The 72,089-nt window shown below is 46.1% G+C and overlaps 1 protein-coding gene across 1 annotated transcript; it reads right to left on the bottom strand.

Moving 5' to 3' along the window:
• Positions 1–15,880: 15,880 nt before the first annotated feature.
• Positions 15,881–71,522, bottom strand: LOC142765378 (uncharacterized). The gene is made up of 12 exons (XM_075866224.1): positions 71,217–71,522; positions 68,425–69,030; positions 64,785–64,876; positions 46,700–46,788; positions 44,293–44,497; positions 39,779–39,904; positions 30,233–30,321; positions 27,424–27,748; positions 26,731–26,796; positions 24,101–24,183; positions 19,812–20,004; positions 15,881–16,357 (listed from the first exon to the last, which is right to left on the bottom strand). The coding sequence occupies exons 2-12, from the start codon at positions 68,981–68,983 to the stop codon at positions 16,208–16,210; spliced, it is 1,977 nt and encodes a 658-aa protein (XP_075722339.1). The 5' UTR covers positions 68,984–69,030; positions 71,217–71,522; the 3' UTR covers positions 15,881–16,207.
• Between the last annotated feature and the right edge of the window lie 567 nt (positions 71,523–72,089).

Below are 72,089 nucleotides of genomic sequence, written 5' to 3'. Positions count from 1 at the left end.
GATTTGTACAAACCGTTTGACCGGTCCGTGGGAGGCCGTAATCAAGCGGAGCGGACACACTGAATTACCGCCGCTAAACCTCTGACTCCCAAAAACGGATGAGATTGGATTGGAACGTGACGTGACGTGCGTAGAGGTGTGCTTTGACAGGTGTAAGAGTTGGCTTCCTGAACCTTATTTCTCTCGGCAAATATTTACAATATAACAAGCAACCGATAAGCTTACCAGGATAAGATGTAACGCGGGGGAGGATAACTTGCCAGTTTCTGTATTTGGCTGACTTGTTTTCGTTGCTTCATTACTTTATCAATAACTTGAAGTTCCTCTCGAACATAACATTATCCGAAATAAAAAAGAGCCAGTTTGACCTCAATGGCAAGGCAATGAATTCGATAAAAAGAAGTTGAAATGTTTGAAAAAGTAAGGCTAGCAGCTAGCTACCTTTAGAATCCGAACTTGCGCAACTCTACAAAGCGCTTGCGTAGATGAATAAGGCTGCGTTAGGGAACGAAGCGGTTTTAATGTTGTCTTTCACATTAACGCGAAGTAAGCGATGGCAGCACGACACGTAAAAGGGTGTGAGCCTTCTACACGTCTGGTGAGATTAGGTTTGCGAATGCGCCCTTTTCATCAACGTCTGCAGCTTCTGTTCGAGCGATGCAGCCACCCCTTGGCGCCCTTTCATGACCCTCTGCACGGTGGAGGTGGCTGCCGTGTCAGATTTCCCTTTGAGCCCCGCTGGTATGCAGCCTTCCAAGTTTTCGCTACCACATAAAACGCATGACGCGTGGTGCGATGTTGTCCATTGGAACTTTTTACGAAACATGACGGAGGCGACAGAAATGCGCCTCTAGGGCACGCATAGCTGCTATACCATTAAAATGGTTATTCCTTATTACAAATTCATTAAGTAGACGTGGTTCCACTGTCTCTTGTTAATTTATAACCACTTCGTACTCAATGCACATCCCTATCTTGAGTCGCTTAGAGTTGGCTTTGCGAGCAGCTAACGTAGAAAAGACTGCACACCCACGAAAACCTCTCGGTCACTTCGATTCCTTAAAAGGGCACGGCAGATTTTCCATAAAATCGCTCGTTCCCCTAGAATGCTTTTAAAGCTCCCTTAATCTTTCGTTAAATCTCCGCGTTGCATCAAGCTCCGCATCTCCTTGCTCACTATCTTCGTTTCGAAAGGTAGCTTATACAAGAAAAACAGAGGCACCGTCTCATTATCCCAAGTGATTGATTTTAGATTACGTCAGTGCTTTGTATCTCCAATGCCTCCGTCCCCCCTTTTTTCTTTATTTTTTTCTCGTTTCGCCCACGATTACTCTTTTCATTCGCCGTCGGTAAGGTTAGGGAACACTGAGCAAGGCATACATTTAAAAAAACGCAAGATTCATTGTTCATTAGCTTGAGACGAATAGAAGGCGAAAACCATCTTTTCCTTGTCAGTGAATGTACTTATCGGCCCCAACGCCCTCACAATTTTCTCTACGTAACGTCAAGGTGGTGTCACGTTAATTGTAAAAGTAACTGACGAAACATTTTGCCGAGAGGATAGTTTTTATTTTTCCTCAGAAGCAACCAAATAAGTCCACAAGGGGAGCGTAAGAGATATCTGTTGACTCGAACTTTATATAAATAGGAGGTAAACTGCATAAAAGTGGAAGGCAAGGCACTTGAACAGTTAGTGTGAACACAGTAAATACTGACTTGCTATAGCAACGCACTACAGGAGAAGGAACTTGAACCTTCGCAACGACGTCGCCCCTAACGTCGCCATAACGGCTACTGGCCTATTGAACCCGTATAGCGGGAATCGCACAAAAGAGCTGGAACACTTTGGCTGTTCCGAAGTGGGTTTGTACATTGCATGACTGCCACAAGCACTCTGACAATGAATTGGTCCCATTGGTGACGGCGGGCCTTGAAAGCGAAATCTTGTTTATTTGTTTTTGTTCCCAACGACACTGTTGCTGCATCTCTTCCAGTATTTTTATTTTGCTTTTCTTTCACGTGTCGGTCGCTTGGCATTGACAAAGAGCTCCATATGTTGCAGCGGCAATTTCCTGCTCATTAAGGCCTAGCAACGAGCTCGAGCTGTTTGCTTTACCTCCTAAACTGCGAAACCTAATAAACGGCGGTCTATAGCACCCATAAAGGTTGCAGGATATTGCGCTTGCGAGTCCCAAACGTTGTCAGTGGTAACTCGTTAACAAGCGCCTATTTGTCTCGCTCACCGCAGCCACATCACTGCCTTGCCTCGGGGTTAGTTATAGACGTTGCTGCTGTTTATTTATCCAGCGTCGTGCTGCTATAGGATGTAATCGTTCTTCGAGGTCAGTGGCCTCGTTTTCTTAAGGTTTCAATCGTCTGCTTCGTGCCCCGCCTTTTTTTTTCTTTAACTTTAGTCGTCTGCTATCTGTTTCGTCTGCTTTGCAAATATTTTCTCCCGGCTAACACTCAGCGCTTCCCGGCATTGAAAGCAACAATAAAAAAAAAGCTCTTGCTACCCCGATAATGGCGTGCAAGCGTCCCGAGTCTGTTCGAGACGCTAATTACTTTGAAACTATAGCCCGATCATTGAGCAATCATTGTCTTCCCTTCAGACTTTTTTCTCCCTTGGCGACGAGATATAAATGATTTTTACGTAACACTTTAGGAGCTGTATAGCGTTAAAACAAGGAGGCTATTGTCTTACCATCTCGTAACGTGGCGGCGCTTACTTGCGTATGTCGTGTCGCCCTTTTTTTTTTTTTAAACCAAGATAAATCATATAGCATATTCAGGAGCGTAAGGTAACACTGGGTAATTTAATTAAACGTCTTCCAAGATAAAATGCTTTTAAGAAAATTGTTTTGGGGAAAAGCCTGTACTATTCTAAATATATAATAAATTGGGATCATGCAGCTTTCTTTAGTTTTTTGTGAGCTTTATATTTTTAGATGACGGCGCACATGTCGGTGATATATTGCATTGACCAAACATCCTGACGGCCAGTTCTGGAGGTGCAAAGAGAAGCGTTTCTCTATTTATAAGGCAAAAAATTGGGGGGAAAAATCAAATATTTTCACTGACTACGGGCACTTTCAGTTTTTTTATCATGGTTTCTTCCCCCTTTGGCAAAGTTTCAAGGTGGGCTTTTGTTGTGAAAGGTCGTTCTGGGTGATCTGCAGCAGAATTTTTTTTTCCGGAGAGCTTACCCAAAGTTGCTTTTCACAAGAGGTCAAAAGTTGCTTTCGAACTACCTTTTTCTCTCTTTAGCTTTTGTTCTGCGTTTGGTATCACTGGCACATTGACAATACGGATCTCCTTTGACGGTCTTCGAGAATTGACGCTCGACATCGTAAAACACAGCCGCCACTTTTCAAATTATTCTCCATACAACATAATGGGTGCTAATGATAATGGCGTGTTTGAAATAAACAAATGAATCATAAAGGACTTTTGTTAGACATAATGCGCAGCCTGACTTACTTCGTTGAGACCTGACGTAGTCGCTTGGTTGTGAAGTCGTATTTTCACGCTTCGTCCAACGGGCTGCGTAACTTTCTTTTTATAATGCACTTTACTCAGTAACATCACAAGAAGTGGTATATTAAAGGAAATGATCACTACCCTTCAACCGAAGAGCTGGTCGGAGCACTGGAACTTCTTTACGTTTTATTTTATAGTCGCTAACAATGCCGTCGGTACTGTGTTGGAAAAATTATTCATTTCTCACACTACTGTTTCCAGACTGCTCGTAAGCTTTTCTTTCTTTATTATATTTTATACGTACTAAATGGGCAAGTAGACTAGGTTAGTAAGACATGTTTATTGAGATGTTCAATTCTACAGAGAGAGAGAGAAAGAGAGAAAGCTCTTTAATAAAACACAGAAACAGAGAATTCTGCCCCCGCATATAAAGGCCTTTCGTGAATGCTTCGTTGAGATGAACTCGATGATAGATTGTCTCGACGTCGCGAGGAAGGTGACGGGAAAGTATCGATTATACGTCAGGGTCTATGAGTTGGACAAAGAGATCTGCAGGTGACAGATTTCCTAATCGACTTCATTCTTCGTGGCTAAGCACCTTTGTCATTGCTGAAACATCGCATTCCGTGAAGTAGGTTTGCCGAATTATCTTCGAATACAAAAACCTCTTTCTGCATGCCAGATTCGATTTTCGATTTCCGTATATTATTAATCAGGATGGGGTTTCTTGGCAAGCGTGGGTTATGGCGCATTTCCAGGCGTTAATTTTTTTTTTTTGACACACCTGCCCCTTACATGTGTAATCAATGTATGTACGCGCTCTACTCTGTAACTTATTGATTGTCATTGGTATCTGCCGCAGTGTCCCAGCGTCCACAAAAACATGACAGCGTGACCAGAAACATTGACCATGGAATGGATGTAGCCAATGTTCTATGTGACTAGATGTTGTTTACAAATGACGCTGATGCTGCCCATGCTCTCTCTGTAGGGCTGCTTTCGAATATGCTACATGAACCATCGCAGATGACCTTCGGATGTAATGAATGGCTCAAATGATCGCGTACATTTCAGGTGATGTTAATGGCGTTAGCCGTTAAAAACCGTAACAGAAACATGGGCCACTTAACGATATGTGTAAATCACATGGCACACTTGGTTTAAAGCAGGACCAGCCGGTAAATTTGTAAGGATACCTCGTGTGTCTTGGCTATGTATTCTAGGGTGATTTAAATAATCCCTGCTTGTGCCATATTTACTTTTAGAGAATATGCTGGGAGTGTGTGAAGAAACGTGAATATAGGAAAATGCCTAAATTGGAGAATTCAAAAGCATTAGTAGACCGCGTCGTAGCAGAAATAGGGGCATCTATTTCTTAGACCAAAGCTTGAGTTGACGCTGCATTCAGCAATGTGCTCGAGGAAGTTTTTTCAGTATTAGGGAATGTGTCGGGGTCGGATGCGCAAAATTTTTTGCATACTCAGGACTTCAATATGTAGTCAAGGTGTTTTCAACATCGTTCTACGCACGACACATCTCACGGGAGACATGATCACTACAGAAGTGCATGAAAGTGACAATGGTGGCGGTGGTGGTGGTGTTAACGGTGATAGTGTTGGTGGTGTGGAAAGGGAACGAGGCTCAAATTCCTCATTGCCTTTCCCTTGGCAAGCGAGCGTCTGTAGTAATGCACCTGCTGTCACGAATACTAAAGTGCCAGTCTAAAAACATTGATGGCAGCAAAGTTTGAAATTAGGTCTAGACCAAAACAAAGGTTGAGTTGTGGCGTTGCATCGATGAACACAAGCACAATATCTAGGTTTTTACGTGCCAAAGCCACGATATGATTGTGAGAGATGTCATAGTGGAATACTCCAGTCATATTGACCATCTGGTGTTGGTAAATCCAACTTCGTGTTTTTGACTGCCTTTGGGATGACGGCATTCTTATGTGCACGAAACACAGGAACTATTGTTTACCTTGGCCTTTATTTAGTTCACGTTCAGCAGCTTCCAGTAGTCAAAATGAATAAGAAAACGAACATTTTATCCTTTTTCCTTTTCCCATTCAGTTTGTCAAACGTTGCGATGTGTTTTCTGTATCCATCGTATATCATTTGACGTTCTCTTGTATTCTTCTGCAGCAGCAAACAACACGAAATGAAGAACCCCAGAATAACAGTATCTATCTATCTATCTATCTATCTATCTATCTATCTATCTATCTATCTATCTATCTATCTATCTATCTATCTATCTATCTATCTATCTATCTATCTATCTATCTATCTATCTATCTATCTATCTATCTATCTATCTATCTATCTATCTATCTATCTATCTATCTATCTATCTATCTATCTATCTATCTATCTATCTATCTATCTATCTATCTATCTATCTAAGTAACGCGACTTGGACATCGCAACCTTCGTTTACTGCGACTTTCATTTCGAAATCCTGATAACAGGCATCTCGAACCGGCCAAAAAACATAATAGAAGCACGAATAATTTTCAACATTGCTCGCAGAAAAAACATACTGAGCAGTCCAGGCTTTTATTGCCACTTAGGTGTACCTCATTTGAAGTGTTGGATATGCATTCAGGAGTTGTGAGCTATGAATCCTGCAATGCGCGTGCACGCACTTCTTGAAATGGCTAGAAAGACGCGCCCTGCAGGCGGAAAACTCCTTTGCACACACGCGCGCGCAAGACTGCCGAATGGCCGCTGCGTGGGTATCAGTGTAGCGTACTCCTATTTGACAACTAGAAGACAGTATGAAAACTCAACTACCTAAACTAACAGTGGAGCGATGAGACGAGGAGGGGAGGGAACAAAGGGGAAGGGGTGAGTAGGCTTAGGTCCGCCTCACTCCGCCTCAAAGGACGCCTGGGGAACTTTGAAGGCCACTCTATTTTCCCGCATCCCACGCGGTTCGCGCGCAGCTCTCAAACATATATAGTTTGAGAGCTGTGCGCGGACTGCGTGGGATGCCACTGCACGACTGGGAGAGGCTCTCTTCTTCCGCTCCTGAAGCGTTGCGCACTCCCCCAAGGAAAAGGAAGGGGTGGAAAACGGAGGGGAGGGATTGCAAACTAGAATCTATTGGCTGGTTTCACCGTCTAGTTCATATTTATGGAATACTGCGGAGTTCCATTTCTTGTACTTTTTTTTCTGTTTTTCGAGGGTGTGTGTTTTATACCGAAAGAATTTCCGGCCGCTGCATCCGGAGTCCTATAACCTTCTCTGCCACACGCAATGGTATAGGGAAGGCTATTCGAAGTATAGCATTCAATATAAGAACCATTAAAGGGACAAAAATATCGTAGGCGTAGGCTTTTTTTTTCTTTTTTTCGTCCTTTAACTTTAAGGCTTCGTAGTAAGGAGAGCGCGATACTGAATGTGCAGTAGAGGAATAGAAGGCAAAGCGAGAACTCGGTCTTTGCGTGAACTAGACAGGTTGGTGTTCTTGGAGTTCACTGCAACGTTCGCTGGTATGCTGCTAAAATTAAAGAAAACCCTTGAGAAGCGCTTGCCTGACACAGTACAAGTGTCTGGCAGCTGTTCCGTGTGCATTTTCAGAATTCGTGCGCTATGTCGGCCCGTTCGTGCTCGCACCACGTGCAGCCAGGGCGCGGGTTCAAGGCGGCCCACAAGCGTAGTTTCTTTTTGGGGGCGAAGTTCCCGAAGCCGCGGGTCGTGCGTTCGTGATATATGTAGTAGTAGTAGAAGTAGTAGTAGTAGTAGTAGTAGTAGTAGTAGTAGTATAGTTGTTGTTGTTGTAGGTAGCCACCTCCACGGCCGGACTAGAGGAGCGGCACTTTTTAATTGAGGAGGATGTCCGCGCACGTTATTCATAACTAAAAAGATAGTTGTTTCTATTGAAATAACCTGCAGATACAAGTATCGGTGACTTAATCTCTAATAAAATTTGCCTTGAATTTGATGCTCGCTAAAAAAACTCGTATCAGACGCACCTTGAGCACTATGTGACCAGAAAGGGTTGACACGTTAAACTTGCTGGGCCTAACCTTTTTGGTTTTAGCAAGGTTCAGTGAGGGTCGGGCAGCAGTGCAATGAACTATAGCAGCGGTGAGAGGTGGGAACTAGACACAAAGCGCAGGCCGTAAGAAAGTGCACGCATGCTGCTCCTCTAGCCCGGCCATGCCACTTCTCGTTTAGTCCTTGGAATGTCCGCTACATGTCGGTACTTCTAAATGATGAATATATGAAAAAAAGATGCGAGATGGTGGTGCTTGGAGTGTTAACTAGATGGACGGACGGGCGGATGAACAGATGCAAGGATGGACGCCGGGATGGACGCGCAGACGGATGAAGGACGAATGCACAAACGGACCGACGCACGGATGGACGCACCAACTGACGCACGGACGGACGGATGAACGTACGGACGGACCGCAGCGCGGACAAACTGATGGACGCTTCGCCCAGCTCATCATCATGCACTCTATGGATACGCTGTGATTTTTTCTAGATTAGCTATTCGAGCGGGATTGGTGACGGATGGCATTAAATTGCTTTTGTTTGAATTAAATAAAAAGTTGATAGCTTGTTTTTCGGTCATTTTGTTACATGGGAAATAAAGAAATAGGGATATTTCAGCAGCCTACATGTACGTAGTACTCGAAGTGACCTCGAGTACATTGTAAGTAATATACTGCCGAGATAAAATAGAAAGAATACTCTAAACTAACATAGAAATACAGATACCATTCTGTATCTACACGGATTCCAACGTGACACCTCTGTTGCATAAGTGAATTGTTATTCAACAATCTCCGACAGGCCTACACTGTCAGAAAGGCAGACTTTCAAAAAATCTCAAAGCACTCTCTTCACCAAATATATTCAACCGGAAAGATGGGCACGCACTGGATGAGCACAAGCTGCGGCGCCCTGGTGGTCCGACCGTTATGAGGTGGCACGGCTGACCCGGAGGTCACGGCATCAAATCTCAGCGGCGGAAGCCACATTTTCGATGGAGGTCCATGTGCTTAGAATAAGGAGCATGTTAAAGCGCCCAAAGTTGTCCCAATTTCCAGAGCACTCCACTAAGACGTGTCTCAGAATGATATCGGAGGTTTGTGGACGTAAAACACCAGCACTTGGTGTTGATGGCACAAGTGAGTGGACCTGCATGCACGAGAACAGTAATTAGCAAAGCCTTCTTTCGGTATATAGGAGGTGCCCACTATACGTGATGACGAATATCTGTCTAGCTTATTATCAAAGAAATCTCCCTCGCTCTAGCTCTCAATAAGTCACTATAAAGGCGTACGATCAAAACGGTACATTAAGAAGGGCGAGGGTTCAGTATAGTGACCCTGCAACATTTTTTGAGCATTATCAGAAACACTGTCAATCGATAGTCGAGGCTCCTGAGAATACGTGAACTGGATGTTATAGCGCAGCACGTGGCCTCAAAGTTACCATAAATCATTACGTTCTGCTAGAAATTGCTCTCTTCACTCGGCAAATGACGTCACAAACTCAAATGACGGCGCCATAAGCTCAAAGTTTACGTTGATTGGCTTATTTGACCACCATGAGTCGCATAGCTACCGCTGCCGCCAGTAGATGCCGCCAGAAGCCCGCGAGCTCTAAAGTCGTTTCGCTCGCCATCACAGTGACAGTAAGCCGCGCGATTCAAGAAAAAAAAGTGCTGAAGGTGATGACATGCACTGGCAAATGCTTGTAGAGGTTTTTGAGAGAGAAAAAAAAGGGCGAAGCTGTTACTGTCTTTCAACAAAGTAACAGCTCCGCGGTTTTTTTCCTTCTTAAGAACCTCTACAACCATTTGCCAGCGCGTGTCATGACCTTGATCACTTTTTTTTTCAGCTGCGAGAGTGTTGCTTGTAGGGCAAGTTCGTACATACTTCAATTCTAAGAAAGCCACTAAAACGTCGATAAAAGAAGAAAACTGGGAGGTCATAGCTTCCTTCCCCACTGTATCCCTCCCTATTTAGTTTTCAGCGTGCTGGCCGATACGAAAGGAGAGAGAAAGCGTTTAGCGTGCACGGCACACCTCTGCGACTCCACTCGTACTCAACGACTTCTAAATATGTTTGCAGCAGTCCATTTGTGATACAAAAAACCTTTTAAATAAAGTTCTTTGATGATTCCTTACAATAAGGCGGCTGGGCTTGTTATCCTCGTGACCGCCTGTCGAATTTCACGTATTCGTAGTAATCGTGAGTGTACGTTTCGAAATTTTTGTAGCTAGATTCGCGTGAGTGCGTGGATATAGTGAATGGGACTCTTGAGTTCATAATCACTACATTTGTTTTCCTGAAGTGTCATTCCGGACACTGACAAATTCCGCTGTCTTGTAAAATTCTGCAATAGCATTTCGGCCAATCAGGGAGGCCGTCACAGCGCTCTGCGCCAATCAGTGACGACAACACGGTGATTCTGACAATATAGTAGAATATGTCAGTAGAGTAAAGTCGATGTACGGCAGGCTGAGTACAGAAATACCAATGCGCCGTGTTCGCCGCGCATTCCTTTAAAATGCTTAGGCCGTGCGAGTTGCTGGGTGACCCCAATGACATGATAACATCACAAGAGGGCCGAATACAGGTCTTAAAGATTAAAAATTTAACAGGGTGGCCATGACGCTATGGTATTTACGGACCTACCGTGTGGCAAACCAACCGCGCTAAAACTTCCTAGCGTTCAGAGTAGCACGCCACTGGTGAGAAGAGCCCGCATTGCGTCCCTAGCACATATACGTCAGTAGAGTTGCTTTTTCCTGCATGCCATCCTGTATTGGCGTCGACCGGATAGCGCCTGCTATAAATAGCGTGTTTCTGGCGCAACATCCTTCACATATATACAAGGAGAACTGTGATGGAGACGTAATTGTGCCCCTGAACGTTGCTGCCATTCGAAGCATCGGCGCGCCTCTCGCTTCTCTTCATGCGGTGCCTGGCATTGAGCTTCATGAATGGACACCATCTCACTTACCACTCGCATTTCTTGTCACCCAGCGAAGAGTGCAGGCCTTTATTTTTTTTATCAATTTGGATATCTCATAGATAGATAGATAGATAGATAGATAGATAGATAGATAGATAGATAGATAGATAGATAGATAGATAGATAGATAGATAGATAGATAGATAGATAGATAGACAGACAGACAGACAGACAGACAGACAGACAGACAGACAGACAGACAGACAGACAGACAGACAGACAGACAGACAGACAGACAGACAGACAGACAGACAGACAGACAGACAGACAGACAGACAGACAGACAGATAGACAGATATATAGATAGATAGATATATAGATAGATAGATAGATAGATAGATAGATAGATAGATAGATAGATAGATAGATAGATAGATAGATAGATAGATAGATAGATAGATAGATAGATAGATAGAGAGATAGATAGATAGATAGATAGATAGATAGATAGATAGATAGATAGATAGATAGATAGATAGATAGATAGATAGATAGATAGATAGATAGATAGATAGATAGATAGATAGATATGGATAGACGAATGTATAGATGAATGAATGGATGGAGAAACGGACGCACGGAGGGACGGATGGACGGATTGATGGATGGATGAATGGATACCTCATAGAGCTTTCGTTAAGCTGTCTCTGTTAGGGTAGACAAGTGGTTGTGCTGGTGCTTCCTAATCCGAGGTAAAAGTCAAGACGACGACGATTGACAAAAGAGCGTTACTCCAAAAGGGCTCTCTCTCTCTCTCTCTCTCTCTCTCTTTAAGTTATTTTGCTCCCCTTATCCCTGTCCTCCTTTATCTCTTGTCTGTCATCGCCTTCGCATCTCCGTATTCGGTCTCTGTGATTTCGACGCTAAAGGAACAGTAAACATGAATCCCACAATGTTGCTAAATACTGGCGGCTTGACTGGAGATATGCCATGGTGCGTATATAAACAGGTGGAGTAAATTGGCACTGGCAGTAATTCTATTCTGGCGTGGTACGTTACTTAGGTGTAGAGAGGAAAATTTTCGTGGCGGCAGCTGCAATTACAAGCTGTACAATGAATGGATAGAACGTCTCCATCCTGCAGCGAGAAGTCCGAGCTCCAACAATCATTTTACAGCCTGAAAACACACACACACACACACACACACACACACACACACACACACACACACACACACACACGCGCGCGCGCGCACGCACGCACGCACACACGCGCACACGCACACGCACACGCACACGCACACGCACACACACACACACACACACCTACACACACACACACACACACACACATAGTGTTCCTGCAAGGGCGAAGCAACGCATGCGGTAGCATAGTGAATGTTATATGAACCAAGGGTACCTTGCTCAATGAAGATACAATATCTACAAAGTACTGACCTTAGGGAATACGGCTGCTCTTGGAGCTAAGTGGTTTTGCTTCTCTTCCTTTTCAACGCGAATACCCGTGTACGGGTTCTGACAGCAGAGCTCGTACAAGGGTATGAGTTGTCCAATGATCCCAGTCAAGAAAGTGCTTGTGCAACTGCACCCTTTGGATCAAAGACCGCAATCGCATCCCGAGCTATAGATATGCAGCCGCTCCTCATCGGTACGTTCCCTCCTGCTCCTTCACGCGAATAAATGGGCCGCAGTGCGCTTTCTGCTTCAGCCACGCCCCTTTAAATCTCTTCAAGCTTTTGCCCGCACGTAGAACGTAGGACGTGCGCGGCAATCTTTCGAATTGTTTTCTATATGGAACATGACGGCAACTGTAAAAATCCACCTAGAGTGTCCACATACACGCAATAAAAGATAGAACGATTATTTCTTTTCGTAATTCCATCCACATTTTCGGCAAGGCAGCCTGAACCCAGAATGTTCGTCCCACTCGAAGGCGGACGGCTTCTGCTGCAATAAACTGTAATACGTGTTAAAAAACTGGTCGAGTGCGTTCGTTCTCACTCAACAAAACTTCACCCATTGCGCAGAACTTTGTGAATTTGGGAGGGGAAGTATTAGCTGTATTTGTGAGTCGGGGCAGGGATACATACCAGAATAAAGAAAGTTCAACAAGGAAGTTATTCATCAGCAGCAGCCTGACTACAACCACTACAAGGCAAAGGCATCTCCCATGTTTCGGCAATCAACGTTGTCTTATGCTTACTGGTGCCACGTTATACCCGCGAACTTCTTAATACCATCTGCCCATCTGATTGTGTGTCCCTCTCCCGCATTTGCCTTCATTTGAATGGACATGTTCCGGGTACGTAGCGCATTCAAGATAAGCGCTAATCTTTATGGGTAGCTGAGGTGTGATTCCAACGAAATTGTTACGGCCGATTAATTTCGGAATGAGAGTCCCCTTGGTGCATTACACTCACTATGACGTTGTCTAGCACTTTGCTAACTTGTCGGCCAGTTGGCTAATGATCGCTACTGTTGACTAGTACAGCCGGTGCGTTGGTTGAACTGCTAGTCGCACGCACGACTGCGCTCTTTAGTAAAGCTGACTGCAACTTTCCCGAAGAACCTAATCAATACGATGGCATGTATACATAGAAGCTCCGTAGCTGAAGCTTTTACGGGTGAAGATTCTCAAGGCGTAGGCTTGCCTGCCACAGTTGTGCGTCGTAGCCGCCCCTAGTAGGCGAAGTGTTCAGCAGATGGCGCTCGGAACGCTCACATCATTCAAGATGTTTCGAAATACATACGTACAGATGGACGGACGGATGGACGGACGGATGGATGGACAGAGGCTTCGCCCCAATCATCATCATTCACTCCGTGGATGTGCTGTGATTTTTGTGGGGCCCTCACTAACTGTATAGTTACAGTATGCCATAAGTGTCATCCACCCACCTGTAAGGTGACGCAATTAAAGAGGTTCTCACACTTTAAAAAATGTTTTAGAAATATTTATGGTCGATTTACGATTTCGTCTCATTAGCCGAGGTGGTGTGCAAGGTATGCAGCTGTGTGCCGTGTAATAGAAAAACACTGTTTTACCGACTTGCACATTGTGAATTGATTAAGTTGTAGGCGATAGTCACTGATTGTATTCCGCAAAATATTTTTTCTTTTTATGTGCAGTTATATTTCATTCAAAATAATTAATTTTAACGAATTTATTACAATCCCAACTCTGCTTAAGGCTAGAAAATGCGATCGCCAAAGTGAACTCCTTGATATATAATCAAATCCTACGTTTATCCTTTGGCATACTTGCTCAAACTGCGTCCCAACAAGCCGCTATCTATGCCCGCTGCAGAATAGTCGATTCCAGAGCAGCGTTGGTATTGGGAAAAAAATGGCTACCAGACAATCTTTTCGCCGCAGAAAAAAGTTCACCGCTAATTGATCAGCCACTTCAACGTTGGTCCGGTAAATTTGAGCTGGGACGCCACACATACTTTTTGAACATTTTTTAATACGACTTTTGCATATCGTGAAAAACACATCAACGAGATTCCGTGTACCGGGTTCTTCATGCTCTTCGCAAAAAGACAGCGAGACGTAAATCTTTCATCTTTCCTTACTTCTTAAACCCATCCTTCAACTTTTCTTGCACCTTTATTGAACCATTACCTGTACGAAGCTTTCGTTGTGCTTGGTCTTCTGTGAACATTGGCACTGTTCAATTATTTCTCGTTTTTTCTTTTTTATTTGTTTTTTTCTGTCTTTGTTTTTTTCTTAGCTCCAACTCTTCAGTCATGCATTCGCTGACAGAAGCTTTTGTTTCTCTTGCCATCCTTAGCCGCCTGGTTTACTCGGTTCTGTGGCTGATTTCGAATGACCGCTCATCGCTTTGTAATAGGTCTGCGGCTTCCAAATGCTCGCTTCTTTCGCGCTAGCTCAAGTTTCTGCCGCACACTACTACACACTGACAACATGACAACTGCCAAGGGTTTTTTTTTTCCAAAGTGGTGTTTGACAGTTATAAGTAATAGCTACAAGTCCTGCTCAAACCGTAAATGTCCGATTTGCACGGTGCTTAAGCTCCTTGAAACTGCGTGCCGCAGTGGCAAAAAAGTATCAGCATCAGAAATAGCGCGCGCTCTATTCGTCCAGTTCCCACTGAACGCATTGCAAACTTGTATGCTCGACGCCAGCTGCACCGATTTGTACTTTGTACGAAATTGAGTACAATAATTCGTATGAGCAAGATTGAGTACAGATAAAGGGGAAGGAAGAAACATAAAGAGAAAAATACAATAAAGGACACGGAGAACTAGAAAGGAAAAACAGAAAGCCACATTAAAAGGTACAAAAAAGAGATTGCGAAAGAAATAAACGCAGTACAGACATCGTGGAAACAACAAGATCGAAAGAGCGAGATAAAGAAAAAATCAATCTCCGTCGGGGCAAGTGGTGGCGCTTTCTTGCCAGCTCCACTGTGCACATACATTTCACAGCCGTGAACAGGCTTTTTTTTTTCAAGGTCATAGAACACTTTGAGACCACAACCTTGTGCTGCTACTGTGTGTATTCTTTGAGACTTTTCAACCTATCATTTGTAGTAGTATTTGTGCCTCTTTCTATTACCTAGGTCTTGATTCAACGCGGCAGCCTTAAAGAACTCGCTTCGCAATGATTCCGCTGTCGGTGTCGTTTGTGAGCAAAGAATTGGCAAAGAAAGAAATAAAACTTGACAAATCTTCAACACGAGTAGGAATCGAAACCAGGCTGTCTGCGGGGAACAAAACGGAGAGAAAAGCTAGTTGGTACCGATTCATAAAGGCGTAAACGTAGCGGAAGAAGACGAAGACAAAAAAAAAATATCACACTTGAAGCGCTCACACGCAGGTGTCCTACCAGGTGTTCTACGTTCGCAAGGTGTTCTACCAGGTGTTCCTCTACGAAGCCACTCTATTGCTTCAAGCTGTGTTTTGGAAAACAATGCCTGAATGCCATTACCTTAACGCGTGCGATATTGCTTGACCAAAGGACAGAATCGCGCCAGGTATCTATCTAAACATGTGAACTGCGTACTGAGCATCAGAATCAGCAAATTGTACAGCTGCGCACACGTGCGTGACTACTTTGTGACGCGTAGGGGCCACTTGAACAGTACTCTTGCAGCAGACATTCTAGAATAGTTTGAAAGGGCCAATTTTACAAGCTTAGACGTTCGTTTCCTTGCGACATGGTTGAGGCATGCACCGAAAGCCGAATCCAGGATAGCAAATATTTCATAAGGCGATGCACATGAGACCTGATCAAGCTGTCGTGTTCTACTATTGAAGGTGAAGCTCTAGCATCTTCCCTCTTTTGCTGGATAAGGCGTGCATCAAATATATCAATGTAACTTTGAAGTATTTTTCTTGTTCGGGCGGCCACTACTGTTTTCTCAGCAATAACAAACTATTTTGCGTCTCCTGTGAAACTTTCATTCAGTACGAGTGCAATTACCAATATTTTTATTTCCGTCTTGCTTTCGATAATGAATGTCAGCTCTTTCCATTCAATTTTATTTGCAGGCTTTTTGGCCTGCTTTCAATTTTTAATCCTTCTCAAGTGTCACGCATTTGAGGCTCCGATCCAACGACAGGTGATCGATGACGACCACAGGCCATTCACTGGCCTTTATGAACTGATAAGTTCGATTATCGCATGACCTCCACCGCGATACAACCATTGGCGATTGGGAACATGCCAGGAGGTGGTCACAACAAAGATCGCCATGCTGATGGTGGTGGTCATCGACGGCACAACGTGAGGCCAGCCCCCTCAGACCGCTATGTCCTCTGCGGCCTTCAACACCGTAACGTTGTTCAGTTCACCATAGGTGTTCAGGTAGGCGGCGTCGGTGAGGGGGATCCTTTGCTTGACCTCGAAGGGACCGCTGTTGCCAACTTCAGATAAGGTGTTCACATAAACCTGTGCCGAAAGATGAGAAAAGCGTTTATCAACATGGGCTTTCTCGAGTTTTTTTTTCTTTTACAGAGGGCGGGGAGTGCACCCCTGTCCCTCCTTGCTCGAGCTGGAAGGAAGAAGAAATAGATAGTTACATATTAACATAATGGATAAGAGGAGGTACCAAAGATCTAGGATGCAAGGGTACTTCTTGTGCTGAGTAAAGAGAAAAAAAATCTATCCATGTAAAAGCAATTTACTAAAGAGAGAGAAAAAGATTCAAAAAAGGAGTTAGCGTCAACAGCAAGATAAGTAAAACATGATATCAAAATATACGCAACTAGGTGTTGATTTATTTGTGGGGTTTAACGTCCCAAAACCACTATTTGATTATGAGAGACGCCGTAGTGGAGGGCTCCGGAAATTTTGACCACCTGGGGTTCTTTAACGTGCAACCAAATCTGAGTACACGGGCCTACAACATTCCGCCACGCAACTAGGTGTCATGCCAATCGATTCATTACAAGTGAAAATGCCGCAAACAAGTCCGAGTACTTACATATTCTAACGTATAAAAATTGTTGGAACTCTGAAGGTTGTGGGATCGAATCCCGGCCGCAGCCGCCGCATTTCAGATGGAGGTGGAAATGCTTGTTGAGGCCCATGTGGTCAGATTTGGGTGTACGTTAAAGAACTCCAGGTGGTCGAAATTTCCGGAACCCTCCACTACGGTGTCTCTCATAATCATATCGTGGTTTTGGGACGTTACACCCCAAGAATTGCTTTAATATTGATAATTCTTGAACTCGTGAAAGTAATAGTGATAAGGGGGAGGGGGGCACCTTCCCAACTCTTTCTGCAGGCTGCGGGCACGTCTGTCGTTATCAGTGCGGCACTCAACGAATCTTTACTAAAATCTATGGTTAATCTCCACGAAAATTCGTTCCGTTGTCAGAATGCCTAAACATGTAATTTCCCGTTAGTCATTGTATAGCTTGCGTTTAAGTAGACGTGGTTATTCACTCCTACATTGCTATGCCGGTTCTTGCGCGTGCCCTTGTAATTTAGTTAAGTATAGTACGTTACACATTCGTTCCTTTTAGCATTTCTTGTTCCTTCAACATCATCACCACTTCGACTGATTGGGAGTTGCCGTTCCGGAACATGTCTGGCTTCCTTGTTAAACTGAGTGGGCGTAGTGTAGTGAAATGCAACGTGTTACCACGACTTTTCGCAGTTGGAGCGTTGACCAGTACGTATCAAATGGTTAGCTTTACCATAATGTTCACTAGCAATACGCCACGTATCCAACAAGCTGAGGTTTCGTCGAACTCGTTAACTTACTCTGGAGGTCACCCGACTGTTTATAGGCTTCGAGACTTAAGGTATGGTTTATTATCTACTCTCTGTAATCTGTAAGGTAATATACTCGAACTTCAACTCGTGGGAAGCCAGTGAAAAAGCTTTAAGCTACGTCGCAAACCATCCAGGCCTTTATGCATTTCTCCAAAGCTATCACTTCGAGCCTTATCCTATTGCTCCGGAATGCAGAAGCACAACTTATTTTCAATTTGCACGTATGAAAAAAAAAACTATACGTGAAAAAAAAAGACACAGCTCCACCACTTCGAAACATGAAGTGTGCAGCATAGGCAACCCAGTGATTGGTGATAAGATCCCCATGTGACGCCACGTGGACGTCGCCAATTGCCAATGTTGGTGTTGTCATCATGACGTCATCATGACGGCCCGTCACATGATGACGTCCTCATACGGTGCAGTAGCTTGGTCAGAGGTGGCCCGACCATGGAGGCAATGCAAAACCAGATGAGGCACCTTCGATCTAGGAAGCAGCACTAAACCCCTATAGGCGCACAAAGCTTTGCAAGATATAAAGTGGGGGGCGGGGGGGGAAGGCTGGATAAATACATTATGTGAGAAGAAAAAGATTATGACTTTCGCTTTTAGGTAAATCTGTTACGAACCTTGAGATCTGTTTCATTAAAACCGGCACTGGAGAAGCGCCGGTGAGAGGAGCAATTGCCTGGCGAGGTGAAGACGTTCTCTGTTGTGTGGCGTTGGTGTCAGCCGCGCATGTTTTCGAAAGTTTCAAGGCAGAGATTTTATCCTAACTATTATGATGACTTTTGGTTATTTCTAACAATGTAAAGTTCTCCTATTATTATTTACTATTTGTGACCTTGTTCATTTCTCTTTATTCTGATTACGACTCTTGCTAGCCTTGTCTTGACCACATGAGTTTGAGCATGATATTGCCACAGGAGATCTTTTAATAGACAACCAGCGGCGCCCCTGTTTATGATGTAGTCAGCCGATGGACCGACCCGGGGGTGTCAGAGTCACGTCAAATTATAAGAACGCGAGTGGCCCATCCACTTATGCTATATCATTGCAAAACGAGAGGGGTAAAGCCCAGGACGAGGCTAAATCTCATAGTAATGGATGCTGCACGCTTCTTCAAAACCACATGTTTCAAGAGCAGCTGGCGCATTCAGACACAAATAACTGCCTTGTTGACGTCCCATCCTTCCAAGCGCGTGGCCCGCAGCCGAAGATGAGGACGGGCGTCTCGTGAAAACTTTTTCGGCGTTGTTCACCCTCTTGGGCCCTGGCCCAGCTATGGGCACCACTAATCGCAAGTGGGGGGTCACGCAATACTGAGACCAAAGGCCAAAAGTAGGGTATGGTCTGTCGTTTGAGTCCACCAAAAAGTGCTATGCACATGAAGTTCGTTCGGCAGGTGTTACACCTTTAAAACGCAAGAAGGCGAACACCGCGCGGAGGAGATTCGAAGACATCCGAATGGACACCAAAAATTCAATTCAGACACTCTACACTTGGGACATTCGATTGTTAAGGTGGAAACCTTAAATGTCTCATCAAACTAAGTTTGACCGTCGGCGTCCCACGGCATTGGAGCGAGTGATGCGAAAGATCATCACGTGATGAGGTCACCCTAAGACGTCACGATGATGTCACAGATTGCCAGTGTGCATGACGTCATAATGACATAAGCATGACAACTCCGCACATGATGGTGTCATCATATGGCACCATTGCTTGGTCAAAGGTGGTCTAATCACGGAGGCTATTTAAATCTGGGTGAGGTGCTTTCGATCTTGGAGGCAATGGAAAGCCACGTTAAGTGCAGAAAGCTTTCAAAAATATAGGGTTGGAGGACTGGATAAATATATTATATAAGAAGGAAAAAGACGACGACTTTCACCATCGAGTCATCTTTTAAGTAAATTCATAAAGAACCCTTTGAGTGGTTTGTGCGTGTTTGTGTGAGCGTGTGTGTTTGTAAGTGGAGTTTATGACCCATAACCTGATAGCACAAAATGTTGACGTAGTGTTTTCTCACCATTAAGAAAGTTTTCTTAACGTTGCCCCAACAACGTGGGCTGCCAGGGTAGTACGAGTTTTTTCTCATTGACAATTGCGGAGCAATAATCACCTTGAAGGAGTCGGCGAGTGCGTCCACTCTGCACGAGAACAGGCGGTTCGCCCTGACCCTGAGTTTCTGCCCGTCACCCTTATTGGCGTCGGTGCCGTCGTATACGTACACCAGACCCTTTCCGAGCAGAGCGTGGACGATGAGCAGTGCTTCGGCAGTCTCCTCCTTGTCCTTGGACAGTACCAGCTTGAACCTGTGTGCAAAACAACATTGTGTTGCGTACAGGTAGTCTTCAGAAGAAAGTTGTTACCACAGAATTACCACGTTATTTACTTTCGTCGTCGTCATCATCATCATCATCATCATCGTCATTATAGTCAGCCTGACTACGCCTACTGCAGGGCAAACGCCTCTCCTACGTTCCGCCAATCAACCAGTCCTGCACTTACTGCTGCCACGTTATAACTGCGAGCTTCTTAGTCTCGTCTGCCCACCTAACTTTCTGTCTCTCTCTCAAACGTTTGCCTTCTTTTCAAATTCAGTCAGCTACACTCAGTGAACGGTGCTTACCCTGCCTACGCGCTAATTTCCCGGTCCAAGTCCTGAAGTCAGAAGACATTAGAGTTCAACCAACGAAAGGACCAAGCAGGATTTTGCACCGGCTGCTCAACAACAGATCATATTCATACTATATCAGGTGAGGCCGAAATGCGCGGAATACCACCAACCCTTATAAAGAGTTTTCACGGATTAGCATTTACTTCGCCTAGGTGTTAATAACGACGCCTGATAAAGGTACAGCCGATAATATTGTCGAATAAAGTAATGCAACAAAGCGGTGGTCTGAGCCCCATACGCCGATGATTGACAGGAATATCAATACCGATCTCCACAATTCATGACTAAAATCTGCACTGAAGTGTGTTCTTTTGGTTTCGAGATTATTATTACACTCATGGTAACCGCTTGGAGTGCCCACGAAAAACGGAACGCTTCAGTCTCATCCGATTGCTTATCCGAACGAAGCGTTCTTAATTGCTATAGGTGAGAAACCGATGCGACCACCACTTAGTGATGCCACAAACAGCCACAAACTTATACAGAAATATGGGGCGAAGACGGGCAGCGGGCCACTCGCGAAAGGTCGGTGCGCCGCATCGAGCCCGCGGTCCACCTCTTTGAGACCCCTGCTATAAGGGTTACTGACTAGTTCTGACTACCGATTTTACGTGTAGTTATCTCACCTAATGAGCCAGCTTCATGTTAGCTATGTGCGCCAGGCATGTCACACATAACTGATGACACGTAGCTTTTGTAAGCTCGCAAGACACGCACGTAAGACGAGCGAAGTATACACTCAACATAATGGTGTAGCCACTAGATAGAAAAAAGCATGAAAACTACACAATATAAAAAGAACAATGAATAAATGAATAATGGTCGTAATATCACTATGTAGAGTTTATTCACGCCAACACGTGTCGGTGGTCTGGTTTGACATCCCAGTATTCTCCTATTATTCAATTTTTGTACACCAACCTTATAATAAGTCCCTTATCTTTCACACTCCTCTGTAGTTATTGTACGTAAGTGCGAGCATTCTCCAAATAAAGAAGTTAATAGTTCACGCCTATCGCCTTTCGTTTTTTTCGATCCAAGTCTTACTTTTACAACATGAAGGTGTTCCTACTTGCTCCTGTTGCACCCTTACGAGCCAGCGCTATAGCCAACGATACACTTAGTCGAAGCGCGTTGACTGCTCTTCATCCTTTGCAAGTTAAGGCATCGAATAAAGTTGAATATTCGCAAGTGAACGGTCTCGCTTTTTCTGAAATTAAGTAAAACCGAGCTATCATTCTACAACTTTCAGTTCAACCATGTCATTTATTCAGACGTGGGGAGCAAGTTCAATGTCAGAAAACGCATGGACACAAGAAAGACTAAACAAAAAAAAAACTCCCGAGCATTTCCCCGAGGGTGAACATGGTTAAGTGCGAATGCACGGGGTGATGCTATGAGGAGGAGTAAAGTTAAAATACGTTGGCATTCGCCAGTGAGTTAACGTAAACTCCCCGTGTGATCACATTGCGATTCCCAGAAACCATTAGACCCTCTCGGGAAATCTTGGTGAGTTTACGCGTATATGTGAGAGTAAATTCGCACTATAATGATGTTTATGTCCGAGGCCTGCTTCGCCCGCTTGCGCTCGGCATCACGGGCCCTTCGCCGCGCTGCCTTGTCTTAAACCGGCGCGACATCCTCAACGACGCGTGCAATGCTCGCATTCGATTGCGTTGTGCTCGTTGTTGGAGGTATCGCAGTCGAGGTTGATGCCTGCGATGGATCCATACCTATAACGACTTGCCGATCTCGAGCAAGTCGTGGCTGCGCGGGCGCGCGCAATCACATGGTGTGTGCCGTTGCTACAGACGCTCCCCTCCACTCCTCGCGCCGTTGCTAGGGGAGAGGAGGCGCACCGCGGACGGCGGATTAATGCCTAGTTCACACTGAAACATCCGCTTTCGACAGCGACCGAAATTCCCCTGCCGCCGAAACTCAGGGTCATTCGCACTGAACGCGCCCCGCGCCGCCGAATATGCCATCTACTACGGGGCGAACGGGGATGGATGCGCTGTCACCCGGTTGTTGTCGCGGCTCGCAAACGCTACTACGCTATCCGGTGGCGTATACTTCGACGATTCTCGAACGCAAGAAGCAAGAAAAGACAGTACTGCTCACTTCGCTGGCAAGTGGCTGTCTTGTGATGCACGTAGAGCAGAAAAACCACCGACGCCAGCGGTGTTGGTTGGTTCGTTTTGCTCTGCAAGACCGCAACAAGCCAAGTCACGCCAACAGCAAGCTCGGTCACCTCTTTCACGAAATACGGAGGCGAAGTAGGCGAAGGGTAGGATAAACTCCCGTTGGTTACAACATTCAGTTACGTGCACTGCGACACAAGAAGTGAGTAGGGCTTGGCCGCCATTTTTCAAAATTCCTTGACTAGCGCTCCTATTGGTCCGCGGTGACCGATTCGGCGGCAGACGCCGCAAAAATTGGTCCGAGAGCGATCGGCGTGGAGAGGGCCCTTTCGACGGATCTCGCCGCCGCCGAACCGGATTCGGAGCACTTTCGGCGGCCGGAATGCTCAGTGTGAACGCGGCCTTAGGGTCGCTTATGAAGTGCATTCACACTTAAAACAGTCACTGTTTCTAGGATCCCTATTATTACGATGTTACTCGGCCGCTTCATTCATAAATCTGCACCTCGATAAGAAAAAAGGAAACTCCATAATGCGCGTGCCTTTTTTCAGTCAAGTGACCACAAAATCCGGGTCCTGTTGTAGTGAAGTCATTCATCGCATTTAACACGGGCTACGCGTTGTGACCGAGCGCTTCCGGCCCACTACAAAACGGTCAGCCATTTATTTTCGGGGTAATCAGTCACAACATCAACAAAGCGCGCATGATGCCTTACAGGTGTGTAGCGGGTACCACCCTTCTCCGAATGACGAATATCTGAACGACGTTAATCTTGATGTTGAGTCAAAGCAGACATGTCTGGTGAGCGAAAAACTGTAGGATAATAATAATATGCCTTCAGGCGCAGTGTCCACATATGTGAACGCAAATTGCTTTTTTGCCAGTTTCTCGGACCAGTGAGAAGGGCAAGACACATTGCGCATAAGATCAATTGAACTTTCTACATAGTCCACCTGTCTTGATTTAACCCCAATGTGTTGTGTAAATCAGCAGCTGAGTGTTTTAGTGAAAGCACAGCGATGTTCGACGTGCCGCGTTCAGAACCAGCTTAATAAGTATTATTTGTTTCTTTTTTTTTTTGCTCGAAACGAACACAGTTAAAAACAAGCTGCGAGTGCACTTTGGTCCTAAAAATTTCATTTTTATGTGTAAAAACCGAACATGATTGAGTGCATATAATTAACCATTTAAATATGCGCAGACTAAGAAACGTTCGCAGAGATTTTCAAAAACAACCTATTTCTTGATTTTCTCTTTTTTAATGTAATATCAAGCATCTTAGAATGTTGTTGTTGCAAAATTTAGACATTTACGAACAGTTTCTCGTAATTCGTGCCTGAAGGAGATATATGGGGTTTTACGTCACGAAGTCACAGCATCGTTATGAAAGATGCCGTAGTGAAGGGCTCCGGAAATTTCAACCATTTCGTGTTCTTTGACCTGCACTGACATCGCACAGTAATGGGCTTCTACCATTCCGCCTCCATCAAAATGCGACCGCCATGGCGGGATCGAACCAGCGACCATCGGGAAAAGCGGTAGAGTCTCCGAGAAACGTTTAGTATCTCAAGACGGTACTCGCATACTCACTCGTTGCAAGGTGGTGGCGGGATTCCCTGCAGTAAAAAGCTGTTCCCGGCCGCCAGTTTGATGGATGTGCTGGCTGGTGACGGCTGCAGATTGGCACATCGCAAGCTTGAAATCATAAATTGGCGCACTTCGCAAAATTCAACACAGTAACATGTCGTTATTTTAACGATACCTGAAAACCCGTTCTAATCAACAGAATATGGCGTTGTCGAAGAAAGCTTTAATAAACGCTTCTTCGAAGTTGCCCTTGGTGGCTACTTTGCGCCAAATTGGCAACTTTTCGACCTGCTTGGTGACAAACATTTTCTGTTGGTGATCGCTATTTACTGGCTACTTTCAAACTTCTGGTTTCACATATTCAATATGGCTTTATTAATTCATCAATCCTAAAGATCCTCTTCATAATGCCTCTTGTGTACTATTTGACTATACCGATTCAGCGATAATATTGAATGACATGGCTACTTTGGCTGCATTTGGCTCGAGTTCTGGCGCCTTTTCGATTCCACCCAATGAAACGCCGTGTCTCTTACATTCATGCAATTTCACTTTCTTCAGAAACACGTGATGCCAGTAGTTTCCTGTAGCATTACGCAATGATGTCTCTCATAATCATATCGTGCTTCTGGAATGCAAGATCCCAAATAATATTACCAATAATACCAGTAGTTCTTCTGCATAACAGCAGTGCGAAATTGGCGATTTTTGTCATTTGCGACTCTGTTCACAACGTGAACGCGGCTCAAGACACCCGTGTCTCACTGCGAAACGTGCTCTGAACCCATACTTTCACGCGTACCAACAAAGCGATTATAAGGATCCCGCCTCTCCAAAGGGCCGCGGCCATTTCGGCTGTCTGGCAACGGCTTGTTCGCTTGTTTACGTGGCACTTATTGGTGGTTCCCACTAGACGTGCTCCGAGGTTCGACCAAATTAGCCGAGAGTTAACGAGAGTTTGATGCCAAAAGACAATAGAGAGTTTAAGTACTGCGTACGCTGCGTACGTGGCGGCGTTGCGTACGTAAGGACGCCACGTTCTGCGTAGTGCGCATGCGCAGACCGCAACGCGCACGTATCGCGTTAGGTACGCAGCCGCTACGTACGCACGCACGAGATGCGTGCGTGCGTACGTATGAGGTGATCGCGCCGCTCTCGAATAAGTTCGCGACAGCGCGAGACTTCGTTTTGCAAAATGGCGGCATCGAAAGCAAGCACCGACCGGCTCTGTGGCTTAAAATATGGCCGTAATCTGGCTATAACACTTGTATTGGCTCACATTGGCTGTCAACAACACGTGCTTCTATTTTGATCTACCAGATGGCGCAACACGCTTCATGCTCGTTACGTACGCGGGTACTACGGCGTACTAAAAGCCGATTAGTGGCAAACGACGCCAAGTAACGCAAGGCGCTTGTGTGATGCGTACGTAGCACCATTCCGCAGTACTAAAACTCTCTAATGCATAGACTGGCCGGCCAGGACCGTATGGAACAAGTTCCGATTATCCTATTTTCCCAAATAGGGCGCATCGAATTACCGAGCTTTTGTTGTATTAATGTCTACGTTTTATGAGGCCAAATCTCCCACGATATGAATAAAAGACATGGCCATGGGCATGCGCACTGGCGATGGGCCGGGCGGACATCCCTGAAAGTCACCTAGGAGGGGTGTGCAATATTGGGGAGAGGAAGACACTGCCACTCGGGGTGGGGGGGGGACGCAAAGTCAGCCACCTGCTTTGACATAATAGGGGAGGGGGCGTGCGACAAACCTTCGCAGCCCCCCCCCCCCCCCCCCGAAGGAAAAGCCTGCGCCCGCCTATCAGCATGGCCTAGTGAAGGGCTCCGGTAAATTTGACCTTCTGGTTTTCTTTAACGTGTCAACGTACAGTACAAGTCCCTCTATCACCTCCATGGAAATGCGACCGCCGCGGCCGAATCGAGTCGGTGCAATTTTTATGACTTTCTACACTACTTATGAGAAGGCGACTGCTGGTAATGAACATTTACTTTCGGGCTAGTCAATTGACTGTAGTAATGAAAGAGAAAAATACCTTAACACAAACATGTCACAAACAAAAAGACAAAATCCATAACACAAACATGTCGTACCAGTGAAATATCGGTACGGCCCATTTCCGTTAAGCTTTTGTCTTTGCTTTGCTTGGTAATACGCAATGAGTTTAGACGTTGGCCATATTTACCGATAATTGACTGCTCTTTGTTAGTGTTTAGTGAATCTGCGTTCATTCTTACACACCTATTTTTTTGTTTTTTTGCGCGAAATTTCACCAGGCGCATATTTTCAACAGTGAAAATTCTTGCGGTGAGTTTTTGCAACTCTTATTCACATTTGAATGATCATCTTTCATGAGACATAAAATATTTGCAAGAATAGATCGTTCATTCAAGTCTTTTTCGGGGCTTTTTTGCGAAAGTCAGGTAGCTTTTTGAGGTTTTTTTTTTTTGTGGTGATTAGTCAATGGTTAGTTCGGTAGGGCTTGGCAATTCTGGCCTGTGTTTTCTTGCGGTGCCACTTTTGTTGACAATTTGCTCAGTCGACTCATTCAAACCACAGTTTTATTTACTGTGAGGCAAAGAGAAAGAATAGTCATGTCGAGGGTAGCTCACCACATCGAAAAGCAGGATTGACGCCTTCAGAATGTTCGGCAGCTTGTGCTCCCAGTGCTTGGGATGCTGAAAGAGAAGAAAAGACGAGAAATTCTTGCTTGGCTGTGGCGTGGCGCGTGCAACAGCACACAGGGCATATCATTGTTGAAAAGAGTACAACGTAGAGTTTTTTGACACACTACAGTGAAGTCTGGCGCTTGCGTCTAAGGGAGGTTCAAGGCATGGCAATTTAGCCACTTTGAGAATGATGAAAGGTACACGGATTTGTCTAAGCTTTGTTCAGTCGGCTTCGTTTGGCTTCACGTGACCTTTTTTCTTTCTTCTTGGTCTTCCGCACCCTCGCAATAGCTCTCTTCAAGTCACTTGATTTTTGCATGAGCTCCGTGATTGGCTTACCTTGCAGCAAGTGACGTCATCGTGTGATGCCGTCATTCTAAAACTTATGGCGTCACAGTGACGTCGTGATGAAGTCACTAAGTTTTGCGATCTGTGACGTGATGCCATCTCGGTAACCTCATCACGCGATGATAATTTTTTTCGCATCACTCGCGTTCGCACCACGTACCAGGGGCACCCACGGTCAGTTTTCGCGTTCGTTGAGCCCTCCATCCTAATAAACGTCAATATTCAAAGTTGCGGAAAATCGCAGCTATAAAGGACGAGTGCCGAGCGTTTCCCGAAAGGCGCACTCACACTGATGGAGCAGACGTTCAGGCACTTGAACTTGATGTTCCTTTCGAGGCACAGGTTGTGTCCCGTGCCGTAGAAGACCTTGTGCTTGTAGGGCGGCAGCAGTTTGCCGTTGACGGTCATGTGGAAGTCCTGCTCGCCCACCGCGACCTCGACGGTGAAAGGCTTGCCCGGCTCGAACGGGTCGTCCTGGTCCACCTGGTCCTCGAGCCAGACGCCCTCCTGCTTGGTTCGACGCACCAGCTGCTTCGGGTCGGTGAACTCTGCCACCACGCCCAGCAGCTCGTCGTCGTGCACTTCGGAGCAGCGCAGAATGTTCATCATCATCCTGCGATGTGCGAGTGAGTGAGTGAGTGAGTGAGTGAGTGAGTAAAAAGGTTCGCCAGCCATATTAAGGTTTCTTTCAAAAGCCCATACAGTAAATAATGCCGGCATATAAAATTAGTCAAGAGAATTGATTTCATCCCAAGGAGTTCATGAGTGATAGACTACGACGAATTTTTCGCTTTGAGTGAAGTGTTACGTGGTGGTTAGACGTCTTAGGGTAAATATCGCAGTTGTGTTCATATCGTGGGCTAGCCAGCCATATCGACTACACTAGCAACTTAAGAATATCTCATGGCGCTGCCCGATGTCGCCACTCACGTTGAAGTGATGTCAGTTTTATCGCCGCAAAGTACGCGCCACAGTGTGGTGACGCGCGTATAAGGAGTAGCGGTGGTCAGCGTACTGAAGCATGACTATAGCTTGCGGAGTGAATGTCTATTATATTTATGCAAAAGCACACTGTGAACCTTGCTATCGAAGTTGGGGTGTCCCGGATTGATGTACACTAAAGCTCTTTCAAAGCGCTGCCTTTAAGCACCCGTTTTCGCGTTGGGAAGCGTCGGCATTCACACTTGGCCTCGAAGGCAGCGAGCGAAAGCGGCAGAACTCACCGGAAATTCACTCCCTTCACCGCCTAAGCGGCCGGAAAACCAAGCCGTGAGGCCGACGCGAAAAGCTTTACCACCACGCGATAGTGAATCGCCTTTCCGCTTCATAGATTTGCTTGTAGTAGCTCAAACCACTTGATCTTAAACCACCAGCTGCATATTCATCATAGCTGCAAAGGCGTCGGCAGTGGAGCGCGTCGGTGCAATTGCAAACTACCTCCGCAGCATGACAGTGTTCATAACCTCGACAAGAACGCATTCATCGAGAGCCTGGTTTGGATTACGATCCCACTGGAAGTAGAAGAAGGAGCATCAGCAGCTGTGAGTCCACATGACCCAACGTGCCTCACTTTCGCACAGCCGGCTGGATCGGCAGCCAACACTGCCAGCGAGTCCACTCGCGTCATTCCCTGTGTATCTCCCGAAGCAACGTTTGATGACACACCAACTGCTTATTTTTAGTGCTTCGCAAGCATAACTAGAATTTTGTGCGAAATTTAATGCCCAGAAAACGGACAAAATGGAACGAATTCTTAAAGTGGCAAAGGCGGCGCTGGCGGTGGTGGTAGTGACATGCACGGGTGGCAGAATAAAAAGGAACGTTTTTGATGCGCGCGGACGTGGTGTCCCGGCCACTTTGCAGTTTTCGTTTTTGCCTCACTCCTCAGGTGGGGATGCACCATAACCGTTTGAGCGAACAAGGACAAAAGATAGTGAATGTGTAGTGCGGCATAGGATGAGAGACGGCGACTGTGAAGAGAACACTAGGAGAAGAAAATGACAATGGCACGACATTTTGTAAAAGAAAAAATAGGCATACATTAAGCAGTTACGCTTAAGCAACAGCACGCCGCGTAATTGGTCCCGCACGTTTGTTTTGTTCTTATACCAGACCCTAATTTTTACTTCTGCGGCTCATTCTTGAAGCAGGCATGAAAGACACTCGGAGTTACAAACATGCAAGCTCTCAGCGACAGTCAGCAGTTTTTAGATAGATTTCGCATTTAAAATAAAGACCATGATTCATGACTCTATGCACACTGGTTTGCTCTATCATCAGCATTCATTTCATAGATATGCGTCTCTTTTTTTGCTAGCCCTGCCCCTTAGTCATGTTATGCCATACCAATTTTGGTATAGATACCATTATTAAAACGACCGGGAGCGCTTAAAGTTGCAGACAGACAGACAGACAGACAGACAGACAGACAGACAGACAGACAGACAGACAGACAGACAGACAGACAGACAGACAGACAGACAGACAGACAGACAGACAGACAGACAGACAGACAGACAGACAGACAGACAGACAGACAGACAGACAGACAGACAGACAGACAGATAGATAGATAGATAGATAGATAGATAGATAGATAGATAGATAGATAGATAGATAGATAGATAGATAGATAGATAGATAGATAGATAGATAGATAGATAGATAGATAGATAGATAGATAGATAGATAGATAGATAGATAGATAGATAGATAGATAGATAGATAGATAGATAGATAGATAGATAGATTATAAAACTGAAGGGGCATTTTGCGTGACATGCAGAAAGCACGCATAAACATTAAATGACATTTTAATAGCGGTAATGATGTCGCTCTAACTTCAATATGATCGTCTTCTCCGTGACGGAAATAACGTTGAATTGTCCACACAAAGAATATTATTGACGTTGATACTGACGTTAGTGTGACGGGAATGACAATAATGGCGCCATTTCCGTAGCGGCACTGAATACAATACTGACTTTGTATTCGTGATGGTAAAGACAAACTGTTGGCCGAGCTTTACAATAAATACTTTTTATTATTTAAGTGTAGCTGACTTGATGCGGTGGATGCCAGAAAAAAAAATACCTACTTGTCAGCATCTGGTGTCACGGCACCTTGAATCGTAAAGTGGTAGCCAGCGGAGATATGATGGCCAATGGTGACGTGCATATGATCAGGCTAAAGGGGCACGAAAGAGAATGTAAAACAAAGAAACAAAAAGAATGTCAAGCATCATTCGAACGTCATCAATCGCTCCAACTTTTCCGATAAATCCCCTTATTACAAGTATCTCTTTTGAAAAAATAAACCTCGTAATCACTTTTACTTAACCTTCAGAGTAATCATCATGAACGAGCTCCAGTTTTAAGTTACCAGGAACGTACAAACAGCTTATATTTTCATGTGATCACAGCCTGGTGGGTACGGACGTAGAGCCCGCACTTCATTACTGATCGTTTTTTTTTTCAAGCAATCGATAATGGAGCTAAATATGTCAATGTCACCGCATATCTCCGCTGCACTTACAGCCACTGCAATATGTTCCATTAGGCGATCCGTAGAAGGCTGTCCATATAAGCTTTTCCAGAGTTGCGCACAACGACGTGAATTCTAAAGCCAGCCGTACAGCGATAGCCCGTGTACTCATTGACTTCTTATCTGTGCGCCCACCTGTTTATTTATTAGCTTCGATCGCTTCCTTCATTGCTTGAAATGAAGATAAGTCGCCACCACCGTTTTCAATAGCGTTCAATGCTCAAGCGTAATTCGGTTGTTTATACAGGAAACCTTATGATTAGTTTGTTGACATTGTATGCTTTCTAAATGGTAACATTCTAACTAAATTTATACCTTAAGCGATGTTTTGTCATACGGTGTAAAAGTAAAGCAAGCATGATGTAATTTCGAATCTTTTTATTTTCCCCGCAAGGTGCACTTCTTTGCGTTGTCGTCATGCATCTGGTGCTTAGAAGCCACGACGGGAGGGCACCCTATCGAAAGGGTGTAGAGTTTTTTATATGAAAATGTTCAATGTAAAGCTTTTCAAGAAAGGAGGTCTCAACAATTATTGTTTTCTTGAAAAAAGAAAAGACTGCCCAGAAGTGGGTAAACTGCATTTAGAGACAGTTTAGAAGGACGTGTTGCTGGGCGGGTTGGTCCATGTTCACACAAAGGGGATAACTTCTCTACACAGATATAAACCAGACACATAGAGATACAAACGCAGACGCAGACTTGCAATTAACATTTATTCCACCTGCAAGTACGTTTCACAAAAACTATCACTGCGCATGCGCTTCTCAGTAAGGTATCATCACTAATGTTTTAGCAATCATAAGATGTCACCTCAACACCGCTCATCAATAAATCTCAAAAAGACGACAGGAACGTACGACAGTAACGACCCTATTTCAGGTGTCTACCGGTGCTTCAGATGCGATAACCTCCAGTTGCTGTAGCAGGACAAGGAAGGAGGTCTTGCTGTTAGGCCCTCTAGTATGTTCGCGACAAGGCAACTGAAGCAGTTCAAAAGGCCGCAAAGGTAAAGGCAAAGGCTGTGGCCATGTGAAGGCAGTTCGAACTGCACAAACTGGCGAACCTTGTAAAGAGAAGCAAGCTTGACTGCTTGAACATTTCCTTTTCGGCCAAGACGCACAAGCAGAATATTCTTCTTCGTTCAATCGTGAGTGAACAAGGAACATGGCAAAAGGAAGTGAGTAGGCTTCTGCGGAAATGCTTGGTTCCCCTTGTTATGAATGGTCTGTTTGAGGTGAAAATTTATTTAGGCATTATTAGGGTGTTGCCATCGAGTAACATGTTGGCCAACACCGTTTCAATCGACGTAAATTTGTTTCATTCTATTCCTCATTCATCGTTGCACCAGTCTGTTCGTAGTTGCATCGTGTCCAATGATGAGGTAGTATTTCTGAACACAGTCTGTGTGACTGTAGACAAGCTTTTAGTATTGTTAGAGAAGACAAGTACCACGTACAGAAGCAAGGCATCTGCATTGGGCCCTCAATTGTCCCTCTGCTCTGCAATATTTCTTACCAGGTTTTAACAAATCGGTCAACGAATAGCTCACCTGTGACCGTGCTTTGTGTGTTTGTCGATACGCTGACGATTTTCCTGTCCATTCAAGCGACACTTCCGATTGTGACGACGAAATAGTGGACGTACTTTACCTTTTTTCATCACCATGGGGCATAGGGTTATCGTTCACTCATGAAGAAAAGATGACCAAATTCAATTTTCAGACATAGCTGTAACCTTCTTTGACGACCATGTTTGTTGGAAATATATTCAGAAGTTCGAAAAGATGTTGTTGCCCTATGAATCCAGCCATTTAGAAAAAAATGTCACAGCATATTCACGGGGTGAATTATGATGAATGGGGTGAAGTGTCCATCTGTCCGTCCGTCTGCTCGGCCGTCCATCTATCCGTCCGTGCTTTTATCCAACCATCCATGTGCCAGTGTTTCTTTCCGTCCGGCCATACGTGAGTCCATCTGTGCGTCCATCCCTTCCTGCTTCCGTATAGCCGTGCTTCTGTCCGTCCGTCCGCCTGTCTGTCCGTCCACACTTCTATCCATCCATCCATGCTTCCGTGCATCCACCTCTCTGTCTGTCCATCCATACGGGCGTCCGTCCGTGCTTTTGTCCGTGCCTCTGTCCATCTGTCCATCTGTCCATCTGTCTGTCTGTCTGTCTGTCTGTCTGTCTGTCTGTCTGTCTGTCTGTCTGTCTGTCTGTCTGTCTGTCTGTCTGTCTGTCTGTCCGCGCCACCTGCTGAGTGAGTGATAGGAATAGGTGGTTTCGAACCGGACCCACGGCTTTAGGAGCTTCACCGTTAAAAGAGTTAGCGATTCAGAGTACTTGGTACTCTATTAAGGGAGACGCAAAGGAAATTCTGCAGTTGATAAACCACAAAACTACATCGGCGTAACCGCTGGGCAGATTGAGTACGCAGGTACAAACGCATCCTAGTCTGGCTGCTTTTATTCTGAACTATCAAATGTCATCGCCAATTCCTATCCGACAACGTTAACAATGAATATGCAAAATTTCATGCTGTGGCCGGCCACATGAAGCCTTTATTCCGTAATTCACCAGGAATTAGAAACAACCGAGAAAAATATTTATACTTCTGATATACACGTAGTGGTTTTTATTTCAGTTGAGAAGAAGAAATACAGCGAAGCGAGTCATTTCAAACAGTAGCACAGACCGTATGGGTGAAAAAAAATGGCAGCAAATCCACGGAGTGAATGATGGATAGTAGAGCAAAGCATCCGTCCGTCCATTCGTTCTTGCTTCCATCCATCCATGCGTGCGTCTGTGTGGCCGCCCGTGCGTCTATCCGCCCGTCCGTGCGCGCGTCTGTTCGTGCGTCCGCACGTTCATCTGTGTGTCCGTCCCTGCTTTCGTCCATACATCCGCTCATGCGTCCGTTCATGCGTCCATCCGTTCGTGCAGCTATCCGTGCGTCCGTCCACGCATCTGTCGGTGTGTCCATTCGTCCACCTATTCAACACTCCAAGTACCACCATCTCGCATCTTTTCATCATATATTCCTCATATAGAAGCACCGCCTTCCAGCGGACATTCCAAGGACTGAACGAGAGGCGGAAAACGCACACTTTCTTACGGCTTGCGCTTCGTGTCTGCTTCCCACCTTTAGCCACCTTGAGTTCATGGTATATACTAGTTCACTGTATTCATGGCGCTGCGGCCCAACGCTCGCTCAACCTGTCTAAAACCTAGAAGGGTATGCCTAGCGAGTATAACGCAGCAACCCTTTCTGGTCTTCTGTGCGTTGTTGAACAAAAAATTTTCAGCGTGCACGTTAACTAAAAGCCGCATTCTCCTGTCTCTCAATCCCCCTTAGCAGCCATTGGCATGTACCTTGAGCACTATCTTTATTGTTCAACAACGCACAGAAAAATTTCTCACCAGCACCCTCTTGGAGGTCAAAATGTGATACTTGTTACACACTACTACTACGGCTACGAGGGACGAGCAGGTGCCGCTATAAGGATCTTCGTCCCTAAAAAAAATCACAGCATATCCACGGAGTGCATGATGATGAGTGGGGCAAAGCATTCGTCGGTCCGTCCGCGCTTCCGTCCATCCGCTCGTTCTTCCTTCCATGTGTCCGTCTGCGCAACTGATCGTGCATTCATCCTTCTGTCCATGCGTCCATCCATCCATCCATCCATGCGTTCGTCCTTACGTTCGTCTGTACGTCCGTCCATCTATACGTCCATGCATCCATGCGTCCGTCTGTTTGTCCGTCCATCCGCCCATGCGTCCATCCATCCGCCTGTGCATCTGTCTGTCTCTCCGTCCGTGCGTCTGTCCATTCATTCATCATCTAGTGAACACTGTAACTACCGCCATCTCACATCTTTTCATCATATATAAGTACCGAAACCCTGCAGACATTCCAATGACTAAACTAGAGGTGGCACGGTCGGACTAGAGGAGCGGCACGCATGCACTTTCTGCGGCCTGCGCTTTGTGTCTAGTTCCCACCTTTCACCGTTGCTAGTTCATGGCACTGCGCCCCAACCCTCACTAAACCCTCCTGAAACCAAGGTGGTTACGCCCAGCAAGTCTAACATGGAACCCTTTCTGGGCAGATAGTGCTCGAAGTGCGTCGTTTTGATACTAGTTTTATTTAGTCAGGATCAAAGTCAAGGCAAGTATTATTGGAGAATAAATCACCGATACTGGTCTCTGTAGGTTATTTCATAAGAAACAATTATCTCTTTATTTTTGAATAACGTGCTTGGGTTTCCTCCTCAATTCAAATGAGTGAGCGCGTGCCGCTCCTCTAGTCCGGCCGGGGAGGTGGCTACGTACTACGACGATGCACTACTACTTCTACATACATCGTGAAGCTTCGCCCCTAAAACAGTGAAGTGGGCCATAGCATCCTGGGCCATAGCATCCAAGTGTGTCATGCCGGCATTCAAGTAGTCTTGAATGCTCTGCGCGCAGCAAAGCTTTGAAGCACTGATAGTTAGGTTGAAAGAGGCTGGTTTCCTTCAATATGTGCTAAGTGCAGTAGCCGAGGAAGTGCTGAAGAAAATCAAGGTCGAAACCTCAAACGTTCCTTCTCAAAGGAAGGCGCATAAGAGATTTGTAGTTGTATCCTATGTGACCAAAACGTCATACCTAAAGAAGGTTGGAAAGCGAGATGGTGTTGGAGTCGTGTATTCGGTGTCTAAGAAGCAAACATGGCTGTTTGCGCGCATAGACGACTGCCAAAACAGGGTACAAGGATGAGGGAAAGGCATTCGAATTCATATACGCAGTGCAATGTTGGCGTGGTATATGAACTTCTCTTGCCATGTGACAAGAGGAGTGTGGAGCACACCGGAAGATGTGTTAACGTGCGAAGGCGTGAACATGAGTTCTCAGTTTAAAACAGTACGAGCGGGCACCTATCCATCCACTGCTCGGAGTGCAAATGTGTGAACCGATTCTGAGTGGCATTAAGATATTGAGCCACTGCCACAATAATAGAACAGGGGAAATCGGCGAAGCATACTACATTATACAAAGGGAAGTTAATGTGTCAGTGATTCAGTCTATTTGCATAACACAGAGATGATATTTATTGATGAGCGGTGTTAAGGTGACATCTTACGATTGCTAAGATTTTGGTGATGACACCTTACTCGAAAGCGCATGTGCAGTGATGGTTTCTGCGAAGCGTACTTTTAAATGGAACTTGTCTAAGATTAATCGCAAGTACGCACCTGTGTGTGTGTCTGGTTTATACGTTTCTAGCGCAGTCATCCCCTTGGTGCATTCGGACAGTACGCATATGGATGCGACGATCGTGCGGTGGGGGGCTAGTTGGTACGACCAAGTAAAAAGACAAACGGTGCCTTAAAACAAGATAGGGCAAAAAATCAGACAGCACTAGCTCCGACTAAGGAATCATTTACTGGAGTGGTAGCTTTTTCTGAGTGCAGCAAATCGCATGTGCAACAATCGTGCATAGACTTACATGCTAAGCTAATATTTGGACAATTAAGACAGTTCTTTTTGTACAAGCGTCAAGATGATTTAGTAACACTCTTGTCAGGACCTTACTTAATTACACGCAAGGCTTCGATAACTTTACGAGCCTTTTCATCTTCCTCGCAGTCGATAATCTTGGCCTGCCTAAAAAGAAGCGTGCGTTTGTTTTCTTTTGTTTTACATGACCGGCAATGTCAAGGCAAATGCATTTCATTGTGTGAACTTGAAGAATTACTTTGCTCACGAAGGCGTTTATTAAATTATTAGTCTTGTCTGCCCGGCATTTAACTACCGCACCTGAATGAAATCTCGCAGGCAACTTCTGTTTACGCGACAAAAGTGGATACATAAATATTTGAGTGGCTGCGCAGCCTTCATTCTTTCTAACGTTTTTGTTTTTGTTTTTATCGTTGGTCGGGCAAGCCTGGTTAATTGGCATGTCCCAGGAAAGTGAGAATTCACATCTAAATTCCTTCGCACTCTCTGCAGGCCGTGTCACTGAAGTTCTCAAGTTTCAGATTTCTACCTCTCACTTTCTGTGAACTCCTGTTTCTGTGTATTGACTCTCAGGATCTTCCACAACGATTCCGCGACAACTTTCAGAGGAGCGTTAGGAATTCAGCAGAGCGAAAAACCTGTAGGCTTCACTGGTAAAATTAAAGTGCATCATGTGTGGAGAGGACTTAAGAAGGGAGGATTTCAGACACGAGGAGGCGACTGCTTCATTGACAATCTAAGCAACAGGAATCACGGAGTGAAATGGCGTTTTTATACCTAGAAAAGTGTGCCTAACACGAGTGGCAACTTCATTGTACGATTTCACGCCTAAATATGTAAAGAAAAGGAACTATTGGGCAGTTCATCAGCAAAATTGGACCTGGAACTGCTGGTCTTCAACACTAAATATGTTTCAGATGGCTACCACTTCTCTGTTCTCACCACGATTATTATAAGTGAGAGTAAAAGGTCAAATTTTCAGAATAAAGAAATCTGGAATGAAAAGCGCCGAACTCAAACCTGTACATATGATGTGGTTTTGGACACGGAACTTGTGCTCAGAGTCAACATGAGTAGAAAACTATACAATTTCAGTAATTCCGTAAATATCTCTGCTGAGATCCTGCAAGTGTATTTTTTTTTTGGAAGACCACGAACTCCGAACGTTCAAAGCAGTTCCGTACCACCAATAGCTTGTCGTGGGGAAAAAAGTAGAGAATTTTCTCAATGTCTACTGCGAAACCAGAGTTAACCCTTTGTAGCTGCTCTAATATTTTCGCCCATGTAGAAGCCACTGATCTTGTAAGAATCTTTATCAACCTATAGCTTTTCTGGTGTCGTTGTGATATTGGCCCCCAGTTGCTTGCCAATCAACTGTTTTCGTGACAATAGCACAACAAAAAAAACTCCACTTTAGGGCTTTTAGAACTGAAAAGTACCGTGAGTGCAGAGACCTCCTTGCGATCGACAGCACACATTCACCAATCAAGCTTCAAATCTTTCAAACGAGCTACCACCACGTTCGTGGGTTTGAACTCAGCAGGCCGAAAGTTCTTAAATAGCTAATAAAGCTTTCTCAGACAACTTCTGTTGTAGTAGCACAAAGCCGCCTTCCTTTTTAAACGTGACGAGAGCGAGCCTGGAATCATCTGGGAAGCCTGCAGCTCTTCTCTGTGTTCAGGTGCAATCCCCCCTTTCTCTATCTTCCTCTCTCTTTCTGTGGCAGCTGCACCCAGGATCCGTACCTTCAAATAAACATCACTTTTTCTCTTCCTTCTGCTCATCATCAGTGGTCTTAAAGGTGGACACGATGAGCCAATGTTCTTTACACAGCACTGCAAGGTCAAACTTGGGACCCTTCTTCAGAACCTGTCTGCATCAGATGGGACCAATCTGTTCCAAATATTGGGACAGAAACCTTATTAATCTGCTTCTCGGAGGGCCTTTGGCAGATCCGGACACCTGTTCGACACCCTAGGCGCATATTTGCCGTCTAGGTTGCCGCCGCTATTGTACTCTTCATAGGATCGAAATTGATAACGTAGTCCGGCACGCCGTATGCTCAATATGCGAATGAATGCGTGCAAATGCTCAAGTCAGTTGAACGTTCAAGTCAAGCATATATACGTTGGGGTAATCAACAAGTAACGTTATTTATGCACTGGCAAATGTGCATTTAACCAAATCGAAGCTACATTGGAGATAATGTGAAAAAACAAATATGGTTTTCAGGTCACAAACTGTGCGTCCGTCATAGTTGCGCATATTTTTGATGCAAAAGTAATTAAAAGTGTTTTTTTTTCAACTTCCTTCATACTTCGGTGACATTACTTCGGTATCATGAAAGTATTTTCTAAGATAAAAATTGATAAATTTGCCTTTTTTAGGATTCTTAGAGAAAGTATACCTGATTTCAGGGTTTTTTTTCTTAAGATCGTTTCTTAGCTCGGGTATCACCTGGCAACCATAAACAGTAGGCAGTACGAAGGTCACTTTACGCACGGCAGTGGCTGCGTTCTCTACCTCTGCGAGTTGATAGCCTTTGTTCACAAATCAAATTTTTGCCTTGAGGTGACAATTACATTTTAAAATTTTATTTATATAACCCAGAAAAAGAAATCGGTTGTCCAGAATACTGAAAAAGTCTTCTACTGACAACAACTGCCACAGCTCTAACTGCACTGCACCTTCCGTCGTCAACGATTCACGCTTTGTAATCTCGCAAGCTAAAAATGTGTCTTTCTATAGATCATCTTACGTAAGAAACATATCGCGCATGCGCGCAAGCGCTGCCGACGAACACGACTCAAGCAGGGCTGAAACAAGCCGACCGCCTCCGTAGCGCTATAAATGCATAGATAGGAGACAAAATGGGACAGGGGTGCTGGGGTCTGCACGCCTTTCGCTGAATAGACGTCTTACGGCCAACTGGTCGTGGTCACCCGTGGTCGTGTTCGTATCTCGATAGTGGATAAGCAGACGGTTCATAGCTTTGCGTTGAAGCCATTCACCAAGGTTGCCATTTTCGCTTATATTATAAGCGTTTTACGTCTACGTTACGATAGACACGAAATGTCGAACGAACCAGTGCAACAGTTTTCATAAGCTTACGTGTGCCGTAGCACCACTGTTCGTTCTCCTATAAACGATACAAAGCGGTAAAATTAACAGCCCCAGTATAGTGGCACTTAAACCCATCCTTAGTCTATAAAAGGACGTACTGTCGGCCGCAAAAATTTAGCGGGATGCGCAGCGCGTGGCGGAGTCGCGGAAGACTGCATGGCTGCGCCACCTTCTGCGTCGCGGCGTGCTGTCCAGGCTGCCATGTGCGGCCTCCGTGATTAGCAACAGCGCGTTTAGACAACGCACCGCTGTTCTATCTGATATCGGAAGCCGCGGCCGACAGCCTCAACATCATGGTGTACGTCCCGGTAGGCGGCGCAGCGATGCAGTTCTCCGTAAAGTCCCTTGATCAAGGGGCTTTAGTTCTCCGCCCGTCCGCCACGCGCTGCACATCCGGCAAACTTTCTTCGGTTCACAGTCAATTACATTGAAATTACTCCAATAGATTATGCTTCAAGAAATAGAAAAAAATTTGGCTTACCCACTCCTTTTTGAAGATGCTCACTGATCCAGTGAAGAAATCGCCGAATATGGAGAAGAACTGAATTTTTTCCACTTTGAAGGTGTCGCTTGGCGGAAAATTCAGCGTGTGCCCGTTCAAGGTTACCTGCAGTTCGGTAAGTCAGAATGGTTGATTACCTAAGCATGCTTGGCCTAGTGTAACGTAAGTAACTATACTGTGGCATAGACAGCCTCATTCGCGGTAAAGCTAACTACGGTTACGGTCAACTACGGTTAAATGTAGCTACTTGACAGATGTAATCAAAGTTAGTCTAGTAACTGTGGTTATTGCGAACAGAGCTGGGCAATCACTCTTTACCCTCACCAACCGTGAATTTGAAAAAGTGGTGTATAAGCTGCGTGTGCCATGCTCACAGCAGAATTGGCATTGCGGAAGAATTTTCACAGAACGTGACTCCACTCGGTGAACAATTGCGAAGCGAAAATCCTAGAAAACTAGGCTTGTGCCACCTGTGCTACCGCGAACAACGCTCGCGAATCTTTCAGTGCTTGCTGCAGCACACGGGTTGGAGCCGTCCAATCTGTGACGCCACTTCTGCACAATGATGCTCCTTCGCATGCCATCAGGGCCCCTTTGAGAAGATGGTGGGATATTTATTTTAAATTTTTTGTTTAAAATATAGCAATTACAAGCTTTCCTACTTTTTTCGTTGGTTGTATCTTTCTAGTATTATCTTCATATTTTCATAGGGTCCAGAAATAAATATAAACTTGTGATGAAACCATATGCTTTACCCCACCGCGGTGATCTAGCGGCTAAGGTACTCGGCTGCTGACCCACCGGTCGCGGAATAAAATCCAGGCTGCGGCGGCTGTATTTTCTCCTAGAAATTTCCGGAGCCCTCCACTACAGCGTCTCTCATAATCATATGGTGGTTTTTAAACGTTAAACTCCACATATCAATCAAAACCATATAATTTGTACCTAAAAACACATTGCGTCAAGAGTTATTGCATATGTAACCAAATCTTATGCATGCATTTAAAAAAAGTATTGTTCAGTGCCGTTCGAAATTGCCAAATTTGCGGAGTTTTTTCTGTATTGTTTTTTGCTGAATATATTTCTGTTGATTTTCAGTTCTCAATTCGTGCAAACTTATGAATTAGGCATCCTTGCCTTGTTGCTACATGTGTTTTACACATGAAGTAACATGGCAAGGCTTGGCTTGCTCTGTTTTACACAAGTAGCCAAGCTGTCAATAAGCCGTTTTAATGCTGCCATCCTCCTTTGTTCACGTTGTGTACGTGTTGTTATTAAATCTTCAAAATTCAAACTTTAATAACCCTCGCCCACCATAAGATCAACAGTAATGTGTAATATCAGCAGGGTGCGGGTTTCAAATCAATAACGGCCTTTCGTGTTTCGATTAAATCTCGTTCGTTAAGCATAGTTTTTTACGGGTCGCTGAATGACATGCCGCATGAAATGACCGATTTGATGAACGGATTCAAAAAATAAGAAATGGCGGCGGGGAGAGAATCTAATTGCGTATTGTGAAGTTTGTGTGCTTGTAGTCATTTCAACTTGTTAAAACGTTTCTCCGTAGTGTATTAAGCATGGCTTTTTTGTGTGCTCTAATCTCGTACAATTTAACGTTAAAAATCAAACACTAAAAGGCAGACGTTAAGCACTCATTAAAGTGTTTCTTTTTCTTCAGCGTATCTCTTGCTTCGTCGCGTTCATTTTTCTTCCTTTTGCTATAACGCTGGTTTTTTAAAAGTTTAACAGTTAGTTAGCGCGTATGATAAGACTCGCAGACGAGTCGGCTCGGCACCAGTACAAACCAAACACTCGAACGGTATACAGCTTACAATCAATTCTTGCCGCCCTCCTCCTCTACGTCATCCTGCCCCCTCCCCACCCATACAGATCATATAAATAAAAACTTGAAGCCACTAATCTCCCGGGAAACAAGCCTCGTGGCAGGCGATCCTAATGGTTTCTCTTCTGGTGAGTTATCAATAGTCTCGGACCACCGTGTCCGTACATTTCCGCGAATTGATTGCGTCCCAGCCAAGCCTGACCCGCAATCTCCGTAGCTGTTCCCATTTTATTTTATTTTTTGCAACACTGTATGCTATCCGTTTCGTTTTAACCTTCATCGACCAGATAGACTACACTCACGCTTCAAAAGGAAATGAGAACCCAGCGACATGCAACACCACGTAGATTTATATACTTGTAGCAATGGCGGACTCCCTTCTACCATACGTACACCATACGTCTGCATCGAAAGAAAGCAGACGACAAAGAAGGAATACTTGAGAATTCTGGTTGCCAAGAACTGCAAGTTTGCGAGGCGGGCAGGATTGAGGGGGGGGGGGGGGGGACCCTCAGACACCATATTGCCTAACAAATGGTGCCTGACAAAGTGCAATCCATTCCGTGTCATTAAGCAAGGGATTTCGGGAGTGCACTGATTGCGAGGTATTTCTGAACGAAGCGAACGGGAGCTCGGGGTAGAGGGGGTCCTACAGAGAGAGCAGGAGAACGTGATTTCTCCTGTTTAGACCAATCCGTCATGTGATGCCTTGGGGGAAAGCGTGCATACCTGAAGCCTGAAAAAATGTGCTGCTGCATGCAATCCCATTTCGGCTTCGTTTTAGATTGTCCTAACTTTATCGTGCCTCTAACAAACCCTACAGTATTCTGATGCCTTCATCTGTTCAACGACGTTCACCACTGAGTGAGCACTTGCAGAGCACGAATTCGCAAATGAGTTGGTTCGTAAATGTTCATTAGCGCTTGCCACTAGACCTCGCTAATGATACGGGGAGCATAAGGATAGGTTTTAAATTTCATCAACCGACAATACTAAAGTAATGCTTATTTGTGCCCACCACAGTGTTCTTGTGGTTACAGCAATTGGCCGCTAGCCCGTAGCTTGCGGGATGGAATTCCAGCCACGACGGCCATGTTTTGGTTGTGGCAAAATATTATAGACGCATTTGTGGTTATACGTAGGGACACATTATAGAACACCGGGGGGGTCGAAAACATTCGGAGCCCTCCACCACAGCATCTCTCTATCATAGCGTGGTTTTGAGAAGCAAAAGGGACAATTATTGCTATTGCTTTTGTGAATATGGTCATCGACACTTAAACGAAATCTGCTGATCTAGAGCAGTCATCAACGTGACCAGTTATCGCAGAAACCTCACATGGTGAAACGGCTGCTTGTCCGCCACACAGGTGGTATATCAGTTGTCGTGCTGCTCAGCTGCAGGCCCGAAGTTGGTGACGTCGTACCCGGTCGCGGCCGTCGCATTTCAGCGGGGGTGAAATGGTTTCCGCCAGTGCATTGTGTAATGTAAGCGCACGTTAAAGAAACCCAGGAGGTCCACATTTCGGAAGCACTCGCCTAGAGCCTCTTCCATCATGGTTCTCGGGCGTAAAATCCGACATGATGTTATCGCTAGCCAAAGTTTATATTTATCAGTGTTCCAAGTATCTCGCACAAAGCTGTTGATTATTCAGAAGAGCCACGAACAACTTCACGTTGCTCTGCCATGTTCACAAGCTCAGGAGGTCTCGGAGGCGGGAAACGATTGATGCCAACGTACCTGCCTATCTTTAGTAGCGGCAGGCAAAAAGTAAAAAAAAAAAGAAAATCGAGATGAGCCGTATAGACGGGCACTGTTCATCAGTTGCACGCTGTTCTGTGTAAGCGGCAAGCACACGAATGGCGCGAGCTGTAGACTTGCTATCGATCCGAAAAATCGCGTCTACGCCTCCAGTGAGCAGTAAAAGGATCTTGCTAAATCTCTGTCTCTATAGCAACAACACCTGTCATGCGCCAGCTCCATGTGTGCGTCAGTATTCCACAGAAAATGTAGGTAAAAAAAACTTTAGTGGCTTTCAGTGTCTTGAAATTGACTTCAAATAGTATTCAAAAGAGTTTGATCAGAGAGCGAACTATATGCGCTGTTAAAGATGAACCAACCCGAACAAGGAGAACATAAAGTGGGAAAGTGTAAATTACACTTTCCTTCATTCATAGCGAGGGTCTCCTTCTGGCAGACTTGCTGAATGGAGGTGGCGTGCGAGGAATAATCGGTCTGCTGCCATTTCGTAACATCACCTAGTATACATAACACCGAACAGGCAAGGAAAATGCACAAATATACCTTAAAAAGTGGACGGCAGTAGCTCAGAGGATAGAGCGTCAGACGCGACACTCGATGGCTGCAGGTCCGGATCCTGCCGATGGTAAGTTATTTCTTCATCCATTTTTCTTTCTTCACATTTACGTTACTATCACTTGTAATACCATCCACTGTACTTTTCCTGGAATAATTGTATCTTAGACCTCATTATTATTGTCTGTTGTATTAAGGATAATATAAAGCAGTAGCCAGTTAAGTTGCCTAGGATATCTACGCATATCCTCCGTGGGGAAGGCAGAGCTCACATCCATTCTTAGCTTGCTACCGACTATGGATGAGGAGAAACTTCTCGCTGCGTCACGTCACCTTTGCGCTCTCGTCCGGGTAGGTCTTCACGCGGATAGAGAGGGGACCACCGGGCGTGATAGCCTTGAAGTCCTCCTTCACCACGTCGTTGGTCTTATTGTCCAGGTGCGTCTGCAGCACAACGTATGGCGTCGGCTCCGTCCCCACGTGGACGTTCATGGACACCTGCTCTAGTGTGCGGCCCTCGCGAAACTTGACGTCCACACTGTGAACGAGAGGGGAAAGAGCAGGAGTATTTGAAAACGTACTCATCCACACGCTTTTGAAAAGAAGTTGTAAAAGTTGAGCAGCTGCGCGCTAGCGGGTCAGGAGGACTGAGGAAACAGAGGAAACTGGTGGCATTTCCTCTTTCATTTTCTACCTCCTCACCCTCGAATCTCTTAGCCACCTCTTTCTATACTACAATATGTATGACTATAATATACTTCACCCCCTTCCCTCACCCTTTTCCTGCTCGCACTTTCGCGTTCCTTTCCCACCCCTTTCCTTTCCTATATACAATGCCAGACTAACCAATGCTGTCATATGGTACCCATAAATGCTTCTTTAGCCAGCGTGCCTGAATAGCTAAGTGGTTATGGCACTCACCTTCAGAGCGTGAGTACACTGGTTTGAACCACTCGCCATAATATTCCATTATGTCTTGCTTCTTTTTTCTCCTCCAGTTCGTCGCTTTCCTCATTTCGTTCCAGTTTCCTTCCTCCAACGCGTCTGCTAGGCAACGCTAGCAGACGCGTTGTAAGGTAGAGGCCGGTTACGAGTATTATTGCAAAAAAGGTGCATTGCCAAAAGGGCCAGTTAGTACATGATACTACACGGAAGGAGCGCATTAACGGGATTAGATAGAAGGTAACAAAGCCCTCTGGTTGCGTGTTACCTTCTACCTAGTCACGTTTTCGCGTTGTTTCTATGCAGTGTGATGATGATGATTTCTTTTTGTGCCCACAAACAGGAACTTCTGACAAGCTTGAAAAGCTCCGCTTGTCGCCATCTACTTGTGTCCTTGCTTCCAACCGCGCAAGTATCTCGATTAATCACTCACAAACTAGCCCAATTGTCCATTCAGATTAAACAGCTGCGCTACCAAACTTCAGCTGGTGCCACTACGTGAAACCCACCGGACAGCAAATGTGTATATATGATTGGCTGGCGAGATCAACAACTGTTGTGGATGCAGCGCAATATCACAAATACATCTGCAAAAGCGCTTCTTTGTGCACCTCCCCCCAACACACCCTAGCCAAAATGTTTGGCAGCTCCTCATTTCTGAAACACGAAGAAAATCGTCGCATGGACACTCAGTGATTTGTGTTCGTATATATAGAATTCCAGCTGACTTCTCTTACCAAAATGTCAATAAAACCAATGTTTGAGGAAAGAATGTCGGTAGTCTTTCTCCGGCCCGAGTAGAATTTTTCTAGACAGAATCACATACTCATGGCAAGATATATGCACACCAATTTTTGTTGCGCCTTTACTGAATTCCATCAGGTTGTTCATCTTTAAAGGCCTGACCTCACGTACGCGTTGGAGCGCGTCAGCGCGCCTGACTTAGTGACGTAGCGTCGCACCCTCTCCCTATGGACAGAAAGTGCACAGCTTCGCGTAGCGGTGTGCCCTCTCTGTCCAGAGAGTGAGAGTGTGGTTACCACGCGCTAGCACGCTGCTACGCGTATGTGTGGTCAGGCCTTAACTGTGGTCGCGTAGCGACGCCGCACAACGCTCACGCGGGGGCGACGCAGGAAGCGGGGCATTCGCTCGCACAGCGAGGTGGCAGCGCCCTCTCTCGCACATCGCTAAAGTCAGTCCTGCGATTGCGAAATGTTTTAGCGATACTAGCTTGACTAATTTGATTACTTCGTTGCAATTTGTCAAATAAGCTACTTCAGACCTCGTGGGTTCATTTTAATCCGAGTTTAAGCACTGCTAGGGGTTTTAGCACTGCTCCGCCATGGTGGTATAGTGGCTAAGGTACTCAGCTGGTGACCCGCAAGTCGCAGTGCCGAGCCCTGGCTGCGGCGGCTGCAGTTTCAAAGAAGTTGAAAAGGCTGTAGGCCCGTGTGCTCAGATAAGGGTGCGCGTTAACGAACCCCAGGCTCCACTAATGCATCTCTCATAATCATATGATGGTTTTGGGACTTTGAACCCCAACAATATTTTTATTATTATTATTATTATTATTATTATTATTATTATTATTATTATTATTATTATTATTTAGCAAAATTTGGCATTATTAGGTTATATAATGAGTTAGGTCTAACACAATTGCCGGTGTGGATCCAGCCCTGCACTCTAAGTTATGGCCTCTAGTGAGCGCTTTACTGGAGATCAGCCTACTTAAAAGCAACATATTAACAGCTTTTTGCCGTACCAATTCTTCGAGTGTAAGTGTTCCCGCACTTACCTGGTACACTGCGGCGACAACAGTCCGAAGATGTAAACCTCACTGCCGGCGACCATGCCTCCCGGTATGAGGAAGTGGTCGGGCGTCACCTGTAGTAATTGATATCGGAGCTGAATTTCACTCCCACAGAGTAACAGTGCTGTAACTCGCATTTTTTTTTCGTTCTCGATAACTAAATGAGGGACAAGTAGCCCGTTATACGCTACAGTCGTAGTGCGTATGTCTATCCAAGATTGCGTCAAGTGTACGCCAAGGTGGATCAGTGGTTAAGACGCTCGGCTGCTCACCCGAAAGTGACGGTTTTCATCTCGGCCGCGGTGGTCACATATCGGTGGAGGCCAGATGGTAGTGGCCCGTCTACTGTGTGATGTCAGCGCATGTTAAACAGGGTCGCCGTCGGGTGGCTGCTTTTTGCCAAATTGGCCACTCTTCGACCCGTCTGGCGACGAAAAATTCCAGTTGGTGCCACGACTCAATACCTCTATATATCAGGTTTTACGTATTCAAAATGATCGTATTTATTCTTCAATAGTAAAGGCTCTCATCGTAATACCACTCCTGTTCTATTCGACTACCAACTCGGCGATCATTTTCCATTAGGTGGCCGCTTTGGTTACATTTGGCTCGAGTTCTACCCGACGGCGACTCTGACGTTCAAGAATACCAGATGTTCGAAACTCCCGAAGCCCTCCTTATTTTACGGCGTCTCTCATAATCATGTCGTGGCTTTGGAACGTTAAATCCCCGATATTATTAGGATATATCAAATTACAATGCCTAATGTGCTCAAACAACACACGGCCTACAGTCCATGTCCACTTGCGTGGGACTCCACATTGTGACCACATTGCGGGCTCAATTTAGAAGGCTTCTCTATCTTAGGTGCTTTTTACATTGAATCAGTATCTAGCTAAGTTACGGCAAATCACGCCAGTGGATTAAAAGTCATGGGGCAAAAAGTTCTGGCTAATAGATTACCTCGCCTAATCTAGCTTATTTTGTGCTGAAAATATAAACATGGTGGAATAGTAAACATTAAAATTTAGCGGGCGTTTCCAGAGATGTGTCAAATATTTTCAAAACTCGGGGGAATGCGATCTTCGTTCAATGCCTTCACAATCGCTTTTTTCTGTATATGCAGACATCTTTGGCTTGTTAAAGACGTCATATGAAAGAGTTATTAAGAAAGTTAAGTTTCTTTTCTCTTAAAAAATGGAATTAAATCCTTATATTAAAAAGGATAATTGATGCACTTTAGCCGAAAAACCCAATGGGGTTTCAAAATATTGAAGTCTCATTGAGACCCCATATAAGAGAATCAAATTCTCGAATACTCCAATGAGGTGCAAGCCTTAAAAAAACGACAACATTAGCGCAAAGAAAGTCTGGTTATACTTGATCTGAGGTGCAAGCCTTAAAAAAACGACAACATTAGCGCAAAGAAAGTCTGGTTATACTTGATCTGCAAGAAGTTTCGGAGCAACACTACGCCGTGTTCTATATGGATTCTATGCGTAGAATCAAAGGACTGGGCTCTATAAACAGTGTAATGGCCCGAAGAGTAAATTTGAAGTCTTTCTACGGCATAAACAGGAGGAATGATTTTTTTTTCACACCATCTCGTTAGCCCCACGCAGCGTCTCTTTTTGCCCCACAGGTTGGGGGAAAAGAAAACATCTGAAGCATTTTTTTTTGTTTTATTGTTTTGAATGATGGCAACACGGCGATGCTTATGTAGCACATACATTGTACCCAAGGGAAGGTTTATACATTGATGTTTCATTCAGGAGTGAAATAAAAAGAATATTCCCTATAATAAATGTGTGTTTTTGCGTTTTACCCATTTCTCGACAATTACGAGAGGACGCTATCTGGTAATCTCAAGGTTGCAATAAGTTCTTTACATGAAGAAGCTCCATTTTCCCTCTTTACGTTACCACCTAACTTCACTAATTCAATGATTAATTCAGCTTCCTTGAATACTGTTCCTAATAATCTCTGAAGTCATTAAAGTATCTTTAGCCACTATACAGAAATATTCTAAGGCACCGAATAAATATCGCATTTGTAAATACACCAAAAAAATGTCGATTGAGAATTAGGGACACATCTCTTGCAAACACCTGGTATGACTTCACTGACGGGCCAGAATGGCGCGACCACTCTTGCCCCAAAGACGAGTTCAACTGCAAAAGATGTGAACGTGATGCGATTTTCTTACTTTCGAAACATCGCGATTTCTTACGTACTACAGGATTGCACTTCGACCCCACCGTTGATGAAATAGAATGCGTCTTGCGCATGAGAAATGCAAAGATCGTTATGTGTGCTGATTCCCTCGATTTAGCCAACAAAGATAATGTATGAAATGGCTCTAGCGATATCAACTGTAGCAGACCCTCCAAAGTCACGGCTTCACTGGCTGATCTTCGACAAAAGTGAAAGCGCTTCGTTTTTTTTTTTTACTGAGTATTGTACAACAGCATAACCAGAACCGTCGTACGCAGCTGACCCTGCTGAATAACATGCCCATCATCGTTAGCAGATATTCGATCAAACAAGCGTATCCTGCGAAAGATGAGTTTGTGAATAACAAACGACCAGACGTGTGATCGTCTCTGGATATCGAATCCTAGTGTTCACGTGTTTTCGAATGAAAAATGCATTGTCGAAAATACCCTTTTACAAGAGCAATACAAGCCATGAACTATGAAAATATTGTCAGCGGATCGCGACAGTGAAGAGGGACGCAGTCGTGCTGTTAGAGACTAAACTGTTCTTTTACGGTGAAGGCGGAAAATGTTTCCTGGCCCGTGTGCTTAGCTTTGGGTGTACGTTAAAGAACGTCATGTAGTCGAAGTTCCCGGAACCCTTCACGATGGCATCCCTCATATTGTGGTTTTGGGAAGTCAAAGCCCACACATAAATCAATCAATCAATCAATCGATCAATGAATCAATCAATCAATCAATCTGGTTAGTGTGTTGCGGTGATGGGACTTGAAACCGGGACAATTATTATTAAGGACTAGAATCTATCGAGTCAACTTGCGCCCGGGAAATGAAAAGTGGGAGTGCATGCTATACCCTCTGTACACTGATAGCGGTAACCACCAACGTCGGCCGACGGTAATCTGTTCATCTGTGAAATGCGTCGGTGTTTACAAATATTTTGTTCAACTATCCAGCGTTAGCGCTTGAGGTCTGATTACCTCTAGATTAACGCCTTCAGCAGTGGTGACTGCGTTTGTGCACGCAACTTCCTTATGCTAGTTGTGCCCACTGTCTAAACGAGGGTTGGATACGTGGCTCATTAAGCAAATTAAACGTTCTGTAGGTGTCAAATAATATAGAATATAATTATTGGCTACACATAAGCGTGGCCTATTACTTTGTTGAAGTCACTACGGTGTCCGACGTGCAGCATTTCAGAAGCAACGTCAAAAGTAATTTTTTTCTCTCTAAATGAATGTACCAAAAAGGCAATGGTGCGCGCATTTGAAGCCTGCGATTTTATTCTTTTTAGGACAAAATGAAACATCACCGACAGCAGAATAACGAAGTATTTAGTTGCATGCATATTGCCACCTACTTCTAGTAGTGGGTCGTATGCGAAGGCGAAGGCTCACACCACAAAAAAAGAAAGAAGTGCGCGTGGGCCCCCGCTCTGGCAAACAAGCCTAACCGACGCCCTTGGTCAGAGCCCTGTTGCTCAGACGTCAATGAACCTTGTCGACACTCCTGGAGTGACGTGAAAATTGGTGGAGGTGCTGGGTAGCCCCTCGCGGATGTTTCAGACCCCTCCTGGAAGCGGCACCACAAGCCCAGTGCGAGTCAACACTCCCGTTCATTGGACAAGCCGCAGGATCAGGGGATCACAACCCGAAGCTGACCTTACATTACAGTTCACACCAGTATGATGAGCACGTCCGTTCAAACCACTTTAACAGGTACGGAAAACTCCACGGTGACTCGGTACACCATCGAAAGTCCGCAGGTTCCGACACCGTTTCGTGGCACCGAGCTCGAAGACGTCGAGGACTGGTTGGTCGACTTCGAGCGCGTGGCTGCTTTGAACGACTGGAACGACGCGGCCAAACTACGGCGTGTGTACTTCTATTTGGAGGATGGAGCACGTACCTGGTACATGAATCATGAGGAACAGATGACATCGTAGCCCGAATTCCGCCGCCGGCTGTTGGATACTTACAGAAGTGCTGATCGCCACGAACGAGCGAAGCGAGCGATCCAGGCCCGCATCCAGATGCCCAATGAAACTGTCATGACCTATGTGGAAGATATGACGCGCCTGTTCCGACGGGCTGATCGGAGTATGACAGAGGAAAAGAAGTTGCGTCACCTGATACGGGAAGTTAAGGAGCAGCTTTTCGCTGGCCTTGTACGGAGCCCTCCTAACACGGTCACCGAGTTTTTGTCCGAAGCCGTCACGATGGAAAAGATGCTTCAGCATCGATCCACCCTGTATGAGCGGCATGTGAACACGTACAATGCTCCAGTTCTCACGACTATTGGGAGCAACACCGAGTGTCTGCGCGACCTTATCCGGTCTATAGTACGCGAGGAGCTGCAAAAGGCTGCCGCACCACCACTACCTACGCTGAGTTCCATTGCAAGCATCGTCAAGGACGAGCAGCATCATGCCCTTCGTGACCCTGTGAGTCTGGATAATGCCACACCCGCTCCGGCTGACTACCACCGTGCGACCTATGCGGAAGCCTTGAAGCGCCCAGCTTCCTCTTCCCCGCTGTTTGTTCAGGCACCTCCTACGGTTTCAATTCAGTCGGCGCAGCCTGTACGGTACTGCGAGAACACACGCACGCCCCCAATTCTCGTTTACGCCAGCCCTGTACATCTTGCAGAACAACCAGCACACTAACTTGACGACAGACGCGCTTCGCCTCGGAAATCTAATGTTTGGCGCACTCCTGATCGCCGACTTCTGTGCTTCCACTGCGGTGAAGCGGACCGTTTGCACCGCCAGTGTCCATACCAGCGCCTCGGGCTGCGCGGCTTTTCAGTATATTCAGCGCCTCCTCGGTATGGCCAGCGACCCCGAGACATTGAGGACTACCTTGCTCAACAGCGCATGCCACCGCCTTCTGGACGGCAGTCGCGCTCACCATCACCGAAGCGCTTTTCATCTTCGCCCCAGCGACATGCTGGCGCACGGTTCCCCAGTCCCCACAGGGAAACTAACGCAAGCGACCCTTGGAGGTGAGGTCGCTGGCAATCGACTTGCTGAAGACCTCCGATCGACACTAGCAGGAAAGGGTGTAGATTCGACTGAGCGCTATGTGCGGCTTTCTCTGGATATACCGGTGCTGATGGACGGCTATGCAGTAGGTGCTTTAGTTGATACCGGGGCTGACTATTCGATACTAAGCGAGAAAATGACCAGACTACTAAAGAAGGTAATCACGCCCTGGCATGGCTCCGTGATTAGAACGGCTGGTGGCCACACCGTCTCTCCACTTGGAACCTGCACGAGTATAGTTCGGGTCTACGGTTATACTTTTGTAGCAAGTTACCTTGTGCTCCGTGAATGTTCACGCGATGTTATTCTTGGAGTTGACTTCCTGCAGGAGTATGGAGCTGTCATTGATATTCAAGAGAATCGCATCACCTTCTCAGCCGACCGAGCAATCGACAAGCAGGATGACCAACAACGTGCCGACGTTCTTCGTGTTTCTGCTGAAAGCATAACGCTTCCTCCAAGAGCCAGTGTTATAGTTGACATCGCATGCTGTGGATTGCGAAATGGTGAAGCGATTGCAGAAAGTAATTTTGAACACCTGCTGACTCAAGGTGTTTGTGTGGCTAGGAGTATCATACAGCTACGTGATGGCCGATCTCAACTGCTCGTTACAAATTTCAGCAACGAACACCGACACCTTTTCCGTGGCACTTCGTTAGCGTTTGCAGATGAATTAGCAACCGTTCTCATCTGCTTCTCGTCGGAAGCAGTGGAGGCCGCCGATACGTCTCTAAACAACATTGATATTAATTCTAACCTCACACCAGAACAACAGACAGCACTGCGAAAACTCTTGCTTGAATTCAAGTCATGCTTCGCTGCTTCCTCTGAGGTGCGCCAGACTTCGATCACTAGGCACAGAATCATCACTTACGACGACGCCCGCCCAGTACACCAACAGCCTTACCGTGTGTCAGCGAAGGAACGAGAAGCCATTCGTACGCAAGTTCGAGAAATGCTTGACGACGGCATCATCGAGCCTTCCAACAGTGCGTGGTCCTCTCCGGTCGTCCTAGTCAAGAAGAAAGACGGAACGCTACGTTTTTGCGTCGATTACCGGAAGCTGAACAGCGTGGCTAAAAAGGACGTGTACCCGCTGCCACGCATCGACGACTCGTTAGACAGAATACGCCGCGCCCACTATTTTTCCTTTTTGGATTTAAAAAGCGGTAACTGGTAGATTGAGGTTGATGAGCGAGACCGCGAGAAAACGGCCTTTTTGACCCCTGATGGCCTGTATGAATTTCGAGTCCTTACTTTTGGTTTGTGCTCAGCGTCCACAACTTTCCAGCGAATGATGGGCATTGTGCTTACTGGTCTGAAGTGGCAAACTTGTCTCGTATACCTTGACGATGTTGTCGTTTTATCTGAAACCTTCCAGCAACATCTTCACCACCTCAGGAGTGTGCTATAGGCTATTCAATCAGCAGATGTTACACTCAAACCGCAGAAGTGTCACTTTGGTTATGAAGAGCTCAAATTCCTTGGCCATGTAGTCAACGCGAAAGGAGTCCGAGCCGACCCCGACAAACTTGCCGCTGTAGCCGCATTTCCCCATCCTACAGACAAAAATGCTGTTCGGTGCTTTCTGGGCTTGTGTGCCTATACTATCGACGATTTATTAGAGGGTTTTCGAAGATAGCGGAACCCTTGACTTGCCTTACACGCGACGACACACTGTTTGTATGGACTACGGAGCAACAGGCTACTTTTGCTGAGCTACGACAGCGGATGCAGTCAGCCCCTGTCCTTGCGCATTTTTACGATGATGCTGACACAGAGCTGCACACTGGCGCCAGTAACATCGGCCTCGGCGCAGTGCTCGTCCAGCATCAACGCGGCGAAGAACGAGTCATAGCCTACGCCAGCCGCTCACTGTCCCTTACCGAGGTTAATTACACGACCACACAGAAAGAGTGTCTCGCAGTAGTGTGGGCATCACCAAGTTTTGCCCGTACCTCTATGGTCGTCCATTTAAAGTGGTGATGGACCACCATGCCCTCTGCTGGTTGGTCAACATACGTGATCCCTCTGGACGACGGGCCCAATGGAGCTTGCGTCTACAGGAATTCGACGTGACCATCGTATATAAGTCTGGACGGAAGCATGAAGACGCTGATACACTGTCGCGTGCACCCATACCTTTAGTCAATCAAGAAGAAGAGGACAATGACGGTTTCCTGGGCCCCCTTAGCTCATCTGACTTGAGCAGACGCCAGCGAGAGGATGCAGAGATTCGACCGCTCATCGACTATCTGGAGGGTCATAGCGCCGTTATACATCGCAATCTATCTCGCGTCGTGACGTCTTTCTGCCTCCGAGATAATGTCCTGTACAAAAAAAAACGCCTGTTCTACGAACCGCGTTTACCTCTTCGTCGTTCCGAAGGACATGCGGGACGAAGTCCTCTCCGCGTGTCATGACGAGCCCACATCTGGCCATCTAGGTTACTCGCGAACGCTTGCCAGAGTAGGTGAGGCGTACTACTGGCCTGGACTTTCGGCAAGCGGGAAGCAGTACGTTAAAAGCTGTCGTGAATGCCAGCGTCGAAAGTCGCCACCAAGCAAGTCGGCTGGATTACTTCAGCCAATTGATCCACAACACAAGCCATTTGACCAAGTCGGCATGGACATTCTCAGCCCAGTTCCTTTATCGTCCGACGGCAACAAATGGGTCATTGTTGCAACTGACTATTTGACCCGCTATGCTGAGACAGAGGCGATACCACGAGCCATGGCTTCTGAGGTAGCACAGTTCTTGATGTGCCACATTGTTCTGCGCCATGGTGCTCCATCTACAGTGATAACCGACAGAGGAACAGCGTTCACTGCACGGCTTATTGATGAAGTTCGACTAAGTAACACTAGGCATCGAACGACGACGGCTTACCATCCGCACAGCAACGGCTTAACCGAGCGACTAAGTAAGACAGTTACAAACATGATCTCCTTGTACATAGACGTCCAACACAAAACATGGGATCGCATTTTGCCTTATGTGACGTTCGCTTATAACACCGACGTTCAAGAAACAATCCGATTTACACCGTTTCACCTTCTCTACGGCCGCGAAGTTCAGACGATGCTGGATGCGATGCTTCCTTGTGAAGACGCCGATCAATTAACAACTGACGCAGAAGAATTTGCAGAGCGTGCCGAGGAAACTCGCCAGCTCGCCCTGCTACACAATGGTCAGCAGCAACAGGTCGATGCACGACGTTACAATATGCGTCACAATGACGTATCTTACAGTCCGGGAGACCAAGTTTGGGTTTGGACCCCTGTTCGTCGCCGTGGCCTTTCCGAAACGTCGCTCAGCAGATAGTTCGGTCCGTATAAAGTATTACGCCGCGTGAGTGACGTAAACTACAAAGTGGTTCCGGGCGCTATGTCGTCACGATGGGTACAACGAAGACAACCAACCTCTGACATAGTTCACGTGGTGCGCATGAAACCTTAATTTGCGCGTTCTTAAAAGACCACTTTTCCTGTGTTTTTTTTTGTGCTCCGACATTTGCCTCATCATTGATGAACTTATCGCGTGTAACATTTCATTATTGGTGCACTTTTTCATTGTTTAAGCTACTTTGTATTGTTTTTTTTCAATATCTTTGCAGCATCTGGACGATGCTCTTTCTTTTTTGTTGAGGAGGAATATTGCCACCTACTTCTAGTGGTGGGTCGTATGCCAAGGCGAAGGCTCACACCACAAAAAAGAAAGAAGTGCGCGTGGGCCCCCGCTCCTGCAAACAAGACAAACCGACGCCCTTGGTCAGAGCCCTGTTGCTTAGACGTCAATAAACCTTGCCGACACCCCTGGAGTGACGTGACAATATATAACTAATCATGACTGTTTCAGAACGGCACACTTCGTTATCTTTCTTGGAATATAATACTGAGTGCCTTTGGATAATGGTACTCAATTTTGAGCCATTGATAGACAGTGCAGCATAACTCGCGCTTGAACGGGATTAACTTGTTTAGTCGGGTCCTCCGCGCAATCTTAACCAAACAGTCTGAAAAAAATCTCGAATTTTCTCAACATAGCGGCGTGGCCTGCCACACGCAGTCATAAGAATTGTGGTCTGTGAAGCCAGATGAGATCACAAGTACAGGAATAAGCGCACCTGGAAATATGAAGCCCCTAAAACTCCTTTCCGCTATCTCATTACCAGTTGGCCGTTTCCCCAACGCAAGCACGTGTTCTGGTCAGGGACGTAGGGAGAATTTTTTTCTAGGGGGGGGAGGGGGGCACCTTTTCGAAATGGTGATTTATCGCTCCGTATGCCGTGGCGAAAAAAATTGGCAGTGGATGAAAACAACTTGGTGTTGCCTCATCCTAATCTACACATTGCCTCATGGAGAACCTTAAACGAAATCGAAATTCCGAAAGCCGCAGTGAAATCACCTGTAACTTATAAATGTTCCGTTAGCACAAAAATTGGCAGCATATCCACGGAGTGAATGATGGAGAGTGGGGCGAAGCATTCATCCGTCCATTCGTTCTTGCTTCCGTCCGTCCATGCGTCCGTCTGTGTGACCGTCCATGCGTCCATCCGCCCGTCCGTGTGTTCGTCTGTTCGTGCGTCTGTTCATGCGTCCGCTCTGGGTTCTTCCATGCATCCACCCCTGCGTCCGTTCATGCGTCCATCCATGCATCTGTCTGTTTGTCCGTTCTCCATCTATTGAACGCTCCAAGTACCATCATCTCAGATCTTTTCATCATATATTCCCCATATAAAAGCACCGCCATCCAGCGGAGATTTTAAGGACTAAACGAGAGGTGGCACACGCACACTTTCTTATGGCTTGCGCTTCGGGTCTATTTTCCACCTTTAACCACCTCGAGCGCATGGTATATGTGTTTAGAAAAAGTTTATTCTACTTTCGGCATCCTTATCCATACGAGCACACACCGAAGGCAACGAGCATCGTCAACTGCAAACCTGTATCGAGATATGGTTTTGATTATAAAACCATCGCTTTCGAAAACACCTGGCGTCTTTCGTTAAGCAGCTGGCGTCTTTTCGTTTTGCTTTAGAAACATCTGGCGTCTTTTCGCTTTGCTTTTAGAAAACATCTGGCGTCTTTTGTTGGTTTTTTCATCAACCAACGGCGTTTTGAACACTAATCACGGAGGTAAACAATGGCTGCTACTGGGAATGGGAGACAGCAGAAGTCGGCTTTTAGCTAACACTTACACTTCTACTTCTACTAACGTTTCCTACTGGAACATGCCAATGGCTTCTAGTGGGGAATGAGAGACAGAAGAATTTGGCTTTTAGTTAACGCAAACGTTGCGATTTTTTTATTGTTCAACAACGCACAGGAGAAATCTCCCACCGGCACCCCCTTGGAGGTCAAAGCGTAAGACATGTTACGTACTACGAGGGACGAACGGGTGCTGCTTTAAGGAGCTTCGTCCTTAAAAAAAATGGCAGCATATCCACGGAATGAATGAATGAATGCAAAACTTTATTACAAATAGCTTTCTTCCGGTGAAGGTGGAGCCCTCAGTCCAGGGCCCCTGTGGCCTTTGCCATCTTGCAAGCTCTGTCGATCAGCTTGAGCTGTTCTTCAGGCTTAGAGCAGGACAGCGCAGCCTCCCACTGCTCCGGTGTTGGTGTAGTTTCTTGGCACTACCTGTGTGTGTTGGCAGGCCCATGTTATGTGGTAAAGTGTGGCCCGCTCTGCATATGCCCGCTCTGCATAGCGGGCATTTGTTGGTGTATAATCCCGGATAGATTTTACTCAGAAGACTGAGATTGGGGTACGTATTAGTCTGCAGCTTTCTCCAGGCAACCGACTGCTCACTGTTGAGGTCTTTGTGGGGAGGGGGGTAAATCCTCCTCAGGGCTCTCTGGTGTTCTAAAATTGCTCCATAGCGTCTTGTAACTGTGGCTGGTTCCTCGTCGTTGTGCGCCCCCCGGTCGGCGTATTCTCGGGCAATGGCGTCGGCACGCTGGTTCCCTGTCACAGTTTCATGGCCTGGTGTCCACGTAATGGAGCAGCTCGAGAAGTTGATTTTTCTTCTCTTGAGTATGCGGATGGCAGCACTGGATATGCGTCCGCTGCTGTACCGTCGACACTCTTCTTGCGAGTCAGTAACTATTTCTGTAGTAGACTCTTCGCTCTGGTGTGTGATAGCGAGCGCGGTCGCTACTTCCTCAGCCTCGAGGATGTTGTTGCTTTTGATCGAAGCGCTGTTGACTTCCCTAAGTTGGTGATCAACAACGCTTACAACTGTCCCGGAGTGCTCTCGGTATGTGGTCGCGTCAACGTACAATACGTCGGTTCTCGCCTTGAAATTTTTTTTCTTGTGCTTCTGATCTGGCTTTTCTTCGAGCCTTATGGATTTCTGGAGGCATGTTTCGAGGTATTGGGCTGACTTCAATGATCTGGCGAATGTCCTTTGGTATGCTCGCCGTGTTATTGATTTCTCCGCAAGCATCCCTCATGCCCAATGTCTGCAGCGTATGCCTGCCCGTAGCAGTCAACATTAATCTCATTTTGTGCGCAACAAGATGCGCCTCGATGTGTTCTTGCACTGTGTTGTTTATCCCGAGTTTAAGGAATTTTTCTGTCGAGGTGCTGACAGGTAGACCAAGGGCACACTTGTAGGCTTTTCTGAGGATTGCCTCTAATTGTTCTTTTTCCTGTGGGAGTGGTGTTTGGTAGGGGACACTGTAAACAATCCTACTGACCACGAGGGCCTGTACAAGCCTACAAGTGTCCTCCTCCTTCAGACCCCGTCTTTTGTTAGAGATTCTGGTGATCATCCTCGTGATTTGCGCTGTAGTGTTTGACAGCTGTCTGATGGTGTGGTCTATACGACAGTTGATTTGTATCCACATGCCGAGAATCTTGATTTGGGACACTTCTGGAATCTTCTTCCCCCCTATATAGACGTCTATGGAGTTTTGCAGATCGTATCCTCGTCTGTAGACTCTCAGAACTTCTGATTTCTCCGGAGAGCAGACGACGCCACATTGACGCACGTAGTCGTGAACTGTATCAGCTGCACGTTGCAGAAGATCTTGTTTTTGGCCTAGAGATCCTCTTGTCACCCAGATTGTAACATCATCTGCGTAGATGGTATGTCTGAGTCTTTCAATGTTTTCGAGGTTCCGAGCCAAGCCAATCATAACGATGTTGAACAGCATCGGCGATATCACAGAACCTTGGGGTGTTCCTTCTGTGGGCGTATCAAACGTATCAGTGCGGATGCCTCCTATACCGATTGTGGCGGTTCTGTTACTGAGAAAAGCTTTGATGTAGTTGTGTATTCGCTTTCCACAGCCTAATTTGCTAAGCCCCTCTAGCACAGCCTTATGACTGACATTGTCGAAAGCAGCCTTAAGATCCAGTGCAAGTAGTACGTTTTCGCCATATTTTGGGACATCGGTAAGCACCTCCTCCTTGATTTGTAGGAGGACGTCCTGTGTTGAGAGGCATTTTCGGAAGCCAAACATGGTGTGCGGCATGAGTTCGTTGTCTTCCAGGTAGGTCTCCAGCCTATGAAGCACGATTCTCTCGTATACGTTTCCCAAACACGAAGTCAACGAAATGGGTCTTAAATTTTCCAAACTTGGAGCCTTTCCAGACTTTGGAATCATTATTATTTCCGCATTTTTCCAGTCGTTTGGAACGGTACCCTTCTCCCAATGTTTGTTGATGAATTCTGTAAACCTTGTGATAGATTTGTCATCGAGGTTCCGTATCATAGCGTTGCTGATGCCATCCTTTCCTGGCGTAGTGTTCTTTGTTGCCGACAGCATAGCATGTCGAACTTCTTCTGTGGTAATGGGTTCGTCCAGAGCGGGATTAGCTGCACCAGTATATGCCAGGTTGCACTCAGTATTCGTTGTATCGCCAATATAGCGCAGCTTTATGTATTCTAGCAGTTCCCGGTCTGTGCCTTTGAATTGGTGTGCAATCTTTTGAGTCGTCTTACAGGTTTCAGTCTTGGTCATAGTTGGGTCTATGAGGGCCCTCAGCAAGGCCCATGTCCTTTTCCAACCTAGTGTACCTTGTAGCTCGTTGCATTTTTGGTCCCAGTTGCGCCTTGACAGCTCCGTCGCATACTCTTCGGCTTCCCTGGTGACTGCGGCGATCCTAAGTCTCAGTTTGCGGTTGTATTTCTGCCGCTTCCATCTTCTTAATAGGCCCCGGCGGGCGTCCCAGAGGTGTAGGAGATGCTTGTCCACCTCGGGCGTGTTTGTTGACAGGGTAACTTCTCGGGTTAATCGTTTCCAGTCTGCCTTGATTCCCGAGACCCAACTCTCAATGTCCGCAATTTCTTTATCCTCGAATTCTGCCCTAGTTTTTCTAAAAGCTTCCCAGTCTGTAAGTCGAGCCAGGCCATGTAGTTTCTTAACCGGAAGGGTTTCTATCTGGATGCGCAAAATGCAGTGGTCACTGCCAAGCGTTTCCCCGCCGTTTTCCCATCGGGCCTCCCTTACACCTTTGACGAACGCCAAGTCCGGGCAGGTATCTCGGTTGATACTATTCCCCACTCGCGTTGGTTGAGTGTGGTCTGTAATTAGGCTTAGCCTTCTGCGATCAGCTTCTCTGGCCAAATCCCTGCCTTTCTGAGTTTCCTTGACATATCCCCAGCTCTTGTGCCACGCATTAAAGTCTCTAAGGATGACAAGACCCTTTTTGCCTGCTGCTTGTTCTGCCTCGCGCAGAAGGGAGCTGAAGTTGGTTTTCCGCTGGCTTGGTGGGCTGTAGATATTGAGAAGAAATATGCTTTCGTCGGTTCTTTGTTTCTTTATGATTTCAATGATAACGTGGTCAATGTCTGTTGCATCAATGTCATGTCTAATTGCGGTGACCGCTTTGGCTACCAAAGTAGCGACCTTACTTTGGCCAAGACCCTCATAAACCGAAAAGCCAGTGAGCTTCGGTGAGCAGCCGGTTTCCTGGAGGGCGATGATGTCTGGTGGAGTTGTACATTTATTGATGTATTGATTCAGAAGACCTTGCTTTCGACGGATTCCAAGACAGTTCCACTGCCATATTTCGAGGGTTTCCAACTTGACCGAGCATTTACGGCTGCTCGCCATACTCAGGTGATGGACGGGCGTAGGGTTCGCCTCTGGATTTCATGGCCGTGAGTTGCACCAGACGTTCTCTATCCTTGCGTGCCTCATCTTGGATGTTAGAGATGAGGTTGCCAAGATTTGCTAGGGCATTTTTTATGGCAGCCATGGTAGTTGTGAATTCCTGGCGCCCTACGGTGGCTGTCAGCGTTAAGTCTGATTGGGGGTTAGCATTGGTTTGTCCTGTTCTCAGGGCCGTCAGTTCATCTATGAGATCGTTTAGTTTCTGCCGGAGTTCGGCGTTTTCTGCCCTGAGTGTCTGAATAGTCTGCCTTAAATCTTTTACTTCGTCGTTAGGTGGCGCACTGCCATTCTTACCGACTATTATTGTCTGTGTATTCATGTTGTTTGGAGCAGTGGGAGAGGCAGAGAAAAAAGGCGCTTTCCTGCTCACCATACCGTCGTCTTCCTTCCTGGTGGAGGGTTTCTTCTGCTGCTTTTTCTTGTTTTCTGGAGCCTGGTGGGTCCTGGACGCCGATGTCGACCATGACCGTGGTTTCGATGCTGATCGGGACCTGGATGGTGAGCTTCCATCTCTGCTGAACCAGCGTTTCCGGGCCCGGCCGCGTCCATCAGCGCCTTGTGCTCCGGCGGCCGTCCGCTCTTTTGTTCTTGGTCGTGGGCTTCTCGGTCTCCTGAGGCGTTCCTTGCACTCCTTTGCCCGCGTAGGGTGCGCTTCCTTGCATAGTGCGCACCGGGGCTCACGGGTGTGTCCGTCCTCTATGACTGGCTCGGTGCAATTTGAGCAGACAACAACGTCTGGTGTTGGGCATACGTCTGCCCTATGCCCAGGCTTGAAGCATATATAGCAAACTTGCCGCGATGATCGATAGAGGTAGCACCGTGTTTCACCACCGTAGTAGTAAACATAGCGCGGGACGATCTTGCCCTCGAAGGTAATGACGGCACTTTGGGATTTTCCAAGCATTCTTGCGTAAAGTATTTTCACTCCTTGGGTACGCACCCGAAGATGGGCAAGTAATTCGGTTGGCGTGGTCCCGGCGTCCAGTCCGTGAATCACACCCTTGCACGAGTTGTCCGGCGCGGCTACGTAGGCCATCACTGCATAGTCTTTTGCCCCAAAACGTAGACTTCCAAGGCTCTGCACAATGTTGGCGGTCTGCATGCTTGGCGTGCTGATTATGGCGATGTTGGATCCATTGCGCAGCCGTATAAGCAGGTTGCCTTCGTTGCAGATGTCTGGGTTACCACATGCCATAGTTATAGCGCGCGCCATCTGATGCGTGCTTAACTGGCTGATGTTGAGCCCATCCCTCGGTCTAATGATGACCTTGAAGTCGGTTTTCGGCAGTGAAGGCAGTTTCTCTTTTCGAAGAGGATTCCCTTTCTGTTTTGGTTGGCTCGACGCTGATTTGTCTACCGCTTCGGCCCCGGTCTCCGGCCTTGAGTTGTGGTACGTTGCAGTGAACCATCCCCCGTTGTCAAAAGGCTTCTTTTGCGAGACGCTGGTAGTATTTTCTCCGCCTTGAGTTTTTTCTTCGATCGATGTCGTGGCTCCGGTTGACGCAGCCGCGTCGTCGTCAGCCATTCTCGCGCGTTGCGCGGAAACGCGAGTAGCGTTTCGTCGAGCCAACGGCCCGACGCTGCTTAAGCTTAGAGCAGCGTTCTTCGCCTTGGATCTTCAACCAAGCAGATTTTCAGGAAATATGGACTTACGGTTAAAAACCGGTTATCCACCGACAGCGCTTGATTAGTAGAAAACGGTCCAGTACTTCATAGGTGGCGGCGAGGAGGTTTTCCGGGTGAGATGAGGCGTCGAGGCGGGAGCTCACGTGAGGCAGGTTTGCTTCGACTGGCCCCCTAGCGTCGTCCTCCATATCCACGGAGTGAATGATGGAGAGTGGGGCGAAGCATTCGTCTGTCCATGCGTCCGTCTTTGTGGCCGTCCATGCGTCTGTTCGTGCGCCCGTCCCTGCGTTCGTTCATGCATCCGCCCCTGCGTCCGTTCATGCGTCCATCCATACATCTGTCTGTGTGTCCGTTCGTCCATCTATTCAATACTCCAAGTCCCACCATCTCGCATCTTTTTATCATATATTCGCCATATAGAAGCACCATCATTCAGTGGACATTCCAAGGACTAAACGAGAGGTGGCACACACACACTTTCTTACGGCTTGCACTTCGGGTCTACTTCCCACCTTCAACCACCTTGAGTTCATGGTATATACTAGTTCACTGTATTCATGGCACTGCGGCCCAATGCTCGCTAAACCTTTCTAAAACCAAGGAGGTTACGCCCAGCGAGTATAACGTAGCAACCTTTTCCTGTCAGATAGTGCTCAATGTGCATGCCAGTGGCTGCTAATGTCAAATGAGAGACAGGAGGATTCAGCTTTTAATTTCTTACGGCTTGCGCTTCGTATCTGCTTCCCCCCTTTAACCACCTCGAATTCATTCATGGTATATACTAGTTCATTTATTCATGGGCCTGCGGCTCAACGCTCGCTAAACCTTTCTAAAACTAAGGAGGTTACACCCAGCGAGTATAATGTAGCAACCCTTTCTTGTCCGACAGTGCTCAATGTACATGCCAATGGCTGCTAATGGGGATCACAGCGTGCGCGTTGACTAAAAGCCGAATGCTCCTGTCTCTTATTCCCCATTAGCAGCCATTGACATGTACATTGAGCACTATTTTTTATTGTTAAACAACGCACAGAAGAAATCTCTCACCGGCACCACCTTGGAGGTCAAATGTTATACCTATTTCGGGTATGTGCCACTGGTGGTTACGTACTACGAGGGACGCACAAGCCACGCTATAAGGAGTTTCGCCCCTAAAAAACATTTCATAACCCCAGTTGTCGTGTAATTCCTCCGCCAGAAATCTCATTATTTTAGTAAATGTGAGCACACGTCTTTTATGTCATACGATCTTTGTTATCTGTGAATCTCGCCTTCTCATTATTTGGTAAACTTATTTTCAAAGCCCACACAGAAACCGGGAAGAGCCGCATCTTTTGTACTCAACTTGAAGCCTAGACTAAGGAATTTTCATATCGAGGGTTTTCGCACAGTCCTTATTATCTATTTGTTGAGAGATGAAAGTTATATCTATGGTTAAAACAAATATCCTATACAGCGCATGAGTTTATAGTTTTAGTATTAGTAAGTTATGACTGGATTCATGTGTAAACACGTTTAACCCGTGATCTACTTAAAATCGGGATAAGCGCAGGATCGTTTACCCGCCACAGGGGTCTATGGCCGAGATTCGACCCCGCAACCTGACCTGCAGGTCGTGTAGACGATTCCCAGCCGTGGCAATCTCGTTTTAGATAGAGGCGAAAATGCTTGATTCCCGTGTGCTTTCATTTAGGTGCAGGTTGAGGAACCCCAGGAGGTAGAAGTTTCCGGAGCCCTCCACTACATGGCGTCTCTCACAATCATATCGTGGTCTTGGGACATTAAGCCCTAACAATTTCAAATACTTAGTTTGATCAAATTTTAGCACTCTAGGACATAGCAGGAATACATTTTCACTTTTTGTGATTTCATTATTATAGGGCCGTGATGACCTAATTTCATTTCATGGCTGTAAATCCATAAGTATTTTCATTACAAAGTAAACTTTTCGTTTGTGGTCTTTTGAGACCCCAACTGCGTACTAAAATGTCTGACAAAAATAAAAATTCCAGGGATGAAAGGGTGAAGTATAAGTACATTGGCGTTGCCGAAACTCACCGGAACGCTGTACTGTATGCCGTCGAGTTGGCGGATTTTACTCAGCGCATGCATGGATTCCATTGTTGGAGTCTGGGAGCCAGACAGCAGACCTGTGTGGGGAAAATTTTGAACAGACTGGATGTTAGCCTTTACTGTTTTTGGATTTCATGCTTGATTTTTTGAAAGACGTGCAAAGGTCACACAGAAATAACGCCACTACCAATTAAGTTAGTTTTCCTGAAGCATTCACTATATAGTAAATACTCTTTCAGGACAAGTGCAGGATTATTTCACTAACTGCGTGTGCAAGAAAGAACAGACATGCCATCAAACGCGCATCACAACTACACTATCTGAGATACAGCAAAATGAAATAGATCTCAATGTAAAAGCTTGACGGGAAAGAAAAACATAACATGGGCACCATTCGCACCACTGCGGGCATGTGAAAAAAAAACACAAATAAAACTTTACGCGCACTAGGTAAGAAAGCAATCTAAGAAACATCTAGATCTTACTGTTGATATTCATAATTGTTGAGAAAAAGAGGTTGCACGCTGACGCAAGAATCTCATTTCTTTCTCGTGTGAAAAGCTCCCAGCACCCCTCGAGCCAGTGCATTTCGGCTCCTTCCAAGTGGTCTCGTGTGATCGAACTTCGAGATAAGAATCCGCTGAAGAGCCCCTGATGAATGTGTACTATCAACGATAAGTTGCTTATGCCATTAGCTTGCAAATAGTATACAGGGGGATGTACGCGTGGTGGCCGAGCGACTAAACGCATCAGACCACGAAGTGAGGTGCCGCAGGTTCCCAATAAAACATGTAATATCACAGTAATGTTTTGCGGTACAAGCGTATACATTGTCGTCGGCCGTCAGGGCATGTGATTATAATAGCGGCTGTGGGGTTTAAAGCCGGCCACCCATTACAACAGGCATGATACGTCCCCGCACGTATTCCTTTAACATGCCACCACCTACAGCCACCGACGACATCAAATTTTCTGCGTAACGAGCTCTTAACACAATGCTGCTCATAATTGTATTTCTATTGTGGTTCAGATGTGGGTACACTAGTATGATGCTTATGTTGCACGTGGCTCTTGTTCGTTTCCATCATTTATGTATTTTGCTGGCATGTTCAATGGCTCAATGCTATCAGTATTGAATGCCTTAAACACAAGATTAAAGCGTGAGCCAAATTGTGTTGACCGTGTAGTTTATTTTTTAGGAACCGTTATCCACATGCCATAAGAAAAGGCGTCACACAGATTAGACGCAAACGAAGGAAGAAATCAGGACAAGACTGTCTTGCATCTGCGCGATTCCTCTCGCATACGAGGTTATGAGAAACAAAAAGTATAAACTGGATTACTGCCCTCGAATACACGGATCCCACCAGACATACATCACGAAAATGCGGTGGCGCTGTCGTCGGGCATTCAGTTTTACTTGGCGGGCAAAGGCTGCCGCACATACCACAGTTTCTCTGTTCGCGATGAAAGTGCACTATTTGTCGTTGTGAAAAGAAGAAAATAATGGTAAACCAATGAGGTGTCATAGTGATTTGAGCGGGAACACTGAAGAAAAGTGGAATAACGCTTCTTTTTTCTTTAGTTTTCTGTTCACGAAGGCCATCGCAACAAATAAGCCGCAGCTGTAAAACATGATCGAGAACTTCTCCACCAGTTCATCGGTTATGCTCTGAAGCGGCTGACTCAGCGAAAATGATTAGCTCTGTGAGGCGTTTGTCATTGGAATGTGCCGGACCGCATTGTTTGGAAGAAGCCTTGTGTGCAGGCATAGCACGTTTACTTCAAAGCTCATTATCATTGTGGATAGCATTGTCACACGCGGGGAAATTCTTCACGGTTTCCATTGTTGATATAACTGCAGAAGTGTTACACACATCGAAAGGACCTCGTTATTCTCGCGTGAATGAAAGGTGTAACTTGGTCGCGGAGCATGCGTTTCTTACTGCGTTTCATTTAGGCGGAAGCGAATGAAGGAATGACTTCGACTTTGCTTTTTCTGGAACACCTGACAAATGCGTCAGACAGGGCTGTTCTGGCTGCGGTGCGCATCACAAGATTTTCACGTCTCTCGGAATTCACAGAAAATCAGCCCCCGGGAAACTTGCCGTCTGTTTACAGGCTGCACACATTTAGCGGTCTCGAATAGAGTGTAGGAAGGAAGCCGCGGTCTGATTGGTATACGAAACCGCATTATCAGCATATCATGTAGTTGAATCATTATCGTGGGTGCATTCCAGCTGAAAGCGTCGCTGAGATTGCCATTGTCGCTTGCATGAGCAGCGTCCCCGGTACATTTGTTATATGCGATAATTCGCCCTAACAGTTCAAGCTATGCATATTTAGTCCGCGCATTTGCCTAAGATATCCAGGAGCCTCTTAAATGCAACAAGGTCGGTCGTTGTAGTATCAATTGACATATTAATACGCACACTTGCCACCTAGACTGTCGCAACTGCAACGACATTTAGCAAATGAGTCGCATTCGCAAATTGAATGCACCTGACGTTTCTATGAGGTTCCTAGAGCTAGACCTACACGGCAACATTACTCATATGTTCATTTCAGAGTAACCCCATTACACTCTTTTGAAATGAGAGCGCACTGCTTAGACGCGGACGGAAAGACAGGAACAAGCGCTTACTACCAACTGAAGCAAAGCGCTCTCATTTCAAAACAGTCACGTATCACCAACTCGCCCAATCAACCATATTGTCCCATTACAGCCGCTGCAAATTTCTTTGTTGCAGCCGTTGCTTGTAAACAAGCGGGAGGCACACCTACGTGTGATGCTCGGAGGTAGCTTTTGCAGCTGCTGCGGCAGTTGTCACGTCCACATAGAGGGTGGCAGCGAGCTTGAGTCGGCACGGCTTCATGTTCATGGAGCGAACGCTTGATGAAGCCAACGCGACTCGACGTCGCTAAAAGGGCACTTAATATATCGATAGCATTTACCACTGTTTACAAACATGGAGCAGGTCTATACGAGGTTATGTTAAAAGAAAATGAAATTGATAGCATATGGACTGTTTATATACACAGCGGGAACGCCAATAGCCATAACCAAAAGAGTCCTTGAGAGTAACGAGGTCAACTTTTATGCCTGAGGAGAGTGAATGTCAGATAGATAGATAGATAGATAGATAGATAGATAGATAGATAGATAGATAGATAGATAGATAGATAGATAGATAGATAGATAGATAGATAGATAGATAGATAGATAGATAGATAGATAGATAGATAGATAGATAGATAGATAGATAGATAGATAGATAGATAGATAGATAGATAGATAGATAGATAGATAGATAGATAGATAGATAGATAGATAGATAGATAGATAGATAGATATTCTTAAAAAGGAAGGTGTATGGCCTAAATATATCTGGTTTTCTGGAAAATCATAATCATGTTCATTAGATTCATCTTCTACCGCCATATTACAAACCACGATGGTCGCGGTTTTGAATTTGCTCTGACAAAGCTTTTTAGGTTTCTTTGTTTACAATAGCTTCGCGCTTCAAACAGCTTGTATGACAATTCCTCGCTTTCGCGAGAATTTCATACAATTTACGGGCTTCGTGCCACACACAATTCTCGAGATAAATAAAACATCACTCACTATCTGCACTGGCCTTTCTGTCTCCCGCCGGAGGTGGCTGATCAGCTGTCGGGGATGGCTGATCGGCCGAAGGAGCTGCATGATCGCCATCTGTAGGTAGATTGTCGGCAGGTGGCTTGTCACCATCTGTAGAGGCTTTATCGGTTGCTGGAGCGGCTTTATCGGCAGCTGGAGCAGATTTACCGGCCGCTGGAGGTGCTTTGTCGCCCGTCGGAGGTGTTTTAACGCCCGTCGGAGGTGTTTTAACGCCCGTCGTAGGTGTTTTATCACCCGTCGTAGGTGTTTTGTCACCCGTTGGAGGTGCTTCGTCACCCGTCGGAGGTGCTTTGTCACCCATCGGAGGTGCTTTGTCGAACGTTGGAGCTGCTTTGGCGAATGTTGAGGACTCTGGGATTTTCTTATTTGACGAGGAAGCTAGATGGCTGGTCTTGTCGCCGGCAGTCGTGCCCTCTGGGGTTCGAGTCCCGCTCTCGGAGCCCGGTGGCTCTGGGGCCGACTCCGTCGTCTTACCCGGTGGCTTTGGGGCCGACTGCGTCGCAATTCCTCCTTGGTCCGCCATGCTGGAGCCGCTTCACGAAAGCGCTGACGGAGGACGACAGCTAGGACCTTGAAAGAGAAGTTCAATTTTTATTATTCGCACCGTGGTACTCATATCACTTTGTACTGCGCTGTTCCTTCTGCGACCTGGTACATGAATGCTATTCATGCATTGTGTATAATGAAAGTGCTACAGAAGTTCACTTTTTGTTTTGCTCCCATAATGCCTCAACGAAAGTCCGAAACGAACTTTCACATAAATAAATAAGTACAAATATACATATTTCACTAGTAAAAAATTGGCCCTTAAGTTCGCAACACATACTCAGCGCTAACTTGCAACATAACGTTCAGTAGCGTGGTCTACCGCGGTGGTGTAGCGGTTACGTTACTCGGCCGCCGATCCGAAGGTTTCGGGTTCGAATCCGGCCGCGGCGGCTGCATTTCAGTGGAGGCAAGATGGTTTAGGATTGTGTACTGTGCGACATCAGAACAGAATTTCGGGGGACCTCCGCTACTGTTGCCCTCAATGATATCATGGTTTCGGGGTTCAATGCCCTAGATATTACGTCGTTATTACCAAGCTAATATAATAACGACGTTATTATCAAGCTAATAAGTATTTGCCTGCTCCTGGTCACTTCCTGTCGTGACCCTGTCGATTCTCTGTCGTGTCTATTTACTGCCGTGTCGACTTTTCAGTCAGGGCGACTAAGTCGCAAACTTTGTACCAATCAAACGGACGGGAACTGGACGTCAGCTAATTTCACTGGGGGCAACGAGAATGCGAGCAAATACGAATTCTCTGTGGCGACGGGTATAGACTATTTCACGCATGGGTTTCGGTGCCGCCATATTGAGAAGTGTACCTTTGTGTTTCACGAATTTAAGAACTAAACAGTGTTACACTAGACGCACACACATGAAAACGATTGGGCTGGTTCATGCAATGTTTGCTGGCCCTATTAGATCGTGTTGCGTTACACAGAAACAAGAAAACATTGGCTTAACAGCTTAACAGTTCAAGATGGTAGCACCCAGATGCCTTACAGAAAACTGTCTAGCCTTGAGTCTTTTTCTTGTTTGTTTTGTTTTCTTTTCTTTTCGGTCTCACATGGTCACGCTACGAGTTCTGGGTTGCTAGTCGCATGTCTGAAAGAGGCAACGTCAATATATTTATCGTCAGCCTGACGGCGCCCATTGCAGGGCAAAGGCATCTCCCATGTTTCACCAATGAACCCGGTACTTTGTTTTGTGCTGCCACGTTACACCCGGGACCTTTTTGATTGCATCCACCCAACTATCGTTCTGTCTCCCATTCGTGCGTTCACCTTGTCTGGAAATACACAATTTTACTCTTAATGTGCAGTGGTTATCTTGCCTACGTGCTGCATTCCCAGATTATGCACACTCCTTCTTTATTTGGATTAAGATGTCCTTCACACTTCTAGTGCCTACCTCCTTCTCGCAAAGCGATGTTCTGCTCAGACCGTTGAACATTTTCAGACCTACTGTTCAGCTTTCCTTCTCTAATTCAGTAATCATCAGTTGCAATTGGTCCTCTGAGTTACTCATCAGTGCAATGTCCATTGCGTTTCCTATAAATACACTAGAGGGAACTCTGGCGCTGCTGTCTATGGGAACTGCAAAGTACGGCACTTCAGCCATCAGGGGAATGATAGGTAGTGCAAAAATTTGTCTAACCTTCGTTCTTTCGATTACGTTCGGCTTCGAGTGGCTTAGAGGCGCTTGGTCATGAGGTGACAAATGGCAGACGTTCAGCAGTTGTACTTCACCACCTTCAACTTCTTAGACTCATCAATCCGAATCGGCCCACTAAGTTCACAATGGTTCATTGTTTCATTTGAACGGAAACCACAGCACAACAACAAACAACGCCACGAGTGTGTTCGAAGTCCGCAACTAGGAATACTAAGCTAATTTGTGTACTACTCTCCATGGTGGCTGAACGATCGCTGCGCCAGAGTCCTTTCCAGTTAACTTATGAAAACTCTATGGCAACGTCAGCACCAAATTGGAGAATGCAAGGGTACTATCCGCTAACTCGTGTGCCTATTTTTTCCCAATTCATGGCCTTGAAAACCTGCTGCGATCACGCGGTCAACCGCAGTGAACCATGGTTAATAGCATTGGGTAGTTTGAAGATAGCATTGGGGTTAATTGACGTCCGCACGCGCTGAATCGTGTACTGACGCTACTGACAGACACCAGACTCGCGCGTTAGGCGCTCTTACCTTCCTAGTTAAGCACAACGCTTCCTCCTCGTCGAAGAATAACGAATGGCTACCGACGGGGCAGCGCCGGAGGTCTGAGCTCGGCGGCGATGCCCCAGCCCAGACGGTCAAGGCAGTGAAGCTCAGGCGTACCCTGGTCCTGGTGGGTGCCTTGCGCAGCTGGCGGATGGTCCACCGCTCGAGCCTAAACCCGAGCCTGCCGTCGAAGCCGCCTGGTCGGAGCCTGAACGAACCCGGACATCCGCGGCCCGTTCCAGGGAGCGCGATCCAGCCGCAGCGCGTGCAACAGAGCTTCGTCGTTTTTTGTTTTTGATCCTCTTACCCAATGATGACCCATGCCCACTGCCGAGTACTGGTGGACAGTCAGGCTTCTTTAAAGCGTTTTAGCACAAAGCTCTCGATCGCACACGCTAGCTTATCATAAATTACGCCCTGAGATCTGCAACGTATTCGGTATAAAACCTGCTACACTCAAACGCGTGGCGAATGCTAAAAGGCAATAATCTCGATGCGCCTCTCGGCAAAGTGGGCCGATGACCAGCACAGCTCTGAGCTTGATGACCTAATCTGGACTTTCTATTATGCCCTTGAAGCACTAAATAGGCAAAGCTTGGACGTCCCGACATGAGAGACACCAGCGCGTGTTAGGATATTGCAGTACATTCATTAAAAATTTTAAGAGTGGAGTACTTAAGGCTTTTCGTTGCGCCGGGCATTGTGAACGATAATTATTTTTGATTAATTTATTGATTGATTGATTGCCCCTTTTATCCCGGCGGAACCAACACACCTAGAGGATGTTGGCGGAACCCACCGTGAGGAATTGGCCATGAAACGAGCGTGCCTTGGGCCTTGCTATTTAAAATAATTTAT

The sequence above is a fragment of the Rhipicephalus microplus genome, chromosome 6 (assembly GCF_043290135.1).
Source record: "Rhipicephalus microplus isolate Deutch F79 chromosome 6, USDA_Rmic, whole genome shotgun sequence".
In the NCBI taxonomy this organism is placed as follows: Eukaryota; Metazoa; Arthropoda; class Arachnida; order Ixodida; family Ixodidae; genus Rhipicephalus; species Rhipicephalus microplus.
This window is presented reverse-complemented; position numbering and strand designations above follow the sequence as displayed.

Excerpts from the sequence above, each read along its gene's own strand:
- LOC142765378 (XM_075866224.1), bottom strand. The coding sequence starts at position 68,983 with ATGGCGGACCAAGGAGGAATTGCGACGCAGTCGGCCCCAAAGCCACCG. Across the intron at positions 44,498-46,699 it reads TTGTCGCCGCAGTGTACCAG|TGTGGACGTCAAGTTTCGCG; the intron begins GTAAGTGCGGGA and ends TCTCGTTCACAG. Across the intron at positions 30,322-39,778 it reads GCATCTTCAAAAAGGAGTGG|CCTGATCATATGCACGTCAC; the intron begins GTAAGCCAAATT and ends GTGCCCCTTTAG.